The sequence below is a fragment of the Camponotus vicinus genome, unplaced genomic scaffold (assembly GCF_025532165.1).
Source record: "Camponotus vicinus isolate PSW18456_S1 unplaced genomic scaffold, iyCamVici1.0 SCAF_6, whole genome shotgun sequence".
Lineage (NCBI taxonomy): Eukaryota > Metazoa > Arthropoda > Insecta > Hymenoptera > Formicidae > Camponotus > Camponotus vicinus.
In genome coordinates, this window is record NW_028141978.1 from 18,855,733 (window position 1) to 18,927,821 (window position 72,089).

Below are 72,089 nucleotides of genomic sequence, written 5' to 3' on the forward strand. Positions count from 1 at the left end.
ACTATAATTAAGTACTTTTTTTGTTAAGTACTTTTTGAGTTATGAGGCTTGAAATAATTTCTTAATTTTACATAAACCGTAAAATATCTTGTAAAATATTCATTTTTCGATTATCTTACCTTAATACTTTTATGTACAAAATAATGAGAGGAATCAATTGGTGTAAAGAAAACACATAGTTGTTTTTAAGAAAAAATATGTAATTTGCAATTAACAATTCCATATTTTTTCTTAAAAACAACTATGTGTTTTCTTTACACCAATTGATTCCTCTCATTATTTTGTACATAAAAGTATTAAGGTAAGATAATCGAAAAATGAATATTTTACAAGATATTTTACGGTTTATGTAAAATTAAGAAATTATTTCAAGCCTCATAACTCAAAAAGTACTTAACAAAAAAGTACTTAATTATAGTGTTTTGGAAAGCTCTCGAGATAAGCTACAAGAATATGCAATGACAAATAGTAGGTTCCATTTAAGAAATTAAAGGTGACCTTCATGTGACCTTCAAATAACTCTTCAAGGTCAAACCAATGATACCATCTTATGGCCCCCTCGAAACCATAAAACTTTTGTCTGAATCATTTTTCCGTATCTGTCTTAGGTACAAAGAAATTTGGGTGCATAGATTAAAATGGCCCACCCTGTATATATCCCGAAAATATACAGGGCGATCCTGAAAAACGTTATGTCTTTAAAATGACGTATTCCTGACACCATTCTAAGACAATTTTTCCTTTACCAAAATTTGATTTGAAGCGTAGTTTTTGAATTATGAGCAAAAATAGTTAGTAAATCACGCGTCGGGTACAGAAGGCAGGCAGGAGCGGCGCGGCGTGCCGCGAGCGCGGGCGCAGCTGACCGCCCGACGGGTGATTATCACCGCATGAGTCGCTAACTATTTTATCTTATAACATAAAATTATGCTTTAAATAAAATTTTGGTAAAGAAGAAAATGTCTTAGAATTACGTCAGAAATACGTGTTCCTTAAAATAACGTTATTTTAATAATGAAAAGTTGTTCCGGATCGCCGGCCGTCCGACGTTGCAATCAGCTGATTGCTACACGCGATGTGTGTATGGCGGAGTGTGTGCGTAAGAGAGAGAGAGAAAGAGAGAGAGAGAGAGGGAGGGTAGGAGGGACAGACATTCATACACACGCACGCACTTTTTTCTCGCTCTCTTTCTCTCTTTTACGCAACACTCATACACTCTCTCATTCAGTCTCTCACTCACACTCTCTCGGTCACTCACTCACTCACTCACCTGCTTACTCACTTGCTCACTCACCTTGTAGCAGCGTAGCGAATCTTCATGCTATGTATTGTTGTTATCTGCTGCACGGTTATGATTGCTAGAGATGCGCGACACATCGAAATTTTTTCGATTATTAATCTCACACTCGATTGACACAATACAGATTACACGATAACGAGTTTACTGTTTATTCACTCACTATTGATTTATCGATACCAAAAATTACTTTCAAAGAAACGCGAATGCAAACAACACATGACTCGACGCGAAGCGACGGACCGCGGAGACTGCGCGACCACAAGAGTTATGTTGCCAGAAACGCGACACGCGACATCTAACGAACGACTTGCGCGTGGCGCGTGATTGACGCGAGATAAGACGAACGATCGGCTAAAACCTTTGCATTGCGAATGCGGTAGAAAACATGAAACGTATAATGACATACTTAAAAAATTAATTATTTATTATAAATGTGGTCGCGCAGTCTCCGCGGTCCGTCGCTTCGCGTCGAGTCATGTGTTGTTTGCATTCGCGTTTCTTTGAAAGTAATTTTTGGTATCGATAAATCAATAGTGAGTGAATAAACAGTAAACTCGTTATCGTGTAATCTGTATTGTGTCAATCGAGTGTGAGATTAATAATCGAAAAAATTTCGATGTGTCGCGCATCTCTAGCAATCATAACCGTGCAGCAGATAACAACAATACATAGCATGAAGATTCGCTACGCTGCTACAAGGTGAGTGAGCAAGTGAGTAAGCAGGTGAGTGAGTGAGTGAGTGACCGAGAGAGTGTGAGTGAGAGACTGAATGAGAGAGTGTATGAGTGTTGCGTAAAAGAGAGAAAGAGAGCGAGAAAAAAGTGCGTGCGTGTGTATGAATGTCTGTCCCTCCTACCCTCCCTCTCTCTCTCTCTCTTTCTCTCTCTCTCTTACGCACACACTCCGCCATACACACATCGCGTGTAGCAATCAGCTGATTGCAACGTCGGACGGCCGGCGATCCGGAACAACTTTTCATTATTAAAATAACGTTATTTTAAGGAACACGTATTTCTGACGTAATTCTAAGACATTTTCTTCTTTACCAAAATTTTATTTAAAGCATAATTTTATGTTATAAGATAAAATAGTTAGCGACTCATGCGGTGATAATCACCCGTCGGGCGGTCAGCTGCGCCCGCGCTCGCGGCACGCCGCGCCGCTCCTGCCTGCCTTCTGTACCCGACGCGTGATTTACTAACTATTTTTGCTCATAATTCAAAAACTACGCTTCAAATCAAATTTTGGTAAAGGAAAAATTGTCTTAGAATGGTGTCAGGAATACGTCATTTTAAAGACATAACGTTTTTCAGGATCGCCCTTTATATATATACAGGGTGTATCTGATATATATATATATATATATATATATATATATATATACAGGGTTTGTGTGTGTGTGTGTGTGTGTGTGTGTGTGTATGTGTGTGTGTGTGTGTGTGTGTATACGTGGGTTGTTTGATAAGTTTGGTAAATTTCCGTGAAATTGCGCCACAATCCATTTGGTGACTTGTTGCTTGTAAAGTTCCCTTTTTCGTACCTCTCCAAAAAAAATGTCAGGCAAAAGTAACGCGTTGTTTACGTTCAATAGTCATTTGAAGCGAGTGGTTTGGCTGTTGTTACAAAAATGAAAAAAAAAACAAAAATTGGCAAAATTACACGAATTGGGTTTCGAATTAATTCCACATCCATCCTATTCTCCGGATTTGGTTCCACGCGAATTCTTCCTGTTTTCAAATTTAAAAATTTAGTTCGGTGGAAAGAAATTCTCGTTGAACGAGGAGGTTGTCGCCGTCAACGAGTATTTTGCAGGTTTTGAGACAGCCTATTTTTCCGACGGTATTAAAAAATTGGAAACTCGTTGGACCAAGTGTATAGACCTCAATGGAAACTATGTTGAGAAATAACGTAGATTTTTTCCAAAAAAATGTGTTTTATTTGCTTTTTTACCAAACTTATCAAACGACCCTCGTGTATATATATATATATACAGGGTGACCCATTTTAACTTAGGCAGCCAAATAACTCGAAAAATAAGCAAGATAGAGAAAAATGTTTAAGACAAAAGTTGTATGGTTTCGAGGGGGCCATAAGATGGTATCATTGGTTTGACCTTGAAGAGTCATTTGAAGGTCACGTGAAGGTCACTTCAATTTTTTTAAATAGAATACCCTATATATTTTTGTACATTCTTGTAGCTTATTTCGAGAGCTTTCCAAAACACTATAATTAAGTACCTTTCCGTTAAGTACTTTTTGAGTTATGATGCTTGTAATAATTTCTTAATTTTACATAAACCGTAAAATATCTTGTAAAATATTCATTTTTCGATTATCTTACCTTAATACTTTTATGTACAAAATAATGAGAGGAATCAATTGGTGTAAAGAAAACACATAGTTGTTTTTAAGAAAAAATATGGAATTGTTAATTGCAAATTACATATTTTTTCTTCGAAACAACTATGTGTTTTCTTTACACCAATTGATTCCTCTCATTATTTTGTACATAAAACTATTAAGGTAAGGTAATCGAAAAATGAATATTTTACAAGATATTTTACGGTTTATGTAAAATTAAGAAATTATTTCAAGCCTCATAACTCAAAAAGTACTTAACGAAAATGTACTTAATTATAGTGTTTTGGAAAGCTCTCGAGATGAGCTACAAGAATGTACAAAAATATATAGGATGTTCCATTTAAAAAAATTGAAGTGACCTTCACGTGACCTTCAAATGACTCTTCAAGGTCAAACCAATGATGCCATCTTATGGCCCCCTCGAAACCATACAACTTTTGTCTAAAACATTTTTCTCTATCTTGCTTATTTTTCGAGTTATTTGGCTGCCTAAGTTAAAATGGGTCACCCTGTATATATATATATATATATATATATATATATATATATATATATATATATATATATAAAAGTCTTGAATCATTTTTTTCTATAATGCTTAATAAAGCGGTAATTATTGAGTAAAGTTGCACCAATAAGCACCGACCTTTAGCCTCCTTGTCGAAATTTTCTTTAAGGAAACGCTTTTGACGGACGAAATATGATTTTTAATGTAAAATAAAGTTCTTGGCATTAATACAACGCATAAGAATATTGCACGATAGCGGCATGACATAGCGCCATAACGGCGGAGCGCTCACGCACACTACCAGGCGCGCGGCTCACTGACGTGCGCCCGTCTAAAGGTCGGTGCTTATTGGCGCAACTTTACTCAATAATTACCGCTTTATTAAGCATTATAGAAAAAAATGGTTCAGGACTTTTCGACTCGATTTTTAATCAGGAATAACGCTATTTGGTCTGTGGGCGCTTTTTCAGTTACACCCTGTATATATATATATATATATATATATATATATATATATATATATATAATATCTGATATAATAATCATCTCTCATCCGTTGTGTACTGAGAAAGCAAGTTAAATCGAGAAAAGTCCTTTACCATTTTGCGATTTTCACTTTTTTCACAATTTTCAAATATTTTTTGTCTATATAAATCAATTAAAAGAATCTAATAATTGATAAAATCAATTTATTGTATAACAGGATACTATCGCGTCTATTATGATACTGAAAATTGGCAAAAAATTGCGGGATACTTAAATTCTGAAGAATATAAAAATATACATGTTCTCAATCGAGCACAAATCATCGATGACGCATTCCATTTTGCGATAGAGAAAAGACTTAAATTCTCTTTATTTTGGGAACTCGCTACTTATTTGCGAAAAGAAAAAGATTACATAGCATGGTATCCTATGATCAAAGCATTTGAATTTTTGTCGAATATCTTCCCACTCTTAGAATTTCAACCTCAATTTAAGGTAAACACAATTATTGATTTATTTAAAAAGTTATCTATTAACCAATTATCTATAGTTTAATATAATGATTTTATATATCATAATAGTAAAATAATTCTTTGAAAAATAGATATAGGTAGTGATTTTAAAGAAATAATTTAATTATATATTATTACTTACTTTGAGATTATAGATAAAATTATAGATAAAATGTAAAAAATTTATTTTCGAAGAGCGTTTATGTATATTTTATTTTTAAATTTAATAATCACATTTTATAAATTTATATATATATATATATATATATATATATATATATATACAGGGTGTTTCATTTTAATCCGACCAGTCGAATATCTCGAAAACCAAGCCCGGGAGAGAAAAATATTTCAGACAAAAGTTGTTTGGTTTTGAGGGGGCCATAAGATGGTATCATTGGTTTGACCTTGAAGAGTCACTTGAAGGTCACGTGAAGGTCACTTCAATTTTTTTAAATGGAATACCCTATATATTTTTGCACACTCTTGTAGCTTATCTCGAGAGCTTTCCAAAACACTATCATTAAGTACCTTTTCGTTAAGTACTTTTTGAGTTATGAGGGTTGAAATAATTTCTTAATTTTACATAAACCGTAAAATATCTTGTAAAATATTCACTTTTCGATTATCTTACCTTAATACTTTTATGTACAAAATAATGAGAGGAATCAATTGGTGTAAAAAAAACACATAGTTGTTTTTAAGAAAAAATATGGAATTGTTAATTGCAAATTACATATTTTTTCTTCAAAACAACTATGTGTTTTCTTTACACCAATTGATTTCTCTCATTATTTTGTACGTAAAAGTATTAAGGTAAGATAATCGAAAAATGAATGTTTTACTAGATATTTTACGGTTTATGTAGAATTAAGAAATTATTTCAAGCCTCATAACTCAAAAAGTACTTAACGAAAAGGTACTTAATTATAGTGTTTTGGAAAGCTCTCGATGTCAGCTACAAGAATATGCAAAAATATATAGGGTATTCCATTTAAGAAATTTAAGGTGACCTTTATGTGACCTTCAAATGACTGTTCAAGGTCAAATTATTGTCACCATCTTATGGCCCCCTCGAAACCAAACAACTTTGGTCTGAAATATTTTTCTCTCCCAGGCTTGGTTTTCGAGATATTCGACTGGTCGGATTAAAATGAAACACCCTGTATATATATATATATATATATATATATATATACAGGGTGATCCTGAACAGACGTTTATCTTTAAAAAGATAAATTGTCGAGTCTATTCTAAGACGATTTTCCCTTTACCAAAATTGTCTACGAGGCTTAGTTTTTAAATTATTAAATAAAATAGTTCGCGAATTACGGAACGAGTACAAGAGGTAGACAGGGACGGCGCAACTCACCGTCCGATACAGGCGATCATGTGGGGCGCGCGACGCGATCAGCTGATTGCTGCACACGATGAGTGTAACAATCAGTGTGTGTGTGTGTGTGTGTGTGTGGGGTGTATTTATGCACGCGTATCCACACATGCACCGTACTCTCTCTCTTTCTCTCTCTCTCTCTTTTTCCCTCTCTCACTCACTCACTCACTCACTTATTCTTACCTTAATAATGAGATTCTTCATACTGCTGATAAATAGCAGTGCCCAGTGTGTTGCACGATAATAATCGTCGTCGACGAGACGTCGTTTCTTCAACACGCAGTCTGACACAATTAAGCGAAGTTTTTTCTTTCATCACTTTCGACACTTTTACAAATTTACTCCCGCACTTAATCACTCACGATTGATAAAAGGAGGAATTTACCAGCGGTTACGGTACGAATTTAATAAACGGTTAACGCATTTAATTATTAATTACACACTCGATTAAAGAAACGCGTTAACAGAACGCGATACTCGATGCAAAGCGCGCGACGCGACGACCGACGACAAGCAGGTCAGGTTAGTACTAGCGCCTCTAGCGCTGCCAAACATAAACGTGTAGCATTACGCGCTATATTTGTTTCGAAGAAAAAATATGTAATTTGCAATTAACAATTACATATCTTTTCTTAAATATAACTATGTGTTTTCTTTACACCAATTGATTCCTCTCATTATTTTGTATATAAAAGTATTAAGGTAAGATAATCGAGAAATGAATATTTTACAAGATATTTTACGGTTTATGTAAAATTAAGAAATGATTTCAAGCCTCATAACTCGGAAAGTACTTAACAAAAACTAACTTAATTATAGTGTTTTGGAAAGCTCTCGAGATAAGCTGCAAGAATATGCAATAAAAAGTAGGCAGTTTCATTTAAAAAATTGAAGGTGATCTTCATGTGACCTTCAAGTAACTATTCATGGTCAAACCAATGACAGCATCTTATGGCTCCCTTCAAGCCATACAACTTTTGTCTGAAACATTTCTTTCTAAAGTGCATAGTTTATGAAATATTCGATCGTTCCGGGACTTTTGGGACACCCTGTATATATATATATATATATATATATATATATATATATATATACAGAGTGGACCATTTTAATCAATTCATGCGAATATCTCGAAAAAGAGAAGTTTTTCAAAAAGCTCTCGAAGAAAGCTACAAGAATATGTAATAAAAAAATGGGGGTTTCCATTTAAGAATTTGAAGGTGACTTTCATGTGACCTTTAAACGACTGTCCAAGGTCAAATAATTGCCACTATCTTATGCCCCCCTTGAAACCATACAACTTTTTCTAAAACATTTTTTTGAAAAACTTCTTTTCAAAATATTCGCCTGGATTGATTATGGTCCACATGGATACATCTATATTTTTAATATATATATTTCAGTCTATATAAGTTGCTTCAATAAGCACTGATCTTTCGCCTCCTTGTCGAAATTTTCTTTAGGGAAACGCTTTTGACGGAAGAAATATAATTTTTAATACAAAATAAAGTTTTTCGCATTATTACGACGCATAAGAATATTGCATAGCGGCATGACATAGCACCGTAGCGGCGGAGCGTTCACGTACTATCAGGCGCGTGGCTTACTGACATACGCCTCGCTAAAGGTCGGTGCTTATTGACGCAACTTATATATAGACTGAAATATATATATTAAAAATATAGATATATCCGAATATAAAATATGTACATAATTATTCAAATAAAACGTCGGCTAATTTGATTATTATAATTGGTGCGTCATAAACTTATTAAAACAAAATTGTCTAGTAAAAATGTGTATATTTTTTGCACATACATATTTGTTCTTCAAATAATGTGAAAAAATGAAATAAAAAGATGCCTTTTTTTATTAAATTTTAGAAAATGCTAAAAATATAGAAGTATCCGAATATAAAATATGTACATAATTATTCAAATAAAACATCGGCTAATTTGATTATTATAATTGGTGCGTCATCAACTTATTAAAACAAAATTGTCTAGTAAAAATGTGTATATTTTTTGCACATACATATTTGTTCTTCAAATAATGTGAAAAAATGAAATAAAAAGATGCCTTTTTTTATTAAATTTTAGAAAATGCTAAAGCCGCTTGAATTAGAGTGGGAGATACTTTTGGTCAGAGAAGATAGCAATGATGGTCATACTAAATATTTAATGCAAGAACTCACAAAGTGGAAATGTATTATGGATGATATATTGTGCATAAGACTGGCTAATAATCAATTGCAATGGCTTAAATCGGATTTAAATCGTAAAAGAAATAAGTAATTATTTTATAACATTTAATTCTTTATAGGGATATTTTTATATTGTGTATATGTTTGAGAATTTTCACGTACATCAAAAATTATTTGTGTATCACTAGAACAATTAGCACAATTTTATTAGAAGATTTTTACTTCTTTTCTGGATTGTCTTCTGTAGAATTTCGCCTGGATGGAAGAGGTGGACATATTGTAATGGTTTGAAAACGGCAGATAATAATACATGGGAGTAAACATAAGTTTTATAACATAAGTTACATAATAATACATGGGAGTAAACATAAGTTTTATAACATAAGTTACATAAAGTTTTTGATGATAACTTGAAAGAAATTGATCATACAATTTCAGAATGCCTTGCTTACATTAAAAATTCTGAAATCATAATCAATTATTTAAAGATAAAATTACCAACTACTTTTATAATTCTTTTGCATAATCCACCTAAGCATCAATCGATAGAGCGAATTGAAGCCTTAATTGCTAACATTTATCTTTCTACTCTTGCCAAAAATACTAAGTACATTCTTGAAGATATGAAATTAAATAATTTTAAAAAACTTAAATATTTTTACGGGTAACGATATTTCATAAAAATACGATTTCATAAATACGAAAATTTATTGTTCATATTAATTATAAACGTACTGTTTTTTCTGATAGGAAAATCAATGAGATTGTTGCATTAACTGTTATAATTAACAGTGTATATTCTAAGGAACAGGTCGGCGAGGTAATTTTAATAAATAAAAGTTCGATATTTATTGTTAAATTTTCATTATAAAATTTATTTTTTGTAATATGTCGTTTTAAGATCGATGTTACAAACATTTATGATAGAAGTCTAAAATTGATCTTTTTTTAATTATGCACTTTACGGACGACCTCACCGATTTCAATGATCTTGACATATGTTGTCAAGCTCACTCTCTTGAGTAAGTATCAAAAGGTTTTAAGTGTCGCTCATTATTTATTAAAAAGTTATTAACGAAAAAAGTTTTACGAATTATGTGCAATTTTTAGACATTATGTACGTTTCAAGAGTCAAGGTGAAATGTACATGCGTGGATACAGTGTGTTCCACCCCCCTACGGGGGGGCTTCCACATTTTGAAAACCAAATTTTAATTTTAAATCAGAAATAGGTTTGGGTTAGGTTATATCTTTCGAAAGTGGAGCCCCCCCCGTAGAGAGGGGGGGCGAAACCTACTGTCTCCAAGCATGTACTTTGCAAGATAAAACGAAGTTCACATAGGTTTGCAATTTTTCACGCGAAGCAAGGTTCATCTCAAACCAAATTTTAGTTTTAAATCAGAAATAGGTTTGGGTTAGGTTATATCTTCCGAAGGGGGGGGGGGACGGAACCCACTGTCCCCAAGCATGTACTTTGCAACAAAGTTTATTCTACATTTAATGATGACCTTCGCTATATATTAAACATATATTCCATCAAATATACCTTCTTAAACGTACACTACCGCTCAAAAGTATTTGGCCACCTAGGTAAATTGTGTTTAAATGACTATAAATAAATAAAAATCATTCATTTATATTAATCTATATATTATATATATATATATATATATATATATATATATATATATATATATATATACATATATATATATATTATCTATATATCTATCTATATCTTCTCTATCTATATATTATTTTTGCAAAATATGCGTCAAGAGATGTGTTTTCTGTTCAAATGGCAGCAGATAACTGACGCAAATCTATATCCGTTACATTCTAAAATATCAAATAAACAAAAAAATTCCATGAAACACGCGCCTTTGTAGTAAAAACTTAAAAGTATTCATTCTAGGAAAAGAGCCATAAATACCTTATTTGGCTTTGTAGCTATCTGTTAGTAAACATGAAGTGATATTTATAATATAGCTATTGAGAACGACTTTCCGTTAGCGCATAAACAATAAACATCGATGAAAGGCAACAGACACAATTTCGTTTTCGAGTTTTCTCTTAAATTAAGGGTGGCCAAATACTTTTGAGCGGTAGTGTACATGCTGTGGCAAAATCATATTATATTCATTAAACTTTTTTCGTTAATAACTTTTTAATAAATAGTGAGCGACACTTAAAACCTTTTGATACTTACTCAGGAGAGTGAGTTTGACAACATATGTCAAGATCATTGAAATCGGTGAGGTCGTCCGTAAAATGCATAATTACCCTTTTTTTATATTAAACTTAAGTTCGCAAATTCATAATTTCAATTCGACAGTCCAGAAATAATACTTTCATATGGTCTAGTCTCGTTAGAGGTAATAGATTTTTTATAGAATCCACAGAAACATGGTCTGACGTTGCATACAATGACAAATTAGCTCATTTTGAGCAACTGTTATATCATTTGAAAAAAACAAAACAATAATTTTAAAATAATAACACAGGCCCACAAAAAAAAGTACCCTGTGCTGGCGATCTGACTAGGCTAGTCTTATGTATTTTGGCCCGCTGAATTCGAATCTGACGTCAGAATTGCTCCATCACGTCACAGTTTTTTTTAAATCTCAAAAATAGACGAAAATTTCGTAAAAATCGACATTCTAGGATAATAAGACTGCGCTTCTTAAAGAAAAAGTTACCAAAATCATATTTTAATGTATTTTCAGACATTATAAATCCAAATCCGACCTAGAATATAAACGTTGTGCTCAATTTTTTTTTGTGCTCATTTTTTATTTTTTTTATTTTTTCAGGTTGTAACACCTAAAATTTACTGCAAACAGATTCTATTTATCAAGATGCGAAGATATTAAGATAGGTTTTTATTTCCAGATAGCACAATCTTTTTTTTCATGTACCTCTAGCGCTTTAAAGACATGAAAAGAGGTTTGTGACCTATATAAAGAAATTTCTGCATCTTATACGAACTCAACAGCTAGAAGCTATAAGTTTCGAAAAAATTTTTCTCAAAATTTGGACTTGGAGAATATAAGATTAATTCTTTCCAATATAAGATTTATGAATGAACTAAAATCAAATATGGAATACGGAAGATTGCTACTTTTTCATGTCAAATGTTAATGGAATCGATGGTATGATTGGTGTGACAAATCGGATTTGGATTTATAATGCCAGAAAATACATGGAAATATGATTTCGGTAACTTTTCCGTCAAGAAGCGCAGTCTTACTACCCTAGAATGTCGATTTTTACGAAATTTTCGTCTTCCTCTTTTGAGATTTAAAAAAAACTGTGACGTGATGGAGCAATTCTGACGTCAGATTCGAATTCAGCGGGCCAAAATACATAAGACTAGCCTAGTCAGATCGCCAGCACAGGGTACTTTTTTTTTTGTGGGCCTGTGTAATATAACAAAAGATTTCTATTACACTTCCTTTGATCAACCAGTGTATAAGAAAATAGGCCATAAATCGATTAGCCCACAGTCAGTGGAGGATTCTAGTATGCACCTATGACGCAGTAGTGTTCGATAGATTATTTTCTTCAAGACAGTAGACTGAAAGTACCACTTATTTGCTATCGCATTGAAACTGAATTTGCGGGACATAAGTTTATATGTAAAAAATGTTCAATTTTAGCTCCTATATCTACCACAAAAGTTTGTAACGAACGAACGAAACACACAATTTGTATACAGGGTGTCCTAGACCACCCGTACACCCCTTTTCTTTCAAAAACTAAGCATTTTAGAGAAAAACGTTTTCAACAAAAGTTGTATGGTTTCGAGGGGGCCATAAGACGGTACCATTGGTTTGACCTTGAAGAGTCATTTGAAGGTCACGTGAAGGTCACTTCAATTTTTTTAAATGGAATACCCTATATGTTTTTGCACATTCTTGTAGCTTATCTCGATAGCTTTCCAAAACACTATAATTAAGTACCTTTCCGTTAAGTACTTTTTGAGTTATGAGGCTTGAAATAATTTCTTAATTTTACATAAATCGTAAAATATCTTGTAAAATATTCATTTTTCGATTATCTTACCTTAATACTTTTATGTACAAAATAATGAGAGGAATCAATTGGTGTAAAGAAAACACATAGTTGTTTTTAAGAAAAAATATGGAATTGTTAATTGCAAATTACATATTTTTTCTTCCAAACAACTATGTGTTTTCTTTACACCAATTGATTTCTCTCATTATTTTGTACGTAAAAGTATTAAGGTAAGATAATCGAAAAATGAATATTTTACAAGATATTTTACGGTTTATGTAAAATTAAGAAATTATTTCAAGCCTCATAACTCAAAAAGTACTTAACGAAAAGGTACTTAATTATAGTGTTTTGGAAAGCTATCGAGATAAGCTACAAGAATGTGTAAATATATATAGGGTGTTCCATTTAAAAAAATTGAAGTGACCTTCCCGTGACCTTCAAGTGACTCTTCAAGGTCAAACCAATGGTACCATCTTATGGCCCCCTCGAAACCATACAACTTTTGTCGAAAACGTTTTTCTCTAAAATGCTTAGTTTTTGAAAGAAAAGGGGTGTACGGGTGGTTTAGGACACCCTGTATATGTTATACAATCTTCTACATATATATTTGTATATATATATATATATATATATATATATATATATATACACATATATATATACTGGGTGTTAAAAAAGTCTGGACACGGTCGAATATCTCGATAAGGAAGAGTTTTACTCGAAAGTGTTTCATACAAAAGTTGTATGGCTTCGAGCAGGACATAACATGGTACCATTGGTTTGACCTTGAAGAGTTATTTGAAAGTCACGTGAAGGTCACCGTCAATTTCTTAAATGGAACCCCCATTTTTTATTGCATATTCTTGTAGCTTATCCCGAGGGCTTTCCAAAACACTATAATAAAATATTTTTCCCTTAAGTACTTATTGAGTTATAAGGCTTGAAATCATTTCTTAATTTTACATAAACCGTAAAATATCTTGTAAAATATTCATTTTTCGATTATCTTACCTTAATACTACTACTTTTATGTACAAAATAATGAGAGGAATCAATTGGTGTAAAGAAAACACATAGTTGTTTCGAAGAAAAAATATGTAATTTGCAATTAGCAATTACATATTTTTTCTTCGAAACAACTATGTGTTTTCTTTACACCAATTGATTCCTCTCATTATTTTGTACATAAAAGTAGTAGTATTAAGGTAAGATAATCGAAAAATGAATATTTTACAAGATATTTTACGGTTTATGTAAAATTAAGAAATGATTTCAAGCCTTATAACTCAATAAGTACTTAAGGGAAAAATATTTTATTATAGTGTTTTGGAAAGCCCTCGGGATAAGCTACAAGAATATGCAATAAAAAATGGGGGTTCCATTTAAGAAATTGACGGTGACTTTCACGTGACCTTCAAATAACTCTTCAAGATCAAACCAATGGTACCATGTTATGTCCTGCTCGAAGCCATACAACTTTTGTCTGAAACACTTTCTAGTAAAACTCTTCGTTATCGAGATATTCGACCGTGTCCAGACTTTTTTAACACTTAGTATATATATATTTTATATAATCTACATATTTTGTTCTATAATTCTCAATATATGAACATCAATAATGAAACTTTGAGTGTATAATAATATACAATATAATGCAACATATAACAATTACGAAATCATTTGTTGATGATAACTTAAAATAATCTCTTTTAGATAAAACAATTCGTTGAATTGAACGTTAAAGGACCAATTCTTTCGGATGTTGAACGCAAGATAAAAACGCGCTTGTCAGAGATCGAAAGAGACAGAAAATTTCTTCAATCTTTGTTCATCGAATAAAAGTACAAAGATCTATAACACGACAAACTATTTAAAAACTGAAAATATGACATAAATATTTGAAATAAGATATAAATTGACATACATAATTAATCTATTTTCTATACTATTTTCACATAACTGTCAGTAATATTTTAATCGTTGTTGATTATATGTAAGTAATTTTTACATTATGTATTGACTTTCTTTGTAATGCAGATTTAATATTTACATAGATAAAGGTATTTATATTTACAAAATACCTGTACATTCATATGTGCATAAAAGTACACATAATATATATATGCATAATATTATATATATATATATATATATATAAATTTATGATATTAATTAAATATTCTTATATATGTAACTCTTTACTTAATATTAAAATTCAAATATATTAATTAAATGTACTAAGTATGTATGTGTGTATTAAATTTAAAATATATAGATAAAGTGTAAAATTTAATATAATCCAAATATAAAAAGTAAATAAATAAATACGCTTTGTAATGTTTGTGAATGCGGTTGTTGCTAATCTATGTTTATATAATGTGAAAGTAGTTAGCATCATATAAGAAATTCAATTAATATGTTATTATTAATGCTGCATCCATCGTGTATTTTTCGATAATCGACCAAAACAACAATAACTTATTCGATACTAATAAATTAAAAGTTGTATATGTTTCATTTTTTTATAAATATTGATGATCGGTTAAAAGAAAAAATGTTTTCAGATCTTTAAATCTATAAATCTTAATCTTCAATCAAAATGGATCAAATCGAAACACTTACGACGAATATTCCTTACATCTTTGAAATAAGGAAGTTATCAATAAGGAGTGAAGAAATATAAATTGAGAATTTCTTTAATTTTTCTTTTTTCACTAAAGAAGCACTGTCAAGCAACATTTAAATAAACACATTTACAGGTGTATTTTGCTCATAAAATTAAAAATTTATAGAATAGAAATAATCTTTCACAAACATTACAAGCAATTAATTTTCATTCCATATGTCAAATAAGAACACTCATTATCTTGTTTTTGTAATCCGTTTATCATTTGTAATCACCATAATAAAGAAATATACAATCAAATGGTTTTGTAATATCAGCAGTTGAACATTCCGGAATTAGAGAAATCCCTAGTAGCACACTTCATTAGAGCAATAATGACTAACAATATATATCCAATATCCCAATGTTGGTCCAATATTGCAAAGTAGACGCGATTTCATTATAAGCCAATATTGAATTGTAATATTGGACGAATATATTATTTTTATCTTTAACCAAGATTGGCTAATTATACATACCCAATTTTTTTACATTGGATATAGATCAGTTTTTAATATTGGATCAATATTCTATAAATCAATATTATATAAATAGACTATATACAGGGTGGGGCATTTTAATCGCCCCAGGCGGATATCTGGGAAACTAAGAGAAATACAGAAAAATGTTTCATACAAAAGTTGTATGGTTCGGACATAAGATGGTGTCATTAGTTTGACCTTGAAGAGTCACCTGAAAATCACATGAAGGTCACCTCCAACTTTTTAAATGGAACACCTTATATGCTTTTGCATATTCTTGTAGCTCATCTCGAGAGCTTTCCAAAACACTATAATTAAGTTAGTTTTCATTAAGTACTTTCCGAGTTATGAGGCTTGAAATAATTTCTTAATTTTACATAAACCGTAAAATATCTTGTAAAATATTCATTTTTCGATTATCTTACCTTAATACTTTTATGTACAAAATAATGAGAGGAATCAATTGGTGTAAAGAAAACACATAGTTATTTTTAAGAAAAAAAATGTAATTGTTAATTGCAAATTACATTTTTTTTTCGAAACAATTATGTGTTTTTTTACACCAATTGATTCCTCTCATTATTTTACATAAAAGTATTAAGGTAAGATAATCGAAAAATGAATATTTTACAAGATATTTTACGGTTTATGTAGAATTAAGAAATGATTTCAAGCCTCATAACTCGGAAAGTACTTAATGAAAACTAACTTAATTATAGTGTTTTGAAAAGCTCTCGAGATGAGCTATAAGAATATGCAAAAGCATATAAGGTGTTCCATTTAAAAAGTTGGAGGTGACCTTCATGTGATTTTCAGGTGACTCTTCAAGGTCAAACTAATGACACCATCTTATGTCCGAACCATACAACTTTTGTATGAAACATTTTTCTGTATCTCTCTTAGTTTTCCAGATATCCGCCTGGGGCGATTAAAATGCCCCATCCTGTATATCAATATTATATAAATAGACAACTTATATGTAATATTATATAATATTATATAAATAGACAATATTATATAAATAAACATACTTATATTATATAAATAGACTTATATATATCAATATTATATAAATAGGCAATTTATTTTTCTTAACAAACATTGAATTTTATTATTTAGTCAATGCATTAACTTTTTTAATAAATTTTAAGAAAAATTAATTTTTCATCATGATCAGAGTCCGGATCTTGGTGCCGTTTTCCCCACTCCAAGTGCATGCTAGCGGCCGAGTGCCGCGAAAAGCAGTATCGTCTAAAAATATGTATATTAACATAGAATATATGTTTATTTAATATTATACATAATATATAAAATGATATAATAAAATAATATATATATTATATAAAATATAAAATAATATAATAAATTATTATAATTATTATATTCTTTTTTTACGCAACGGTGCCCTCTTTGCTACCATCACTAGACCGGCATAGACGATACTGCTTTTCGCGGCGCTCGGCCGCTAGCATGCACTTGGAGTGGGGGAAACAGCACCAAGATCCGGACTCTGATCATGATATACCAATGTCTCAATTAATATTGATAGAGACATTGATAAATCATTTAAAAAATTAGTTTTTGCTAATATTGATTGAAGTTGATGCATTTACTCAATAATAAAAAAATCAATATTGACTAAAAAGGAAAATTATCCTCTTTTCAATTCATTATTGGCAAAAATAAATGCAGAACTTGTTATTCCAAACAATTTGAAATAAAAAGAAGAAAGTATAAATAAACATATACAAGAAGTTAATATTTTATAATTGAGTAACTTTCTAATTCTCATTTTATTTAAACTTTTTCTCATAAATTTATAAACATAATTATACATAACATCCTTATATAACATCCTATACATAAGAATAATATTACGTAGGAATAATATTATATATTATTATAATGAAGTTCTGTTTGTATTTTTATGTAAGATTTACATTTTTACATAAGTTTAAGATAAGTGTGTGTTTTAAACATACAATAGAAAATTTTAAAGGAAAATATAAAAAAATATAATTATACCAAAGAATGTAATTAGTTATATTTTAAGAAAATTCTTTGAAACATTCTTTGGTATAATTATTAAAAGAAATCTCTTAATTCTCTTTCGTAATTATCATATATCTTATATCTTGCCGATATATATCTTGCCCTCTTAAATTTAAGATAAATATGTGTGTGTTTTTTAAACGTACATGAAATTTTAAAGAAAATATAAGAAATATTTTAAGAAAACATAATTAATAAGTAAAAATAATATTCTTTGGTTGTTATTCTATAATCTATAGTTATTAGAAAAAAATCTCTTATAATTAGTTCTCATTAGTAGTTATTGATCTTGCCCTCCCTTTTCTTCCTCCTTGTCTGTCTCCACTTTCTGTAAGGAACTTCGATATTTTTTGAGGAATTTCATTTTTTGATGAGTTTGGTATTTTTTTCGAAACAATCTCTAGAAATAAAAAAATTCTATAAATAAGTATATTATTAAATTATATATGTTTTTTATTGCAAACTCCTTAATTAGTTATTGATATAAGAAAGCTGCACGATTTTTATAGTTACTAAAATGGAAGAATTATAATTCCTAAAATTTATATGTATAAAATTACATATATAAATATATATCAATATATTATTATAAAGAACAAAAAAAAAATAGAAATGTAAAATTAGAAAATTTTTTAAATTTTGTTAATTTTTATAAATTTTTGAAAATATTTTCACTAAGATAGAAATATTTTCATTAATGAAAAACTTACCAAATACTGCAGCAGCAATCTTGGTTACAGAAAAATTACGATTTTTTTGTTTTCCATAACCACTGAAATGGATTGAAATAGCTTTTTTAATAAGCAACTTCATCACTGATGGCACTAATTCTTTTACCGTTTCTCTAGAAGCAAAGTTGAGATATTTTACCTAAAAATTAAAATGATTGTTAACATAACAAAGATAATTATCAAATTCAAAAAAATTATTTCGAAATAGACTATGTTATGTAGTTCTAATTATTTAATATTACATTAACAAAATAAACATCTGAGTTTTTGTGCTTATATCTTCCTTAAATGCTAAATATGTAATTTAAAAAAAATATAAAACATGCTCTTCCCAAAACATTATAAATATTTATTTAAATTCATTATTTTACGTTTTTTATATTCTTACCAAAGATATAAAGTCTTCTTCAGAATTTGTTAAACATTCATCAATTTCATCAAAAGATTCCATAGTAGAAATCGGCAATAAAAGGCTAAACTTATTTATAATATTACTGTCATTCTGTGTTAACAGAGTATCTTATTTTATTTTAATTTCTTGCTGTTCCTTTCTCGATGCTATTGTTTCAAATCTGATTTCTTCAATTAATTTAAAAATCTTTGTCAAAACTCCTGAAAATATTATATTAAAGCCACATTTATATTAATTATATTAATTTAATACTAATATATATTATAATTTATCACTTAATAATTGTTCTTTAAATACAAACCCAGCAAACACCAAGTAACAGTTATATAATTGTTAGTTATAATTTCCTACTCAACAATATAATTGTTATCTAACACATAACAGTTATATAACATGTAACAGTTATATTGTTGAGTAGGAAATTATAACTAACAGTTATATAACTGTTACTTGGTGTTTGCTGGGAAGTATCATTTCTTCTTAAACTAGAATAGGGTTATGATAGAATCTCACCTTTTTTAACGTTGAATATTTTTTTATTTTTCTGCATTAACTTCTTCACTTCTTTGGATTTTTACATTTTCATGACATATTATACTGTTTCTAACTGGAGAGTCTTTTTATAATTTTTTCTTATGTTTATCTATTTCTATTATTTTGCAGTCTATAATTAAAAAATCTTATTTTTAAAAACTTTGGATCAAAATATCTTTGCTTGATAGCATGTTCCAACAATCTATACATATATATATATACATATATATTGTTATAGTTCGAAAGACTATAACTTTATTTTACTTTACCACTAATAAATTTTATACTATTAAAATGCGATAGAATGTTCGCGAACCGCGTAAAACCGCTACCTCAGCGAACCACGCGCGAGTTCGCCGGAAACGTGAAAATGCCAACGAAGGGATTTGACTTTGAACCTCCTTCGTTTGCACTTGGACTTGACCGCCACGAAAATCTTCCATGACCATATATGGTCATGTTGCTAGGCGATTCCCTCCAAAATACCCCTAAAAATGAGGTGTTAAAAACCGTCCATCGCGGGTCCGCGGCGGACAGTCGTTAATGAAAAATCAATTAATAAAGAGTGCGAATCTGGGGCTAACCGCTATTCTGTGCATCAAACGCTGAATAAGTTTGTTAACACTCGAAAGCTAAGAACGAGGCGATTTAAGGGGAGACGATATTAAGGAGAGAAGGCTTAAAAGAAACCGAGCAAATTACTATAAATGAATATATTTGTGAAAATCATAATAAAAAAATAATAAAAGGTGTAAAACTAAGTGACGGTCTGAGGCATTCTTTGGCATCTCCCAGCTATCCCACATTTCGTGTCGCTCCTGGCACAACATTTTGGTGGCAGCGGTGGGATAGTCGAGAATGAGAACCGCTGAAGAAAAATCCTGGACCTCTAACATCTGTAACAAAAAGAAAATATAAAATTAATAAAGCAGACGGAGCAACTGCTATATTAAAGCAGACGGACTCAAGCAGACCACAGCGCGTACTACATAAAGCCAACAAGTGATAAGGGATCGCGGTCAAGCAGCTGTATCTGAAAAGGAGCACCAGCACCCAAGGACCAATGTCGATCCACGACCTTCGCCAAGGCAACGCATCGCCGACGGACAACGCATCGCCGACGGACAGCGCATCACCGACGGACAACGACCCGTATCTACTAGCAGCGTCAGCAGTCGAGCGAACCGATAAGCGATCATGCGATTCACCGTACTACTACTGTAAGTCGAAATTCAATTTAAATGTCGGAACCGTTAAACCGAGTTCGATTTAATAGCCCGCGATTTTTGAGCGTGCCAGCACGATTGGCAAATAGATTAGGTCTTGTAACACCTCTCCAAGTTGTGGAAGAAGCTACTCGCGATATACGAAATAGCGTGCGAAGAAATTTAGAGAACCAATATTCGAATTCCGAATCTTCCGAAGCGCGTGAACAAGACGATAACGATAATTTAAAACAGGACCGACAAAGCGTTAGTCGAGTTACTGTCAGGAGAAATTATTCACCGATATCCGTTGATATTAGTCTCTTTGAGCCAAATCCCGCGAGAAATATGGATAACGAAGCCGTCGATAGAGAAATCGAACGCTTGCGAGAACAACAGGCCGGACAAAATGCAGCCGCGAATTATGAAGACGCCGATCGCCCGGTCGAAAGCACTAGTAATATATTATTAGCCGAACTCGCGTACATAGTTTTCGCGAAATGCAAGAGGAAATGCGAGATTTACGCGAACAAGTGCGAAACGTACATATTAACCAAGCAAACTTTAACGAGCCACGAGTAAATATAAACGATGTCCCACACGACGTGACGTACGGACGTACCGAACGCGATATTAGAAACAGACGTAGCGCAGCCCCGCACTATCTACCATTAAAAGAAGCGCGATCAATTCCCGAGTTTGACGGATCATAGCAACAAAAACTACAAGAATTTTTAAACGCATGTACATACGCGGTACAAAATATTAATCCCGCGGACGAAAAATCGCGGATGCAAGCCATTCTGTATACTAAATTAAAAGAAAAAGCCATGCAAGACTTCGAGACGCGAAATATACAAACGTTCGAAGATTTAAAACAACAATTTGAAACGTGCTATCAAGCGAAACAAAGCACGACACATTTACAAATAGAGTTCAATTCGCTAAAACAAAAATCAAGCGAAACCGCACATGCATTCGGGCAACGTGTCGATATACTAGCCATGAAGTTATATGAGTCTATGGTGGAAGGAGAAGAACGACATCCTTCATTCAAACAAGCTATACAAGAAATCATTAAAAAACAAGCTCTAATAAACTTTCAAATCGGATTACGCGATGAATTAAAAATTTTCGTGCGATCACAACGATACACTTCGCTCCAAGAAGCGATAAATGGCGCGAGCGTGGAAGAGAAGCTTATCGGACCGTCTGTCACACGAGCACCCGGCTTCTCTAATAAAAATAAATACGACGCTAAACACACGCGACCAACTCGAGATACAAACATACAATGTTATAAATACGGAAAATCTGGACACTACAGACGCGATTGCCGTAGCAGCAATAAATATACATTACCAAAACCGGAAAAATCTACGCGAATAAATACTATAAATAAATTCTGCAGTAGTATTAGTAGTAGTAGTAGTAATAAGAACGGGTGGGGCTAGATCAGTCCTTGATGTCACCTAGATCTAAAAGATCTTCTGTAACCCCGTGGTTGTCTGAGGTTATAAGTGGTGATCCAATTTGGCCCTTACAAGAAGGTTATGTAGATCGCCCACCCTCACGTTTTGTAATGCACTGGATTCAATGAACATGTGACCCCAGAGTGTGTATCTCCTAAGAGCAAGTGCGGGGCAGTAGCACAGAATGTGAATGCTGTCCTCTTTTTCTTCGCCGCATAGCCGGCAGTCTTTCCGCTCGGCCAGGCCAAGATTGAATAAGTGGGCCCTGAGGGCCACATGGCCCGTGAGCAGGCCAATGGAGATGTTGAGCTTCTTTCTGCTCATAGTTAGGAGTTCATCCGTCTTTTTAGAAAGGGGTCGGTTCAGCAATAACTTGGCTTGACGACAGCCCTGAACCTGGCCCCACGAAACCAGATGTTCCCGTTTCAGAGACTCTTTGATGAGTCTTTTACCTATAGTAAAGGGGACGCCGACGACTTGTCTAGCCGGGACCTCGAGGGTGCTTAGCTTTGCCAGGCCGTCCGCCACTTCATTGCCATGAATTTCCTGATGACCGGAAACCCAGGCTAGGGTGATCCTATTGGATTCGCCTAGTCTATTGAGCGCTAGCATGCAGTCCCAAACCACCGAGGACTCAGTGGTGGTCTTGGCTAGAGCGATAATGGCTGCCCTACTATCGGAGCAGAAAAGTATATTTCTATTGGTGGCTTTAACTAAGGTTAAGGTGTTTGCGCACTCAAGGATTGCTAGAACCTCAGCTTGGAAAACCGTAGCCAGCTCCCCTAGGGAGTAAGATTTTCTGTGGTTAGTCCTTGAGCCGTAGACTCCAGCTCTAAATCGTCCTTCCGCTCCCGAACCATCCGTATACCAGATGTCCCAGTTTGGCCGGCAGATTCGTTCTGGTTTACTCCAATCTTCCCTAGAAGGTATCTGAGTTTTGAAGAACTTAGAGACCTGGGATTTCCTAGGTATTTTATCCTGCAGTAGAGAGAATGGGTGTTCATGGAGGAACGATAGCCTGATCAAGATGCCGCCCTCTCCCCTCACTCTGACACTTTAGTCTGTAGGCAGAAAGTTTGGCTGTGCTGATAATAAAGCGGTCCAGGGGTGGAAGACAGAGTGCAATCTCAAGCGCCTCTGTAGGGATGGTTTTCATGGCCCCTATCGCCGCCCTGAAGTAACAACCCTGTAGGCTTCTGAGTAGGTTCCTGGCCCCCACTTTCTCCATCCTGGGCCACCAGACCACCGCAGCATATGTGAGACGGGGCAGTAGAATGGCTTTGTAGATCCAGAGGGCAATATTGGGTTTAAGGGGGGAAATTCCTGTAAAAATTTTTTTTTTTGCATTTTTTTTTGCTTTAAAAATTAATTTAGCATCTGAAGAATGTATTCTCAAAGTTTGGGGCTCAACAGAAAGTCCTTAATGTCCCTAGAAAGTCACCAAAGTGATGCGCAAAAGTACCGATAGCAGGTAAGCGAACGGCGCTCTTTACGGCCTCTACCGTTTAATTTCTAAGCCAAACAAGTTTGCTAGTTTCTTTTTTGAAAAGTTGGGGTCGCTTCTGATGGCTTGTATAACTGACATTTTTGTTTTCACAAAAGCAGCTGAGAGAGAACCTACTCTTAGTATACGGTTTAGTGCCACGTGGTGTATTTGTTTATTGTATCGCGTCAGTGTGTGATTATTTGAAATAATGAGCCGTAAGATCCCAACTGATGATCCAAATTATCGTGCTAGCCGTCCTCGTCGTCGAAAATATGAAGGCAATCAATTTTCCAGCGTGCCAGACATGGACGTCGATGAAGAATCAAACGACGAAACGACGAGCGCCTCGGCGAGAAAATTGAAAAAGTCGGCTGACGATATTATTGTCAATCAAAGCTTTTGCTATCGAATAATCGAATTTATTAGCGTTTTCTCTGCCCTTGCCGACATACTAGTGTGCAGACAGTGCAAGCAAAAAGTTTCATTTGCGGAATCGGGCCAAAAAGGATTAGGCTTCAAAATTACAGTTACCTGCAAATGTGGAACTACAATGATTCCCTCAAGTCCATTTATACAGAACGCGTATGAAATAAACCGACGAATCGTTTTGGCAATGCGTTTACTTGGTGTCGCTCGAGAAGGAATAAATATATTCTGTGGTATTATGAATTTCGGCAGTGGACTAAGCCAGCACGCTTATCGAATAATTCAGCATGTGCACACGTCCGTCAAGAAACTGTTCAATGTGAGTAGTAAAAATGCGATCGAAGATGAGAAAAAAGAAAATGAGGCGAGGGAACAGCCGTTATTAAATTTAACTGTGAGTGGTGATGGATCGTGGAAGAAGCGCGGCTTCTCCTCATTGTACGGCGTAACGACACTTATTGCCTACTACTCAGGCAAAGTAATTGATTTGGTAGTAAAAAGTAGCTATTGCCATGCATGCACCTATTTCCGAAATAACGCCGACGACCCTGAAGGCGCAAATCACATGGAGAATTGTTCCATCAATCACAAAGGCTCGGCGGGAAAGATGGAGGTTGACGCCGTTCTCGAAATGTTCCTCCGTTCTGAAGAAAAGTTTGGTGTTCGTTACACTAATTACGTGGGGGATGGCGATACAAAAACTTTTAAGTCTATATTAGATGCTAAGCCGTACGAAGATATTGCAGTTATCAAAAGTGAGTGTGTGGGCCATGTGGAAAAGCGAATGGGAAGTCGCCTTCGAAATATAAAAAAAACCGCAAAACTTGGCGGCAAAGGCAAACTGACTGACGCTTTAATAAAAAAATTAACAAAATATTACGGCCTTGCAATACGCAGAAATTCAGAATCGAAAGATAACATGAAAAAAGAAATAATGGCTACATTTTTACCACTTGATCTTGACCGATGAAAATCCGCAACATCAGTTTCTGTCCCACTGGCGCCGACTCGTGGTGTGCGTATAACGCTGCTCAAGCAAACAAAGCTACTTATGAACATTCAGCCCCTCTACACCCAGAAATACAAAAGAATATTCTTCCGATATACGAAGATTTATCACGAGACGATCTACTGGAGCGTTGCATTGGCGGTTTCACTCAAAACGCTAACGAATCTTTTAATGCGACTGTGTGGCGTTTAGCTCCTAAACATTTGAATTGTGGCTCAAAAATAATAGAAATTGCGGCATACTTAGCTGCAGGAATATTCAATGATGGATATTCATTTGTCCTTAGAGTCATGAACGATCTGGAACTGCCAATCGGCCTGGAATGTAAAATGTTCGCCGATTCGTACGACACCAATCGAGTGAAGAGACAAGATCGACGCTCATTAAATTCGTCCAAAGAGGCCAGAACTGCTCAAAAAGAGAAAAAAACAGCCGAGATGGATGGTTTCCTTGAAGTAGAAGGCTTGCTCTATGGTCCTGGCATCGCTGATTAAGCTTGGGTAATTATAAATCACTCTAAACTTTACTTTTCAAGAACGAAAACTTAAATGGCGTTTTTCTCGAAACACGTTTTTTTCTGCGCCGTGCAGCGTAACTCACGAAGTTTTCAACCGATTGACTTGAAATTTTACACAGATATTCTTTAACTTATTGGCCTTTGCATGAACCTAAAATTTTATAAAAATTGTAATATTAAGTATTGTTTTTAACAATTTGTTTATGAAAAAAAAGTGTTTTTTTTTCTTTTTGTCCTCAAATTTTTATTTTTCACTTTTTTTGTTAATTTTAGGTTCATGCAAAGAAGAATTTCATATTTTAATGGAAAAAATTTTGTTCGTTGATTTCAGATAACTACAAGGACCTGGGCGTTGCACGGCGCAAATCCGAGGAGTCAAGTTTGGTCAACTGTAGCGTCGCCATTATGTTTTTTTTATTCATAAAAAAATTTTTTCGTACACATTTTAACGTCTATTGTAATATGTAACTTCAGAAATTGCAATAAATGCTTTCAGTTTTTTGTAAAAAATTATTGAAAAACACGTCGTTTACAGGAATTTCCCTCCTTAATGCCCCACGTTTTATCTACAGCCCTTCTACATGCCCACATGGAGGTGTAAATTTTTTTGACTTCAAGATAAAATTTCCAACTTAGTTTGGGATCAAGATGTATCCCCAGGTACTTCACCGAAGTGTATGGTAGCTCTTTGCCCCAGAGCCTCAAAGGCCCTATAGGTTCGGGCTTGTATTTTCTGGTAAAAAACATGGCCTCGGTCATAGACGGATTAACCGTGAGACTTTTGGCTTGACACCAGTTTTGAATAATCTTAAGTGCTTTATCCATGAGCTCCTTAAAAGTTGAGAGAAAGCTGCTTCTCACGATTGCAGCCACGTCATCCGCATAGCCACAAACGAGAAGGCCCGCTTCTTGTAATTTGACCAGAAGTTCGTCTACCACCATGCACTACAAGAGCGGAGAAAGAACGCCGTCCTGCGGGCAACCTCTGGCCGGGAGACCACTTAAAGTTTTATCTCCATAGTCAACAGTCAGAACTCTGTCCGAGCATGCTTTGCGTCCAGTCAATCAGAGTTTCGGGGATGTGATGCCTGTGCATGGCCTCTTTGATCGCTGTATATGAGGTGGTATCAAATGCCCCCTCAATATCCAGAAATAATCCTAGGGCATACTCTCCAGTCGCCAGCTGTGTCTCAATCTTGCTCACAAGGTGATGAAGGGCAGCATCCGTAGATCTGCCCGCCCTATAGGCGTATTGAGAAAGTGCCAGCGGTCGGGTAGTAAGGGGATATGTTCTAATATGGCTGTCTATCAGTCTCTCCAGTGTCTTCAAAACAAAGGAGGTAAGGCTAATGGGTCTGAAGTCTTTGGCCAAGATATGGCCGTTTCTGCCTGGTTTGGGTATAAACGTGACTTTGGTGCCACTCCAGACAAGGGGCACATATCTAAGAGCTATGCTAGCCCTAAGCACTTTGACTAGGGGGCCTATCAAAAGGCTCAAACCCTCTTGTAAGCAGGCGGGATAAATCCCGTCTGGTCCAGGTGATTTATACGGCTTGAAGGTTTTAACAGCCCATTCAACACCTTTGGGATGAACTATCTTCGCCGCTAGTGACCAATCCCTGGGTTTAAAAACTTCCCTGAGTCTCACACGGGCGGTAGGAAGATTGTCGACCGTTCGAAAACCTGGGAAATGAGTCTCCATAAGGTGCTCGATGGATTCAGTGAGATTGACTGTGTAACCTGTGTCGGGACGTTTGAGACATCCCAACTGGGTGCGATTGTCAGAGCTGAGTATTCTGTTTAGCCTGGAGGCCTCTGGGGCGCTCTCGATGCTTGCGCAGAACTCTCTCCAGCTGCTGCGTTTATTTCTGACTATTTCCTTGCTATACCTGCGTTGGGCGCTCCTAAAGGCTTCCCAGTGCGAAGACAAGCAAGAGTTTCTTGCCCTGTTAAAGAGTCTCCTGGTCTCGGATCTGAGCTTTGACAGCTCTTTGTTCCACCAGGGGACTTTGGTCTGAGACCGTATAAGTTTCAGGGGGCAGTTTGCCTCGAAGGCATCCGAGATAGCGTTGTTTAAGCAATCTGCTTATTATGGAATCTGGTCGGAACGGTAGTTAGTCTATTCTTCAAGTCTAGCCTGAAGCCGTCCCAATTCGTATTTCTAGGATTTCGCCTCCGCAAGATTGTAGGTTGCTGGCGAAGGGTGAGGCGTATCTGCCTGTGATCGGATCCTGAAGGTTCATCTAAGACCCTCCAGTCTCTTACCAGTTCAGGCACGCCCTTGGTACAAATAGTAATATCGATTACCTCTTGTCTTCTAGCGTCCATGAAGGTAGGTCCGTACCTCTGTTAAGGATGATGAGTCCCTTGTCCAGGATAAAGTCATGCAGGCTCTCCCCTCTCGGGTTGATGTCTGAACTCCCCCAACCAACATGGTGGGAGTTAGCATCACAACCCAGGAGGAGTTCGAATCCTGCTTCCTCAGCATGGGCAACCAGGTTCTTGACATTGTCCTGAGGTGGAGGATCACAGGAATCATAGGGCATGTATGCTGACCCTATGAGTAAGTCCATTGTCTTCCCCTCCTCCAGGTTGATGCTCGTCTGGACGACAGTTAGATCTTCGCTGCTAAGCTGAGGCAGAAAAGTGATTTTAAGGCCTTTTGCTACAATACATGTCCTTAGTTTGCGGTTCGAACAGATTCTGAAAATAGTTCCACAGCCGCCCAAACCTTTGATGGCATTATTCAGGAGCCAAGGCTCCTGGATAATGGCAATGTGTGTGTGCATCGCAGCAGTGCTCCTGGCAAGGATAGCCGAGGCGCCTTTACTGTGATGCAAGTTAATTTGGGTGATGGGTACCGTGGAGACCGTCATATTTAGGCAGTCTCCTCTAATATTCCCTCCACAGATTCAGGCTTCCTGCCGCACTACTTTTCAAGCAGCCTAACGGTTGCTCGTCCAAGACTGCAGCTGGGCCTGAAATTGCAGGACTTCAGGGCGTCCAGAGATTGATCTCCAATCAGACAGGCGAAGTGGGTGCTCGTGGCATCCCTACTCACGCTCCCCCTGGAGATCCAATCTCCGGTCGCCAATCCTGCGTTTTGTCTGCCGAGGAGCCTCAAGGCTTCCTCAGAAGACAAGTCTGGCTCCTCCACGTGTACCACCACTCGATGGCGTTTAGGCAGCTCATCGACCGGCACTACACGTAGGGTTTTCCCCCACCTTCAGTTCGGAGGATAGGCTTTTTAGCCAGTCCCCCGACTGCTCGTCGTCGCACACAAAAACAAAGGCTCCGTCTCTCTCCCAGGAGCCGGAGAATGTGAAGGCTTTTGTACCCTCGGGTAACTCGAGGATACGCCCTCTGATCATTTTCCTGATCACTCCACAGTCCACGGCTCCTAGCTTCTTATCAGGAAAGCCCTCCAAAATGAGGGCTAATCTGATAAACCCTTTGGTCGCTTGGGCATATGACCCTTGATCATTGATCTTGGATCGTTTGCCCTGGCGAGTATCGTTGGGGCTAGGAGTGTTATTCCCCGGCCGGGCGCGTTTAAGCGCCACAGTCGGGGCTCCACCGCTACTGGGCCCAGGACTGGAATCGACTTCAGCGGGAGGGATTTGGGCTTTAGTAGCCTTTTCCTCCCTCTGAAGCTGTTTCTTGTAGCGTCTTCTTGCAGCTCCGCTATATCTAACTCGGGTTTTGGGTTCCCCTGAGTTGCATTTCTCCGGTCGTTCGCTCCCTAAGGAAGCCACGCCCTGGAGGACTTTGTCTAAGGTTGTGTTTTTGTTAAGTTTGTTTGTCGTGTCCATCTTCATTCCACGAGTACCGCGGAAGCGCGATATCACCCAACCAGAGCCGCGAATGGCTGAGGCTTGGCTAAATACCCCGGAGGTCGCCCGGTATCCGGGGGAACCGTTCGAGACGCAGCACCCCCTGCGCCACGCAGCCGTCGGCACGGTTTCATTAACACCTTGGCTTGGGGGATCCTTCTTCATTGGTCGCACCCGGCTCCACCCCTTAAACGGGTGGACCCGGATGCGACCATAAGTCCCTCCACCACGCCAAGGTGGAGACTCATTCGGGGGGAATAAATTCTGCAAATATTGCAAAAAATCCGGACACAGCCGCGACGAGTGCTGGAATTTAAATGGACGACCAAAAAATAATATTAAAAATAATAAACAAACTAATAAAAACAATTATAAAGATAATACGCGTGAACAAAAGACTTCGCATCGACAGTGGAAAAAGAGCGCCGACTCTGCAATAGCGAAGAGGAGCAGGAAGAAACGAAGAAGCAACCGCGACCTGCCTTAGAGTATCGCGTAACGCATGCTAAAAATATGCATGCACCATCGAAGGACGAATTATTACAAGTTACACTACCCATTCGCGAAGTAAAAGGAGAAAAAATAAACATGTACGATTCTGGATCAACAATTTCCTTAATAAAATTAAAACATTTAAAGAACGAAACATTAATATACGAGAAGAAGATAGCACTTATAGGAATAAGCGGACATAAAATATATACCTTAGGCAAGATGTACGCTACGATAAAAATTAACAAACATAAAATTAAACATGCATTTTATGTAACAAAAGACGATACCGCCATAGAACACGAGGGAGTTCTAGGACTAGACTTCCTTAAAAAACAAACAGTTAAATGCGATTATGAAACTAACGAAATAAAAATAAAAGAGTACATTAAAACTCTATCCTTGCAACAAAATAATTTTAAATCCGCGTAGCGAAACAATAATAAAAGCTGCGACTAATCAAAATCGGATAGGGATAGTCCGAACAGAGGAAACCACACCGGGAATATACAGGGTGTATCTTAAAAAGCTCCCACTAAGCAAATAGCGTTATTTCTGATTAAAAACCGAGTCGAAAAGTCCTGAACCATTTTTTTCCATAATGCTTAATAAAGCAGTAATTAATGAGTAAAATCGCGCCAATCAGCACCGACCTTTAGCCGGGCGTACGTCAGTGAGCCGCGCACCTGGTAATGTGCGTGACCGCTCCGCCGCTACGGCACTATGCCATGCCATTGCTATCGTGCAATATCCTTACGCGTCGTAATAATGCGAAAAACTTTATTTTGCATTAAAAATGTCACATTTCTCCCGTCAAAAATTCTTTCCTTAAAGAAAATTTCGACAAGGAGTAGAACTATCGTCAGAGAACGTGTACTTACATAAAAAAAACCTACAATCTTTTCGCTTACAAATTGTTTTAAAATTGTTTTTTGTAAATTCGAAACTTTGTCCTTTTTACATAAAGAATAAACACATTATCTTTTTTTTACTCTATCTTGATACTTATTCTTAATTGAATTTTATCTTAAATTATCTTTTCTTTATTTTATCTTAAATTATCTTTTCAGCAATTCTCCCATAAAATTTGTTCTCTGTTATTACCTATTACAGATGACTTTATTACTTTAAAAATCCATTTCTTAAACAGTTTCTACTGTAGAAAATGTAGGATTATTAAAAAAGTATGTAATATAAAACAGAAAACAAGACAAACTTCCTCGTTATCAACATATGAAGATTTGGATAAGCAAAAAAATGAACTGTCTTGTGTTAATTTTTAAACAATTTATCTTTTCAGAAATCTTTTTAAACTTAAATCTGATTAATTATTTAATGAATCTTCTTGCAAATATTATACAAATATTCACCCACAAAAAGAACGAGTCACTAAATTTTAGCACAATTTTTTAACATCTTTCAATAGCGATAAGTCAGCAGAAAATCATCGTATTGAGATGAAACAAAACTCAAATTAAAGTTTGAATATTCCTCTTGAAAACCTAGAAAACCAAATTTGAGTTACAAAAAATGTTTTATAAAATGGCAGACATTGAAGATAGATTGAGAAATAAGAAACAAATTTTTTTTTAAAGTGTTGCGTTGCTCAGGAGAATAGGCTCTCAAATTTAATTAATTTTTTACGACCTTTTTTGACAAAGTTATACTGTTTTAAAGAAAATGTTACACAATATTCAATTCTGACCATATGGAGCCCATATTCTTGGGTCGAATTACACTTTAATTTCCTTTTTGAAAAAGTTTCCCACGATAATTTATTTCTGAAACTGCAGATTTTACTAGAAAAGATCCATTTTATAACATTTTCTTCAAAACGGTATAACTTTATCAAAAAAGGTCGTAAAAAATTAATTAAAATATGGATTTGTTAGCAAGTAAATGAACTTTAAAATTCATACATTTTTGTATTAGGAAGCCAATTCTCCTGAGCAATGCAACAGTTTACAAAAAAAATTTGTTTCCCATTTCTCAAAGTCTATCTTCAACGTCTGCCATTTTATAAAACATTTTTTTGTAACTCAAATTTGGTTTTCTTGGTTTTCAAGAAGAATGTTCAAGCTTTAATTTGAGTTTGTTTCATCTCAATATGATAATTTTCTGCTGATTTATCGCTATTAAAAGACGTTAAAAAATTGTGCTAAAATTTAGTGGTTTTTTTGCAAGTGTAGTTTCACCCAATTACTTTGAAATAATGAATTTTTTTCAATTTATTATAACAATTACATATCCTAGTAAGTTTATGCTTAAAATAAAAGAAAAATATACAATAAAATGTCAAAAAATAGAGATTTCTTTTTTTAAAAACAATTATCTTTTATTCATAATATTGAACAAAATTTTATGTTGTTTTATTTTTTAATAACATAAATTTTTTAATAATGTAAGCATTAATAACATATTTTCTCTAATGTAAAACTCTTAAAAAATAATTGTCTAAAACGAATATTTTTATTACTGAATTAAAATGTGTCAAAATTATTCGAAAGGATTATAATAAGTTTTCGATGTGACCTCCGCGAGCCTCAATGCATGCATCTGCACGAACAATTAGATTCTCACGTACTCGTCGTAGCATTGCTCCATCAATAGTTCTAACAGCTAATTGCATCCTTGACTTCTTCGGATGACGCAGGCTCCGTTGAATATACATTTTGTTTCAGATGGCCCCAAAGAAAAAAATCCATTGGTGTCAGATCCGGTGAACTATTAAAAACCAATATGAAGAATATTAAAATATTTTTTCTACATTTTTTTGCTTCTATCTTTCTAAATTAAAAGCTTCTCATACCGCGCGAGCCATCTAATTCCGTGTTGAGCTATCCAGCGACCGGGAAAATTTAAATAATTTGTTTATTTAAATAATTTGTTACATCCCGGTATGCATGTGGCGGTGCCCCGTCTTGCTGGAAAAACATATTTTTTCTTTGCATGAGAGGAATTTCTTCCAAAAATTCTGGGAGCCATTGTCTTAAGAAATTTGCATAATTTCTTCCCTGTAAAAAATATGTATGTATACATATGTATTTATTATTAATACATATTTCAAATCAGGAGATCAATCAGGAGATTTTTAATTTTCTTACCGTCAGAATATCTGGGAGAAGAGTAGGACCGATAACTCTATCGTTCAAAATTGCTGCCCAATAATTTAGCTTCCATCTATGCTGAAAGCTGCATGTACGTGTCACGTGTGGGTTAATGACATCATAATAATGAAAATTGTGACAATTAAATGTACCCGTGCGCGTAAATAATGACTCGTTGGTCCACATAATATTTGCCAAAAAATTTTCTTCAGCTTCATTATTATGTAAAAGCCAACGACAGAAATTTTCTCTGGCACGGTGATCTTTCACATTTAATTCCTGCACTCGTGTACGATGGAACGGATATAATAGTTCATTTTTTAATGCTTTGTGGACTGTCATATGACCAATATTTAGTTCGCGACTTATCGCACGTGTACTAATTGTAGGATTCTGATCAACTATTCCTACAATCCTCTCTTCCATTTCGATTGTTCTTACTCGACGATTACGATCAGCATCAACTTTTGATTTCGGCATTAAACAATTACTATTCCGAATCCTGCGGTCTAAATACTCGAAAGTTTTGCGATCGGGATGCATACGATTTGGATAACGCTCCGCATACAGTCTTTCCGCACGCGCACTTGCACAATGTACTTCACCATAAATTAAATACATATCGGCATATTCGTTATTACTATAACGATACATTCTTCTTTCGCAAAAAGTTTTATTCGAAATACTCAGATGATGCAGCGAAAGAAAACTATGCTAAGTGCAATGTTTTTTTATTTGTTTCATTTATTTTATTTGTTTTTCTTTTGTTTGTTTTATTTGATTCGTTTTTTATTTTTTTCATTTGTTTAAATGAATGTTTTATTAGTAGCATCATTTAAGAATTTCACATAAAAATAATTTTTTGCGAAAGAAGAATGTATCGAAGCACTGATATGTTTAGCTTACTGAGGAGCAAATTGCATAAATACGCGTGTACAGACTGCATGCGAAGCGTTATCCAAGTTTCCATCCCGATCGAAAAACTTTTGAGCATTAGATTGAAGATTTCGGAATAGTGATAGACAAACTATGTTGACGCTAGTCGTGATCGTCGGATAAGAATGATAGAAACGAAAGAGACGATTTTAAAAATGATTGAGGACCTTACAATTAATACATGTGCGACAGGCTGCGAGATATTAGTCATGTAATAGTCTATGTATAAGATACTGAAAAGTAAACTGTTATTTCCGTTCCATCATACACAGGTTTAAATATAAGGGATTACCGTGCCAATAAGAATATCTATTGTTGGGTTCTAGATAACAATGAAGCCGATAAAAATTTACAAATATTATGTACCATTATTTATACGCACGGCTACATATTATTGACATAATAAACATTATTATGAAATTATTAATTTATGTATGACATGCATGTGTAGCTTTCAACATAGAGGAGGCTAAACTATTAGACATTTTGGGGTAAGAGTTATCGACTCTTCTACTAGATATTTTGATGGTAAAAATATTAAAAATCACCTGCAATGTATTTGCAATATGTCGGTATGTATGAAAGATGCTATTTTATAGGAGATAAATTATGCAGATTTCTTAACACATGGCTCCTAGAACTTTTGGAAGAAATCCTTTCATACAAAGAAGAAATATGTTTTCTAGAAACACAGAACACCGCCGCATGCATATCAAGAAATAACGAATTTTTTAAATGAACGTTTTTCCCGTCGTTGGATAGTTCAACACGGACCAATTAGATAGCCCGCGCGGTATAAGAAGCTTTTAATTTAGAAAGATAAGAGAAGAAAAATGTAGAAAAAAATATTTTAATATTTTTCATATTGATTTTTAATAGTTCGCCGGATCTGACACCAATGGATTTTTTTTCTTTGGGGCCATCTGAAACAAAAATGTACATTCAACGGAGCCACACCCGAAGAAGTCATTGCAAGAATGCAAGTGGCTGTCAAAATTGTTGATGGAGCAATGCTGCAACGGATACGTGAGAACCTAGTTTTCCGCGCAAAACCATTCATTGAGACTCGTAGAGGTTACATCGAAAACTTATTTATAATAACAAATCCTTTCGAATAATTTCGATATAATTTTAATTTAGTAATAAAAATAGTAATTTGTTTTAGAGAATTATTTTTTAAGAATTTTATATTAGAAAAAGTATCTATTATTCTATTAAAAAATAAAACAACTCGTCTTAAAATTTTGTTCAATATTATGAATAAAAGATAATTGTTTTTACTAAGAAAGGAATTTTTATCTATTTCTTAAACATTTTACATATTTTTCTTTTATTTTGAGCATAAACTTACTAGGATATGTAATCGTTATAATAAATTTTAAAAAATTCATTATTTCAGAGTAATTGGACAAAACTATTTGCAAGAAGATTCATTAAATAATTAATCAGATTTAAGTATTAAAAAGATTTCTGAAAAGATGAATTGTTTAAAAATTAACACAAGACAGTTCATTTTTTTGCTTATCCAAATCTTCATATGTTGATAACGAGGAAGTTTGTCTTGTTTTCTGTTTTATATTACATACTTTTTTAATAATCCTACATTTTCTACAGTAGAAACTGTTTAAGAAATGGATTTTTAAAGTAATAAAGTCATCTGTAATAGGTAATAACAGAACAAATTTTATGGGAGAATTGCTGAAAAGATAATTTAAGATAAAATAAAGAAAAGATAATTTAAGATAAAATTCAATTAAGAATAAGTATCAAGATAGAGTAAAAAAAGGATAATGTGTTTATTCTTTATGTAAAAAGGACAAAGTTTCGAATTTACAAAAAACAATTTTAAAACAATTTGTAAGCGAAAAGATTGTAGGTTCTTTTTATGTAAGTACACGTTCTCTGACGATAGTTCTACTGCTTGTCGAAATTTTCTTTAAGGAAAGAACTTTTGACGGGAGAAATGTGACATTTTTAATGCAAAATAAAGTTTTTCGCATTATTACGACGCGTAAGGATATTGCACGATAGCAATGGCATGGCATAGTGCCGTAGCGGCGGAGCGCTCACGCACATTACCAGGCGCGCGGCTCACTGACATACACCCGGCTAAAGGTCGGTACTGATTATCGTGACTTTACTCATTAATTACTGCTTTATTAAGCATTATGGAAAAAAATGGTTCAGGACTTTTCGACTCGATTTTTAATCAGGAATAACGCTATTTGCTTAGTGGGAGCTTTTTAAGATACACCCTGTATATTGGAAGCTGTCTAGTAAAACCAAAAAATTTTTCATGTCCTGTGAGCGTAATAAATACGACCGATGAAACCATCAAGTTAGCAACTCCCATTGTCACATTAGAAGACATGGAAGACAAAATTAACTCTGCCGAAATAAATACAGTAAAATCAATAACGAAGAATAAAATCAACACTCCGCGAGTCCAGCGCATTTGACAATTATTGCGAACTCAACACTTAAATAAGGAAGAGGGGCAGACACTCTTAAAAATCTGCGAAGTATTCAGCGATACATTCCACTTGGAAGGAGAACCACTGACTTGCACCGCGACGGTAGAGCATGAGATAAACACGCGTGCCGACACCACGCCGGTGAACGTGAAGCCGTTATCGTTTACCCGAGAAACATAAGACAGAGGTAAATAAACAAATTCAAGAAATGCTAAAGGACGAAATTTTTCGAACTAGCACGAGTCAATGGAACGCACCGTTATTAGTAGTGCCGAAAAAAGCAGACGCATCTGGAAAACCGAAGCTCCGAGTAGTAATAGATTTTCGAAAGCTAAATGAATTAACGATAGGCGATTCATTTCCATTGCCTAATATAACCGATATCCTAGATCAGCTGGGAAATGCGAAATATTTCACCACGTTAGATTTAGCATCAGGATATCACCAAATCCCAATGGCTGAAAGGGATAAAAATAAAACAGCTTTTTCAACTCCCTACGAACATTACGAATTCAATCGAATGCCGTTCGGTTTAAAAAATGCGCCAGCAACATTTCAACGACTGATGAATTCAGTCTTAACAGGAATACAAGGACTTAGATGCCTGGTCTATCTCGACGACATCGTAATATACGGATCGAGCTTAGAAGATCATAATAAACGTCTAAAGGAAGTACTTCAAAGACTGCGAAAAACTAATTTAAAATTGCAGCCGGATAAATGCGAATTTCTACGCAAAGAAGTAATTTATTTAGGACATATTATTTCAGAAAACGGAATATCGCCAAACCCGTCAAAGTTAACTGCAATAAAAGAATTTCCAACGCCGAAAAAGGTAAAGGATATCCAATCCTTCATAGGACTTGCAGGATATTACAGGAAATTTATTGAAAACTTTTCAAAAATAGCTAAACCGTTAACAAAATTAACGAAAAAATCGGAGAAGTTCGAATGGACAACGGAACAGCAAGCAGCATTTGAACTACTTAACCCCTTCACAGTCCAGCGAAAAGAAACTTTCCGTGCCAAAAGTGAAGAAAAAAGTTTTTAAAATTGCATGAATAAATATTATTAAGGTCGCCGAATCCGAATCTGAAGCCAGAATTACAAAATTCAAAATAGTGAATCCAACATGGCGGATCAAAATTCAAAATAATTTTGGATTTCAATAAAAATGTGTATCATTTTTGGGGTTGCAAAATCCAAACCTAATATCAGATTTTCTAAATTGAAAATAGCAAATCCAATATGGCGGACCAGAGTTCGAACAAATAGTTGACATACATAAAGGTTGTATATTTCTCTCTTCAATTATTTTTAAATCCCGCTCTCTGCCGAACCCAGAGTCACGAATCGAGGACGTGGCGGTTATTGACTCCGTTAAATTTGCAATTTTTAATTTGGAAAATCTGATATTAGATTCGAATTCGGTGACCCCAAAAACGATAAGAAACCTATTTTTATTCAAACCCAAAATTATTTTGAATTTTGATCCGCCATTTTGAAGTTCGAAATTCTGATTTCAGATTCGAATTCAGCGACCTCAGAAACCTTAAAATACTCAAGGACAATCAAATCGTAACAGTAATAACATGTTTTTTTCAAGATGCCCCTATAGGGGCCATGAAGCAAAAGTGGCACGAATTTTTTTGGCCCTTATAGGGGTCCCTGACAGTGAAGGGGTTAAAGAAAAATTAATGACTGCACCAGTGTTAAAGTACCCTGACTTCACACAAGAATTCATAGTGACCACCGATGCCTCCGACTATGCGATCGGAGCAGTGTTATCACAAGGAAAGGTATGCAACGACCGACCGATTGCTTACGTCAGCAGAATATTAACAAAGGCGGAGCAAAATTATAATATCACTGAAAAAGAATTACTACCAATTGTATGGGCCGTAAAACATTTTAGACCATACGTATATGGAACAAAATTTAAAATTGTGACCGATCACAAACCTCTAATATGGTTGTTTAACGTAAACGACCCCGGATCAAGACTAATCCGATGGAGATTAAAACTAGAAGAATACGACTATGAAATTATACGGCCGGACGAGCAAACGCGAACGCCGACGCATTAAGTCGCAACGCGATACCGGGACCCTCAAATGAAAATAATAACCATGAAGTCCTAATAATAGAAGAAGAAGAAGAAGAAGACGAAGAAGAAGAAGAAGACGAAGCAAGCAGCGAACAAATAAAAACATATACAGAAGAGGAGAAAAAGCAAATACTTTCCGAATATCATGATGCACCTATAGGAGGACATCAAAGAACAGAACGGACAATAAGAAGAATCCGACTTCAGCACAATTGGAAAGGTTTGACAAAAGACGCCGAACGATATATTGCAAGATGCGAATCTTGCCAAAAAAATAAATTATCGCGAAAAAATAAAGTACCGTTAATTATTATGGATACGCCTAATAAACCTTCATTTGAAAAATGCGCGTTAGACATTGTCGGACTGTTAACGATTACTACTAATGGAAATAAATATTTACTAACGTTCCAAGATAACCTAACTAAATTTAGCAAGGCAATACCGATTCCGAATCAAGAAGCGAATACAATCAGTAAAGAATTTGTTATAAAAATAATACTTGAACACGGAATACCGGAAAAAATTCTAACGGATCAAGGAACTAATTTTATGAGCGAAATATTTAAAAATACTTGTAAACTATTAAAAATAAACAAAATACAAACAACCGCGTATCACCCGGAAAGCAACGGCGCGTTAGAACGATCGCATCGCACATTAGCCGAGTATCTATGACACTACATAAACGAAGATCAAACAGACTGGGACGAGTGGATACCGTTCGCGATGTTTATCTATAATACAACGCCGCATACCGCTACAGGATATACACCCTTCGAATTGGTGTACGGACATCAAGCTGAAATTCCGACAGCGCTAACAAAACCGCCTAAACCGACGTACAATTATGACGATTACGCGCAGGAATTAAAAGAAAAATTAAGAGTGACAAATCAACTCGCGAAAGAACACCTAAAAGAAGAAAAATGTAAGGCTAAAAAACAATACAACAAAAGCACAAAGGAAACACAATTTAAAGTAGGAGACAAAGTATTAGTATATGACGAAACACTACGACGTGGAAGATCAAAGAAACTAGAATCACTATGGACAGGACCATATACAATTCTAGAGAAAAACTCCGATGTTAATTATACAATAAAAAGAGGAAGAAAAGCGATACGCATGCATGTGAATAAATTAAACTTATTTATAGAATATTAAAATATAAAAAGTACTTACCCAGGCGAGCGACCACGACCACGACCGATGGGGGGCATCCTCTCCCGCAGCCGGAGAAGAGGCACCACCGGCAGACGATAGCCGCCCCCGCCGAGCCTTAAGAGTCGTTCAACACGGCGACGTCCCCGCAAGGCGACAAAATCCTGGGCCTCCTGCAGCTGGAATATTTGGAGGAAATCCCAGAACCAGTGTAGGGTGTCCTTTGGATAGGGCACCACCTCGTGCACACTTCGCTCATCAGTATTAACTTTCACAATAACACGTAATGACAACGGGCTGTTTGAATAGACGCGCAGACACGCTCGTTCAAAGCGGTCGCGCGGCAGAGGCGGACCACACAAAACTTCACTTCGTCGGACTTCGTCGGATACCTCCTCCGACGAGGTAGGATAACTTGTATCTGACATAATTATGAACAAATATAACCAACGAATGTTACTTGTTGTACGGACAGCGAGAGACTGAAGCTCGCAAAAGGAATATAAAGTATAGCAAAGCTAGTCGAGAAGAATTAAAACCAATCCCACACTGATAAAACTAGCAAGAAACGAATAAATATGACACTCGCAGAGTGCATAATATAATACTTAATATATATTATTACAGAACACTAACACTAGGGATCAACCCCGTTCTCACCAAGCAAGACGAAACCCGTCTTCCGTTTGAAATTGAAGAATTTAAGCACAACCCAGGAATCTACTACGAGAAAATCGGATATCTACATCAAATTAAGAAGACCTGGAAATTAGATATAACTGAATTAAATAACAAAACCTGGCAAATAAATAAATATGTGCAACAAACGAACGAAATGTGTAAAAACATAAAATCCGAAGATTACATTAAGGAGGGAAATTCCTGTAAACGACGTGTTTTTCAATAATTTTTTACAAAAAACTGAAAGCATTTATTGCAATTTCTGAAGTTACATATTACAATAGACGTTAAAATGTGTATGAAAAAATTTTTTTATGAATAAAAAAAAACAAAATGGCGACGCTACAGCTGACCAAACTTGACTCCTCGGATTTGCGCCGTGCAACGCCCAGGTCCTTGTAGTTATCTGAAATCAACGTACAAAATTTTTTCCATTAAAATATGAAATTCTTCTTTGCATGAACCTAAAATTAACAAAAAAAGTGAAAAATAAAAATTTGAGGACAAAAAGAAAAAAAAACACTTTTTTTTTCATAAACAAATTGTTAAAAACAATACTTAATATTACAATTTTTATAAAATTTTAGGTTCATGCAAAGGCCAATAAGTTAAAGAATATCTGTGTAAAATTTCAAGTCAATCGGTTGAAAACTTCGTGAGTTACGCTGCACGGCGCGGAAAAAAACGTGTTTCGAGAAAAACGCCATTTAAGTTTTCGTTCTTGAAAAGTAAAGTTTAGAGTGATTTATAATTACCCAAGCTTAATCAGCGATGCCAGGACCATAGAGCAAGCCTTCTACTTCAAGGAAACCATCCATCTCGGCTGTTTTTTTCTCTTTTTGAGCAGTTCTGGCCTCTTTGGACGAATTTAATGAGCGTCGATCTTGTCTCTTCACTCGATTGGTGTCGTACGAATCGGCGAACATTTTACATTCCAGGCCGATTGGCAGTTCCAGATCGTTCATGACTCTAAGGACAAATGAATATCCATCATTGAATATTCCTGCAGCTAAGTATGCCGCAATTTCTATTATTTTTGAGCCACAATTCAAATGTTTAGGAGCTAAACGCCACACAGTCGCATTAAAAGATTCGTTAGCGTTTTGAGTGAAACCGCCAATGCAACGCTCCAGTAGATCGTCTCGTGATAAATCTTCGTATATCGGAAGAATATTCTTTTGTATTTCTGGGTGTAGAGGGGCTGAATGTTCATAAGTAGCTTTGTTTGCTTGAGCAGCGTTATACGCACACCACGAGTCGGCGCCAGTGGGACAGAACTGATGTTGCGGATTTTCATCGGTCGAGATCAAGTGGTAAAATGTAGCCATTATTTCTTTTTTCATGTTATCTTTCGATTCTGAATTTCTGCGTATTGCAAGGCCGTAATATTTTGTTAATTTTTTTATTAAAGCGTCAGTCAGTTTGCCTTTGCCGCCAAGTTTTGCGGTTTTTTTTATATTTCGAAGGCGACTTCCCATTCGCTTTTCCACATGGCCCACACACTCACTTTTGATAACTGCAATATCTTCGTACGGCTTAGCATCTAATATAGACTTAAAAGTTTTTGTATCGCCATCCCCCACGTAATTAGTGTAACGAACACCAAACTTTTCTTCAGAACGGAGGAACATTTCGAGAACGGCGTCAACCTCCATCTTTCCCGCCGAGCCTTTGTGATTGATGGAACAATTCTCCATGTGATTTGCGCCTACAGGGTCGTCGGCGTTATTTCGGAAATAGGTGCATGCATGGCAATAGCTACTTTTTACTACCAAATCAATTACTTTGCCTGAGTAGTAGGCAATAAGTGTCGTTACGCCGTACAATGAGGAGAAGCCGCGCTTCTTCCACGATCCATCACCACTCACAGTTAAATTTAATAACGGCTGTTCCCTCGCCTCATTTTCTTTTTTCTCATCTTCGATCGCATTTTTACTACTCACATTGAACAGTTTCTTGACGGACGTGTGCACATGCTGAATTATTCGATAAGCGTGCTGGCTTAGTCCACTGCCGAAATTCATAATACCACAGAATATATTTATTCCTTCTCGAGCGACACCAAGTAAACGCATTGCCAAAACGATTCGTCGGTTTATTTCATACGCGTTCTGTATAAATGGACTTGAGGGAATCATTGTAGTTCCACATTTGCAGGTAACTGTAATTTTGAAGCCTAATCCTTTTTGGCCCGATTCCGCAAATGAAACTTTTTGCTTGCACTGTCTGCACACTAGTATGTAGGCAAGGGCAGAGAAAACGCTAATAAATTCGATTATTCGATAGCAAAAGCTTTGATTGACAATAATATCGTCAGCCGACTTTTTCAATTTTCTCGCCGAGGCGCTCGTCGTTTCGTCGTTTGATTCTTCTTCATCGACGTCCATGTCTGGCACGCTGGAAAATTGATTGCCTTCATATTTTCGACGACGAGGACGACTAGCACGATAATTTGGATCATCAGTTGGGATCTTACGGCTCATTATTTCAAATAATCACACACTGACGCGATACAATAAACAAATACACCACGTGGCACTAAACCGTATACTAAGAGTAGGTTCTCTCTCAGCTGCTTTTGTGAAAACAAAAATGTCAGTTATACAAGCCGTCAGAAGCGACCCCAACTTTTCAAAAAAGAAACTAGCAAACTTGTTTGGCTTAGAAATTAAACGGTAGAGGCCGTAAAGAGCGCTCGTTCGCTTACCTGCTATCGGTACTTTTGCGCATCACTTTGGTGACTTTCTAGGGACATTAAGGACTTTCTGTTGAGCCCCAAACTTTGAGAATACATTCTTCAGATGCTAAATTAATTTTTAAAGCAAAAAAAAATGCAAAAAAAAAAAATTTTTACAGGAATTTTTCCCCTTAAAAGAACGTGCGAAAATTTGAAAAGCATTATCAATAATGATTCCAATACACTAGCTAAAATAATAAAATTAATAAATAATCTATATAAAACATCATCAGACAGACGCAGAGGTCTGATAGATGGAATAGGCTCAATAACTAAAACGTTATTTGGACGCGAATGATAGAAAACTAATAAATGAACAAATTCAACTATTACAAAATAAGCAGGAAACACTAAAACACGTCGCAAGAAATCAAATAAAAGTTCTAAACACTACCATAATTCATTTAAATAAATTAGAAAATATGTTAAATTACAATGGTAAATTAATGAATCACTATATTAGAGAATATACGACGCGAGAAGAAATGGACGAACATTTCACTGTAATTACAGCGATGATAACAGATCTAATCAGAGACGCGAAAGACATTTTAGAATACCTCTCATATATACGTAAAGGCATAATGCATCCGCTACTAACACCAATAAATGAAATAATTTCCCATTTAAAAGAAGCCGTCTTACAGTTACCGCGAGGTTCGTATTTCCCGTTCAAAATAATATACGACGAATGGTTAACAATAGAAAATTATATAAAAGTAAGCGCGTACTGCGACAAAACAACTATATACACAATACTAAAATTTCCAATAGTCGCGCAACCAATGTATGATATTCTGAATGTAATATCGTTATCAACATATAATTATGTAAATAAATTTGCGTACACGAAAGTAGAAAATAAATTAATTGCAATAAATAAAGATATGCGTATATATGTAATCTTAACAAAACAAAATCTAAACGATTGTATAAGTAATAATAATCAATTTTTATGCGAAAAAAGTCAACCAATATATCATGTAAGCAAAAATACACCGTGCGAAATTAAAATGTATATACGAGCACAAGATTATCGCGAACAGTGCAACATAGACTATACGATATCGAACCGCACTATATGGCTTACGTTACAACAGCCACACTCTTGACTATATTCGACTGCATCCGAGCAGCAAATTGTAATAAATTGCGATAACCATCCTGAGTATAAAAGGATACTCACAAAATCAGGTCGAATTATTTTAAACGACAACTGTAAACTGACAACTGCAGACATGACAATACAAACAGAAACGATAACATACAGAACGAATATAGAAACATTTTTACCAGAATTTAATATAACAATTTCCTGAAACATTAACGAATCAAATGACGAACGAAAATTCAAAGACGTAATCAATAATCCTCTAGAATTAAAAGAACTAAGTAACAAATTAGAAGAAATAAATAAAGATTTAAACAATAACAATTTCTTTAAACAAAAGGAATTCATTTACCCAATGGCTTCCAGTGGAATAACCACTATAATTATTATAATACTAATAGTATGGATTTGAACCCATATTGGAATTGTCCAACCCAAGAAAAAGAAATCTAAACGACCGACTGTCACAATAATAGACGAAACTGACAAACCATATGGAATGTCTAGACCAATACTAAAAAGAAGCAAGAGCACACGATTCTAGAATAAATAAATTTTAACTTAGAGATAAGAAACGATTGTAATAAACATTGTAAACGGGAAATATATTGTATTTAAAACAGGGATAGATATATGTATAGAAAAACTCCGTTTAGAACCTCCGTTTTTCTTTTCCAACGGGGGAGGGATGTTATAGTCCGAAAGACTATAACTTTATTTTACTTCACCACTAATAAATTTTATACTATTAAAATGCGATAGAATGTTCGTGAACCGCGTAAAACCGCTACCTCAGCGAACCACGCGCGAGTTCGCCGGAAACGTGAAAATGCCAACGAAGGGATTCGACTTTGAACCTCCTTCGTTTGCACTTGGACTTGACCGCCACGAAAATCTTCCATGACCATATATGGTCATGTCGCTAGGCGATCCCCTCCAAAATACCCCTAAAAATGAGGTGTTAAAAACCGTCCACCGTGGGTCCGCGGCGGACAGTTGTTAATGAAAAATCAATTAATAAAGAGTGCGAATCTGGGGCTAATCGCTATTCTGTGCATCAAACGCTGAATAAGTTTGTTAACACTCGAAAGCTAAGAACGAGGTGATTTAAGGGAAGACGATGTTAAGGAGAGAAGGCTTAAAAGAAACCGAGCAAATTACTATAAGTGAATATATTTGTGAAAATCATAATAAAAACATAATAAAAGGTATAAAACTAAGTGACGGCCGAGGCATTCTTTGGCATCTCCCGGCTACCCCACATCCCGTGCCGCTCCTGGCACAACAATATATATACAGGGTGGGGAATTTTAATCGCCCCAGGCGGATATCTAGAAAACTAAGAGAGATACAAAAATGTTTCATACAAAAGTTGTATGGTTCGGAGGGGGACATAAGATGGTATCACTGATTTGACCTTGGGCGACGCCATTAAGGTCAGATCAAGGTGACCTTAATTTTCTTAAATGGGAACCCTAATTTTTTATTGCATATTCTTGTAGCTGGCGTCAAGACGTTTTCGAAACACTGGTCACAAACCCTTGTTGGTTGATATCTTTCTGAATTATGGGTCTTCAAAATTTAAGTACCGCCGGCGTTAGTATTACCCAAGATGTACCGCTTGGAGGTCGCACGGTCGGATTTACATCTCTTCGGGGTGCTTGATTAAAGTGAGTCCCCTTGCCTCTCACTTGTGTGCGTGTGTGCGTGCGTGCGTGCGTGCGTGCGAGCGTGCGTGTGTGTGTGTGTGTGTGTGTTGCGCACAGTCAGAGATAAGGACCCCGTGATTCGTCACTCCCACAGTATTTAGCGACTCCAAACCCTCTCTGCTGTCTGTCTGTCTGTGTGTGTGGGGGGAGGGAGGTAAGTAAGTGGATGCTTCAGATTCACATTATTATTTCTTTATAATAATTGTTCGAATGTGCCTCCATTTTCATCGATACACAACTGAATCCGCCTTTTAAATGTTGCTATTGTTTTTCTTAATACTTCAGTTGAAATGTTTCTGCATGCTGTTCTTATGCGATGTTCTAGATTTTCAGGCGTCGTGAGTACTGTTTTATAAACAGTATTTTTGAGGTAGTCCCATAGATAGAAATCAGGAGATGTTAGGTCAGGTGACCTGGGAGGCCAGGCCACGAAACTATTTCGTCCAATCCAGCGTTGTGCATACCTGTCATTTAAGAAATTAATTACAATGCGTGCGTTATGTACACCCGCACCATCCTGCTGTATCCACATATTCTGGACTGTGTTAAGATTAATATCTTCCAACATTTCTGGCAATTGATTTTGTAAAAGATTCAAATATTCAGCTCCGTTAACATTGCCTTCAAAGAAGTATGGTCCCACAATGTCCGTCTAGGATGCCACACCGTACATTTACCTTCCAGCGATGTTAATTATCAACATGACGAACCTAATACGGATTTGTTTGCAAATAATAATGGCAATTGTACCGGTTTAATTCTCCCGTATTCTGGAAAGTGACCTCATCACTAAACATGACACGGTTAAAGAATGTGGGATCGAGTGCTATTTGCTCCTGTGCCCATCTGCAAAACCTGACACGAAGTCTTTTATCATTGTCAGAAAGTGCTTGATGAAATGATATGTGGTACGTATGGTAGGAATTTGCTTTCAAAATATGTCGAACTGTTTTTTTCTGATATGTTTACTTCACGACTAATCTGTCGTTGACTGATATGCGGATTTATTTCCACCATTCCAAGCACCGTAACATTTATCACGTCATCATTATCCAAGCGTTTTTTTGATCGTTGTCTTTGCATCTGTCCAGCTCGTGCTCTATGTACAGCAAGCAATATTACTTTATGATCAAGATGACGCCGACCCGGATACTGGTCACGATACTGGCGAGCTGCCTCTCTTCCATTACCACCAGTATTACCGAAAATAATTATCATGTCTACTATTTTGGTTGGCGAATAATCTGCCAAAAAAACATACAATCTTACAAATTGAATATCAAATATGTAATATAATAAATGTCTAAATATTAAAATATTATGACATCTTTGTTTCATGCTTAGATATATTTTTACCTCGAAATTCGGGAAAAGATGGAACAACAGAACGTTTAGGTCGTTTTTCTGAATCCACATGCTGTTTTCCTAGCGCTAGATTTTCATTATCAGAAGAACTGTTCTGATATCTAAGTGGTAATTTCTTCTGTCGTTTTGATGTATATGTTTCAGTATCAGATCCACTACTCAAATGAGACGTTTCTTGTGCTTTATATGCTTTTTTTGTAGCATCAGTAAGACTATCTAAAAGAAACATACAATCTTAAAATATATGATCTCTAAAATATATAATCTAAACGTATAATCTCTAAAACAGATAATCTTAAAAGTTCATTTTTAAATTATTTTATTAACTTTTATTTAAATTTATCTATTCTGTACCATAATAGTAGAACTGGTTGATAGAAAAATAAAGATGATAGTAAAAATAATATTTATACCTGTATGTCCCAAAACCCTTATATTAACAGAATTCCAATCATCATTGGGTTCAGTACTGTTTTTTAGATATCTTCTTAGGATTGATGGAATAATATTTTTTTAAGCCATAATGCAGTTTTGTTATTAGATGATATCCAGGAAGAAAGGATAATTTCAACAGTGTTTTCTTCAATAAATTCGACTATAGAATATTTTTGCATCTATATATAAAGATATTTAACATATGTCGTTTATCGACCATCTTTAAAGTAATGTTATGTCCGATGGACGTCGTGATTCTTTTCTTTCCTCGAAACTATACAAAAACTATACGATAACCACGTGCGCGGGTAGCTCTTGGCAATGTCTGAGAACCAAGGAAATAAAAAATAATAAATAAGCCTAGACTACGCGGATAGTCTGTCGCTATAAATAAGAAATTCCACTAAAATAAAGAGCTGTAATAAAATCGAACTCGCATATGTTTACAGTTGGGACGTCCGTTAGAACCATTGAAACTCTAGAAACAAAGCGATCCTTCTTAAGAATTGCGCCAACGATAAACATATGTCTAATCATATGCTAAACATATATCTAATCCTTGCAGCGGATATCTGAGACCAAGAAACTCGAAGCAATAAATAAATAAGAAAAGTTAGAGCTAAGGATGGCCAGTCGTTGGAACTTAGAAATTCTAAACAAAAATCGGAATCAGAGCCGCAATAAAATTTTTTATAGCGCTTCACACGTGGAGCTATGAAATCAGAAACTATTCTGGCCTGCAGTATCCTAGGCGGGCTATCAAAAAAAGGAGACTAAACAATTCGCCTGGCCACCTTTAAGTGCTAGCCGAAACGCGAAAAGACTCTCGCGATTCATAAATCTGTTCGCTAAGCTCCCACTCTCTGCTGGATAGAGCCAAATCTTAAACCAAAAGGGCCAACCTATTAAATATCTTAGAAATGCCTCTCCTTCCAAAATCAGCCTCCTTGCCTCTAAGAAGGAAGTAACTGAAATTATATCATTCGCCCAAAAGGGATTCCCACTATCCAGAAGGGAGGAGGAGCAAAAACTTTAAAACTCGCGAGCTGAAACCGCGGACACACAGTTCCGTATCAAAATTTTTCTAACGACACACAGCTTTCTCCGCCGTATTAAAAGTTTATCCGTCTGACTATAAGGAAATTTTCTCTTCGGATTAATTAACTGACCGAAACGCGAAGTATGAGCGAAGTGCAACCATTCTGAATCAACTGAGTCACTTATTCTCCAGCATCGGGACTACCCGATTCTCCGACCGTGATTCAAGATCCGTCCCGGCTAAATTGTTTTTTCTCTATCATATCAACGCTCTCTATAAGTAGTAAGTCCGATTTAATTTTATTCTCTCTTCCCCCCCCCCATTTGTTAACTGATTGTCATTGGGAATGATCCTTGACCAATTAATCTCTAATCACTACTTTAATCGATAGGTAAATTAAAGAATTTATCAATATCCATTTTCTGGAAAATAAATTTCAATAATTTAATAATCGTTAATTACTCCTTGTCTCTTTCCTCTTCCTAATCATCTTCCTCATTCCTCCTCGTTCGCCTAGAATCTCCGCAAGGCGGTTCGCGAACTATTTCCTGTTCGCCTAGAATCTGCGCAAGGCGGTTCGCGAACGATTCCCAGTTCGCCTAGAATCTCCGCAAGGCGGTTCGCGAACTATTTCCAGTTCGCCTAGAATCTCCGCAAGGCGGTTCGCGAACTATTTCCTGTTCGCCTAGAATCTCAGCAAGACGGTTCGCGAACGATTCCCGGTTCGCCAAGAATCTCCGCAAGGCGGTTCGCGAACGATTCCCAGTTCGCCTAGAATCTCCACGAGGTGGTTCGCGAACGATTTCTAATCCGGCTCAAATCTCCGAAAACCGATTCCCGATTGAACCCTTCTAAATTTGAAACTTTTCTTTGAATTTTCAAACTACGTTATTTTCTTTCATTTCCCTTTTTTCTCTTAACCATCCCTTCACCTATATTATTTCATTATCAATAATCAACAAATTAAGATCAGTTAAATTTAAGAATATAAACGGGCTATTATCCCGTCTAAGATTCAAGTATCTTTTCCCGATGACAACGGTAATAAAGTTAACGGTAATTAGTTAGCGACAACCCCTTAACTACATTTTAAACTCCCTCATTCACCGTTAAATCATTATTAGTGCCGGAGCACGGTAAACGGCGAGTAGCGTTGTGGCGTCGGAATCGTTGGAATCGGGCGCTAAAAAAATTTGACTATGGCAATCACACCCCCCGTTGAGAACCAAACCCCGAATAATAGCGTAGAAACCGATAACGTAACGGACTCCCCTTCTAGCCCACACACTAATAGTAATAATAGTAATAATAGTGATAATAATAATACTAGTAATAATAATTTACAAAATCCTGACCCACAAGATACACTTCCACCTCCTAGCTATTCTCCGGTTTCCTCTCCCGAACCCCCTCGTTTCCCCTCATCTCCTGTTCGGGAGCGTACCCCTCCCATACCAGTTATCACCCTCGACTCCTTCCTCTCCTTCAGTCCATGATCATTCGAATTCTTCCGAAATTGGTGAGGCTCTCGAAGATTTCGCGAGAGATCTCCACGATTTAGACGAAGATTCGTGTAATTCTGAGCCCTCCTCTAATTCCGCTGACCCCTCTCACCTTCACGAAATCCCTGAATCCACCGATCCCGATCCGTTGAATTATTTCCTATTTCAATTCCCCCTCCTCGATCTTCCCCTACCAGAAGGAACCTTCTACGTGGACCCTGGTCCAGTAGACCACGAAGAATTATTGCATTACCTAACCACCGCCCCTTCCAACTCAATCATCCCCTGGTACCTCCCCGGTTCCCGATTTCCACTAGGAGTTCCAATCCAAGCTCTATGGAAAAAATTTTCTCCGTCCACTATCCAATTTGAAAATCCTTGATCCTTTGTCCTCTCCCCTTTCGCTTTATAATACACATGTTTAGATAGTAAAATTTGAAATAAAGAAATAAATTTGTAATAATCCAGCCAGGATTAATTACTTAAGGTTAGATTTCCCACTATTTATCCTTTCTTTTTTACAAAAGGAAATGCATTTACGCACCCCCCGCCAATTGGATATTGACGGGAGGTATGCGGGACTCCGGGTAAACCGGACTACCCGCTAAAACCACTTAGTTGTCTCCTTAGTGCACAAGGGGGGGAGCCACGGGATCGCTTTCGTATACACAACGCAACCCCCCCAGGTACGCGAGACCCCCTCGTAAGAAGAGAGAGGTCCCCTCCGTGTTGGGGCTGATGTTCGCCCCAACGGGTGACAGGCCGAATCACTTAACCCTGCCACCCCCAAACCACGAGCCATGCAAATGGACCCCGCTACCCACACGGGACCCCGCGACCCCAGCGACGGGGTGTGCACGGAAGGGAGGACAAGCTCCCCCCCAAGCACACCCCCCGCTCCCAGAGAGCGAGCCCACCCCCGCCCCCCGCCACAGACGGGACGCAGAACCCCCGGACCCAGCCCCCCCGAGAGGAGATCGCAACCAGGCCGACGTCCCTCCGTGAATTTACCCGGGTTCGCCCCTGGGCTCCACGAGACGACAGGGGGACCGAGGCGATGTGCTTGCACATCGCCTCCCCGGCGGAGCACGAGACTCGCCAAAGGATGACGCGGTTAATGGGCGATGCTGGGGCGCCAACCCACCGCCCCCGCGACAGCCCGAGGCTAAGGCTACTACCGGGAAATCATCAGCCCTTAACGGCCACTCACCCCCCCCCCCGAGCAAACCAGGACCGGGGACACCACACCCCCCCCAGTAACAGGAGGCGGCGAAAGGGCACCCTCTCACTCTCCGCGGTGCCACACCGCGATCCACAGGAAGCGCCCCCCCCCCGCACTCCCCAGCAGGGAACAAGAATGACTACCACCCCCATCCCCACGGGAAGGAGCGAGGGGGCGCCACTCCCGTATTGAGCATGACGCTCCCTCCGAGTACGTGCACCTCTCGACTGGGCTTACGCCCATCGCACGTACTGTTGCGTGCACCTCTTGACCAGGCTCGACGCCCGTCGCACGCATTGGGCACTCTTAGTTCGCCGCCCCGCCTCCCCAGGCCGAGACAGCAGCCAATGGCTGACTGAATCGCCCCAAGAGACCGGAAGCGGCTTAAGCCCCCCCCACCACGACAAGGTGGTGCCCACGGGGAGTCCCACTATTTATCTTTTTTTTTACAAGGGGAAATGCACCCCCCCGCAGTTTGGGGACTGACGGGGTAGTATGCGGGACTCTGGGTGTAGATACCCGACTACCCGCTAAAACTCCTTGGTTGTCTCCTTAGCGCACATGAGGGAGGGCCACGGGATCGCTTTCGTATTCGGCCGCGACCCCCCCCCGGGCACGCGAAACCTCCCTCCTCGTGAGAAGAGAGAGGTCCCCTCCGAGTTGGGGCTGATGATAGCCCCAACTGGTGACAGGGCGAGTCACTTAACCCTGCCACCCCCAAACCACAGGCCACGTGATGGGCCCCGCTTCCCACACGGGGCCTCGCAACCACAGCGACGGGGAGTGTCCGAAAGGAAGGCGAACCTCCGTCCCCCAAGCAAACCCCTCGCTCCCGAAGAGTGCACCCACCTCCCGCCCCCCGCCACAGAAGGGGCGCAGAGCCCCCGGACCCAGACCACCCGAGGGGAGACCGCGGCCAGACCAGCGTCCCTCCGTTATAATCCCGGGTTCGCCCTGGGGCGCCTCGGGACGACGGGAGCTGCCTGGGGCACCAGCCGCCCTTGTCGGAGCACGAGACTTGCCGAGGGATGTCGCGGCCATGGGTACCGCGACAGAGGCCAAGGCTGGGCTACTACCGGGAAAATCGTCGGCCCGCAATGGCCACTCCCCCCCCGAGCAAGCCGGGACCGGGGACACCGCACCCCCCCACAAACGGTGGCGGCGGGAGGGCACCCTCTCCCCCTACGCGGTGCAACACCGCAATCACAGGAGGCAACCCCCCGCACCACCCCGCAGTGAGTAGGAATGTCTCCACCCTCACCCCCACGGGGCGGAGCGGAGGGCCGCCACTCCCGCAACGAGCGTAACGCTCCATCCGAGCACGCGCCCCTCTTGGCTAGGTCACGCCCACCGCGCGTGCTATTGCATGTTTCTCGACTGGGCTCGACGCCCGTCGCACGCATTGGGCACACTATGTTCACCGCCCCGCCCCCCTCAGGCCGAGACAGCAGCCAAATGGCTAACCGAATCGTCCCAGAGGGCCGGGAACGGCTTAAGCCCTTCCACCACGACAAAGTGGTGCCCACAGGGGGATCCCACTATTTATCCTTTCTTTTTTTTTACAAGGGGAAATGCATTTACGCATCCCCCCCGCAGTTTGGGGACTGACGGGGGGTATGCGGGACTCCGGGTGTAGATACCCGACTACCCGCTAAAACCCCTTGGTTGTCTCCTTAGCGCACATGAGGGAGGGCCACGGGATCGCTTTCGTATTCGGCCGCGACCCCCCCCCCGGCACGCGAAACCTCCCTCCTCGTGAGAAGAGAGAGGTCCCCTTCGAGTTGGGGCTGATGATAGCCCCAACGGGTGACAGGGCGAGTCACTTAACCCTGCCACCCCCAAAACCACAGGCCGCGCAATGACCTCCGCTTCCCACACGGGGCCCCGCGACCACGGCGACGAACTTACGTCCGCCCCTATCCCTCGGAGGGACCGCCGGAGGAGGGATCCGCCGCCGAAGCGGAATCAGACCTACCCCCAACGCCCCTCCCGTTCACGGAGGGGGAGGGGGTCCCTCGACCCTTAAGCCGAGGGCCCTTTCTCCTCCACCTGCCGCTCGCCGTCTCCCAGGGGGAATCCCTAGAAGAGGCAGCGGCGATGGGGTCCTCCAGCGAACCCCCCGAGTCCCCCCCACTAAGGGGGGAAGAGCCCGAGGGGTCCGCACATGACCCCTTAACGCCTTCTCCACTCCGCTTAGTGGGAGGAAGCCCCGCACCCGCTCCCGGGCTTAACGGGGCTCCCCCCACTCCCCTACTCCACCGACGCACCGGGGGAGGAGGCAAACAGCCCCTTTCCCCCAGCACATGGTCTGCCGGTCGCCCAACGTCCCTATAAAGAGGGCACGCCGGGGGAGCCTGACAGCTCCTCAGCTTATGGGAGCGAGCGTCGCAACGATAGTAGCGCTCGCTCCTGTCAACTGCTCCACCGCACTGGGCCGCCATATGGCCCGCCTCTAGGCAGGTATAACACCGCAGTGGCCTCACATTCGGCAAAACCGCCGAAGGGCGACCAATTCCCCGCCGCACCCGGCCAGACGCACTCCCATCCTTACTGGAGGGACACCCGTCCCGGCCCCGGAGGGGGCGGAGAGGCCCCCACTCCGGGGACCTCTATTAAGAGGTCCCCGACTCCACTCCAACTCAACCTGATGGGCTCGGCGCCTGGCACCCGAAGAACAACCCCAGGAGTCGGAGTCAAGCTCCCGGTCGATACTGCCGCATACGACAAGGGGCCCGTTGGTCCAACTAAAGCTGCACGGGTCCACTTTTCCCCCGCTGAGGAAGAGCTACTGTGCTTTTCCGGCCGAGAGTCCGTCTGCATCCCTCGGCCTCTCACCCGGCGAGGCTTAGGGCCGGCGGGCGCATCCGTATCCCCGGCTGTCTCTGTTTGCGTCTTCACCTCTCCCACCCCACAGGGCGAGGGAGAAGTGGCCACATCGACACCAAGTCTAATCGGAGACGAGCCCCGACCCACCAATTATTTGACAGGGCCAGGATCCGTCCCCGACCGGACACTCCTCTTTGGCGGAGAGCGGATTCCGGGGCCAGGATCGATCCCGACCTCCACCCTCATCACACGTACAGGGGAGGAACCCCTATCCGTCAAAACCGGACAGGAGTCCCTCCATTCCGCCATATCCGACCTAAAATGGCGCATATACCTCCCATCTCCAAGAAACCCCTTGTGAGCCACATCAAGTGACTCAATTATGCCTTCGACACACCGAAGGAGCTCTTGGTACCATTCCAGCCCTATAATGTCTGAATCTGGTCCCTCCTCCTCATCCAGGTCATCAGGATCGTGCAAATACCGAGCCAACTTCTTCAACCTTCCTTTCACCTCCCCGAGTTTCCCCAGGAAAGGCCCAAAGCCCTCGATTAGCACATCGATCCTTTCCACCTCTTGGGAGGTGGTAGCCCTTTTGCCCCCAGTGCCCACCCCTGACACCGGGGGTAGCCTGTTCGATGACAACGGACAGGGGGCCGGGACCATACCCCCCTTTCCCGCCGGGTCCTGGGGCTCCGAAGACCCCTGGGCCGGTAACGGTTTTCTCTCATTGGTATACATTTTCATGTTCCTCCATTTGGGCGCTCTTAGTTCGGGGCCCCGCCCCCCCAGGCCGGAACAGCGGTCTAAGACCAACTGAACCGCCCCAGGGGGCCGGGAACCCCTTAAGCCCCCCCACCACGACAAAGTAGCGCCCACGGGGGGATCCCACTATTTATCCTGGCTGACGACCCCCGAACCTATGTAACATCCGCGAAATTCCCCCACACACACAATACAACACACACAAAAATTTAATTATATTTTGCATTTTTTTAAAAATTTTTATATAACTATAAATATGTTTCATATCTCCCGCAACTAATTATTGAATAAATTATAATTTATGGTAAAATTTTTATTTTCTTTTTACCCGCTCTCATTCCCTGAATCCCAAAATCGCACAGGGTCCCGTCCCGAGTAAAAGAGATTCAATTCTCTTACCGAAAAGAGACCGACGAGCGTAACGGCCTAGGACACTCACAGAGTTAAAGGGACCATTCCGGTCACTGACCTGTGTCAGGCCCCTGACAGTGCGCTCGACCCGATCCGTACACACATCCGCAAAGTGTCACCGGGTAAGTAAGTTACGTTCTTCCATACGGCCCATTCATTCCAGGGTCTGGACGTAACAGTAATAACGAAATATTTTTGCAATGCTTCAACATCTTTTTATATATTATTTATATTATATTTTAAATATACATAAAAGAAATTAAAAGTTATAAAATAAAGAGATATAAAATAAAAAGATATAAATAAAAAGAAACATGAATATTAGGCTAATTAGATCTATATAGTAACTGTGTGTAAGAGAGGATATATGAAATATTATCTTGAAATACAATGTATTTGGCTTCTACTTTTGATAAATTAACTATTTTAAATGAGTCTTCCAGCATATACATTCTATATATTTGTAATTTTTGAGGTTCACATGGATAATTGAAATAATTGTTGTATTTTGTAAATTGTTTACAAATTAAATCGGCACAATGTATTTCATGTGAATTTTTAAAAACAATATTGAAAATTTGTACAATATTTCCGTTTTTTAACAATGCATAACGGTCAGCTGTATGACAAGTCACAAAATGATATTTATCAATATTTATCTCTTTATATTGACTTATAGAACTTTCCATGCCAGCAACAAGTGGCCCACATTTATGTTTACGTTTTAACTCGCAATTAGAAATATATTTCCTACAAACAGAAGCATTTTCAGAAAGTCGTCGTAATAATTGTGACAATGGTTTATTCCTACTTCGAAGAAATCTATTCATTTTCCCAAGTAAATTTTCGAAATCAAATGAACTTATTTCATCTAATTCTTTTTTAAATTTCTAACATCATCTGGAAGATGAATAAAATTATGGACATTATAAATTTTAGAATTTGGCCCAAAAAACTCATAAAAAGTATTAACAAATTCTATCAGTAAAGCTTATGCATAATCACGTAATTTAATTGCTAAATTTGGATATGAAAGGATAATTATAGCTGTATGAAACATTTTAAAATGTTCGAGATGATTCTTTGAAATAATTCCATTCAAAACAAAAAATCCAGTATACAAAAGAAACTGTCGTAGTTCAGTAGCTTTTTTTTATTTTATTCAAACTTTGTGGTTTCCTTGTAAAATCTATAGGAATGTATTCGTATAATGATTCTAATCTTTTGGATAAAAAACTAATCCTCTTTACATCTAATTTACAAAAATAATTATTTCCTTGGACCATTTGAAAGAGCATTCTTCTCATAACTCCTAAATAAACTAGATGCATTGGATCCAATATAAATTTTGTAATCATAGGAAAATTAATCTCCGCTAAAGGGGAAATACCATTATGGTGCTCTAACTGCATTTGTAGTAAAAACATTCATCTGTTCTTTTTTCAGCATCGGTTTCATTAAATATTGTTGCACCAAATGGATGCGTTCCCTTTTGTGTGCACCTTTCGCAACCATAAAAAGCATTATGTCCTTTGATTACTTTAACAAAAGCTTGAGCGAGTGCATCACAAGTAAAGCCTGAAACTCTAACTGAATATAGTTTTGTATCGATAACTAGGCCAACATCACAAAGATTCTTGTATTCTTCTATAAAATCTTTTAGATATTCATATCTGGAGGTTTAAATTGGCCACAGTATACAGCAACAATAGAAGGGTCAAGTTTACATAATGATTGATCTATTTTGCAAAGAATCGGCCAAAATTGAATAGATAAACTATTGGCTAACGGCAACCCATCAATGTTAGCAAATAAGTTTATTTCTTGTAACGATTTCAGTACGGGTATTTTTAAAAACAAAAGTTTCAAGTTATTAGCAATCCCAAAATAACAATATTTTCCATCATACATATCAAGAACAAAAATATTTCTTGGTGTTTTTAATAAAGTCCTAGCATCAGAAAATACAGCAAGATTGTATTTTTGTAATATACATAAGAGAGAATTTAAAGCTGTGTGAGAGATTCTATATTCAAGAGCCCACTGGGTAAGAATATTTGCTAAACTAGAATTATCTTCGGTAGAATTTGTTAACATATTAAAATTATTACTAATAGAGAATCCTGCAGTATTATTATCGTTATTCGAATTTTCTTCATTAAAATCATCTCCAAATAAATAATACTCAACAGAAGAACATGAGCTATCAGATTTATTATTAGTGTAATTCGAATTTATATTTTTATTTTCATTTGCTAAATCACAAAGGAATTCACTTTCATCAAATTGTTGCAAATGCTCTGATAAGTTAGATTCCCTATCTTTTTCTGGAGGCTTGCCCCGGCTCTATTTTAGGGTCCATCCGCCACTGTTATTTGGTACAGTGGGGATTTTAATATATACTAGAGGGATCTTGGGGGATGTGGTCACTCTACGGCATTGTGCTCATGGGTGCCGTTTCATACGGAAGGCCAGTCGGAAGCCAGCATGCACGCGAATACTTCCACCGGCACTTATTTGGTCAGCGAGCGACCTTTCAGGGATCCTCCGTGATAATCGGCATTGCATCCATCGAGTGAGATACCAACATCGCTCTGGAGTCGCATATCACTGTGTTAAAAAGCAGCATTAGGTGTGAGGTCTGGATAACTCAGTGGTCTAGAGCAGTTGCCCGGAAAGCGAAAGACTCGGGTTCGATTCCCGATCCAGCCACTTGCGCCTCACATATTTTTCTAGTCCGCGAATATTGTTTTCTAGCAATCATTCGTTGGGCTGAAAAATGTGTGAATGCTCTCTCCACAGGATATGCGTCAATGCCGTTGCCACGGATGGATTCTGTCGCTCGTTGATCAAATGGGCGTAAAGACACGTCCGATCTCCTCCCACATACATCCCTATCTTTTTCTGGAAGAGTTTCTTTAAAATATTTTGATTTGATTGATTCTTCAATACTATTTGTTTCTTTATCCTCTATCTCAAGTATTTCAAGATGTTTTTTAACTCTTTAGTAGGTATACAAGGCGGGTTCTAACCCAGATCCTCTCAGGGGGGGGTGAGGTGCGAGGGGAACCGCGGGGGAATGACGTTACGCGCGGGGAAGAGGGAACTGCAGGGCGCGGTGAGTGACGTCACGCGTGGGAAAGGGGGATTCACGGCGCGACCGATGGACGAGGGGGTCCGCGAGGAGAAGGGGGATCGGCAGAAAGAAAACGGTGCTAAGGTGAGAAGGATAGCGCTACGTGTGGGAAAAGGATAGCGCTAAGTGTGTGAAAAGGACAGTGCGACAAGGATGGCATCAACGTGCGACAAGGATGGTGTCAACGTGGGACAAGGACGACGCATTGGAAGATGACGCAGTGGACAACGCAAAGGTAAGTGAGTGAGTGAGTGATAGCGACGAGCATATGAAAGAGAGAGAACGATAATATCGCGATAACAACGTGTACGAAAGAGAGAGAAGGATAGCGCGAGAGCAACGCGTGCGAGAGAGAACGATAATATCGCGAGTCTTACAATTAGCGCGCGAGAGAGAGAACGATAATATCGCGAGAACAACGCGTGCGAGAGAGAGAATCATAGCGCAAGGCAACGCGTACGAAAGAGAGAGAACGATAGCGCGATGAGAACGCGTACGAAAGAGAGAGAACGAATGCGCGAAGAGAACGCGTACGAAAGAGAGAGAGAGAATGATAGCGCGAGAACAACGCGTATGAAAGAGAAAACGATAGCGCGAAGAGAACGCGTGCGAAAGAAAGAACGATAATATCGCGAGAATAATGACGAGTGTGAGAGAGAACAATAAAGACTTATAACTAGCGCAAGAGAGATAGCGCAAGGGATGGGAGCGCAATTATAAATATAAATTTATTAAAATTTGTGTGTTATTATACATTTGTGTGTGTGTGTGTGTGTGTGTGTGTGTGTGTGTGTGTGTGTGTGTGTATTACCCAGATAGCACATGGACATTCGATGAATGTCCATTGAACGTCTACTTTTGGACGTCTGACGTCCATTTTCGGTCCAAAAAGAATCCGTCGGACGCCTGATAGACATCCAAAGCACATACGTTTGACACAACTTTGGACATCCGTAGAATATTCGAAATAGAACTGTTGTCGAACTTATTTTGGACTTATCTTGGATTTATCTTAGGACTTACTACGAGATCCGAAGTAAATCCAAAATAGGTCGAAAACGATCTTATTTCGGACATATCATGGACGTAAATTTTGAGATATATATAATGACTCGCGAATCTAATAATAACTTATTTAAAAATAATAAAATAATTGATTTGTTTTAAATATAGGCATTTATTAGATTTTGAGCTTGGCATTGAAAATACTGTTTTAACAATATGCATAATAATATATAAATCTTTATATATATATATATATATATATATATATATATATATATATTATAATGCGTAATATTGTGATATTTCCAGGAATGGAAAATGATAATTCTTTGATACATATATTCTTTGATATATATATCTTATATAAAGACCATACACACATGTTAGAGTTCCATAATTATCGTCTTTTATAATTAATATATAAATTGTTCTCAAATATATACAGATATGTATGTATATATATAATTTTTATATATATTTTATACATTTTTATACATATATATGGATAAAAATAAATGTATTATATATATATATATATATATATATATATATATAAGGTCTTTATATAAGATATATATATCAAAGAATATATGTATCAAAGAATTATCATTTTTCATTTCTGGAAATATCACAATATTACGCATTATAATAAATCTTAACAACTAAAAATTAAATCTTTGGACATGGTTACATATACATTAGTATCACATACGTACGTATTATAAAATAAACTTTAACAACTTAAAACTAAAACTTTGAACGCTATTACAATGTTAATATTACACATCATGTGTGTCATATGTAGATAATATATATGTAGATAATATATCAAAATTTATTCGTTTTCTTCTTCTTGTTCAATTCTTTGTTTATCTTCCTTCTTCTTCGCGGCATCCAATCTTTCTTTGGCTCTTCGCAGCCATTTCTGAATCGCCTCTTCTAAAACCTTTTTAGTATATTCGGAATTACTCTCTTGACCGGAAACTGTAATAAAAATCAGCATTTTGTAAGCAGTAATTTCTTTTTTGATTATACATGTGGTTTTATTAAGATTAATCATTTAAATAAGAACAGTTTTATTAGTAAACAAACAAATAGCATTATGTATATTAGACGCTTACCAATTAGCAAGTCAGCGAGTTTTAAATGACAAAACTTTCGCTTCTGTTTTGCTCCAAGCCAACTATATTTTTCTGCTAGCTCGTTGGTCAGTAAACGAGTACAATTGCGCTTAATAAATTCATAAGGATGTTTTCCCCCAACTCGAGATACTTCTTTAACCTACAATAAATGTTTTGAATACATTTTATTTTGAAAATTACAAGTGTAACAAATATGTTTAATATTAATTTAATAATTTGAATGTTTATTATTAATTTTAGTAATATATTTCCCTAGTAAACACAAATTAGACTTACAATGTAATAAAAATAGAATTAAAAAGAATTGAAAAAAGAATCAGTTTCATTTTTTGAAATTTATATACTAATTTATATATTAATTTGATTTAATAAATTTTTATTTCCAATTTGAACTTATTTACTGAGTTAATTTGTGTTTTATAATCAACACATCTATTTACAATTTTAGATCAATTAGCTGTAATTGTCTTTAAAATATTTATGAAGCTCTATACTATTGTAGATAATTTAAAATAAAAAATTAACAGCATATTATACATGAGAATTGCAACAATTTATCCGCTGACATAAGAGATAAATGCTTTTTATCAATTTTCATTTTTATAGCTGTTTCGCCCCTCGTTTTTAATGCCGATTTAAATACACAAATAGCATTTACAGTAGTTGACGAAAAACTGTTACGTTTTTTCGTTTTTAAATTATTCAAAAGAGAAAACATTCTTTCCGGATCGGCATTTGAATTTGGAAGAGATCTTATAGTACTTATAACCATTTTTAAATTGGGATATTTAGCAAAATTATTATGTTGATTTTGTAAAATGTTTTTCCACATGCTGTCGAAATTTAATTTGGAAAAGCTTTGTTTTTCTTCTATTGTAAAATCTAATGGAAAAAGCAATCCATTCTTTTTTTAAACCATTTTCATCAAAACCGCCGATAGTTTTAGCTATAAAAGATAAATGCTTCAATGATTAAATCATTGAATGATGTTTCTCTATTATTATCAAATAAACTTATGTATGGCCGAAAAACTTGTAACTTTGATAAAAATATGTTATTTATAGGTAATCTTTTACGAATTTCTTCCGCAGCAGTCACATAAAATGTTAAACAGTTCTCTCGAACAATATTAACTATGTTTATGTGACCTTTCAGCGTTAATTCGTTTAGATATTCTTCACATTCTGTTCCCAAAATAATTTCATTCATAGTTTTTTGATTTTCTTTTAATGAGAATATTATGTTTGTAGAAAATGGTTTTAAATATTCTTCTTTTAAAAAATTTCGACAGATTTGGAAAAGAAAGTTTATAGATTTAGGATGTAATAAATGAATCCTTGTTTCTAATGCTTGAAAAAATGCATTAAATGCATTAAAGAAATTCAAAACGTATTTTAAAAACAGAAAATAAGCTTTCATCTCTACGTATCATAGACAATAGATATTCTCCAGAATTTGTTTTTTCACTCACAACCATTTCAATAAGAAAGTATTTAATTGTATCCCAAGATTCAAGAAGCTTTTCGATACATAAATAGTGCGAAAGCCAACGTGTATCACATAATTTCAATATTTTGCGATTTGTTTCTTGGAAACATTCGCAAAATTCAAGAAAAATAGCCGAACGTTTTGGACTACTATTTAGATAAGTAGCAATTTTTTTTAGAAATTCCTCGCAATATGCAGGCATTTTAGAACAAGCAGCATGCGCTGCTAATGCGGAGGAATGCCATGGGCATGAAAATATTAATAAATGTGGGCATATTTCTTCCAATTTTTTTTAAACGATAAATGTTTTCCTGTCATAACAGATGCATTATCGCACGATAAAGCTACGATATTTAAAAACGGTATCTGTAATTTCCACATTTCACATTTAAATGCCTGAAACAACTTTTCTGCACTTGAATCTTTGGCATCAATATCGATTAATTTAACTAATTGTGAGCGAATATCTAATGTCTCTGGATCAACGTATCGAACAAGAAAAGTCATCCATTTATTATTTGTTATATCAGATGTTTCGTCAATAAAAATTGAAAATTTTGTATTCTGAATTTTATTGACGACACGATCTGTTTCGACAGGGCACAAAACATTTGTAATAATGTTTTTACATTTTGTTCGGCTCATGCTCATGCTTTTTAACACATTAGGATCTTCTCCTATATGTTGAAAAAAATGAGGATTTCTTTTGCAGTTTGATGCGAAATATTTTTATCAGCAATTAATGCAGCATACCGAATTTCTGCTATTTTCTTTCGCTCTTCAAACGACAAAAGTGAATCATCTACTACGTTTACACTTTCGTTCGTATTCTTTGTTTCTGTTTTAATTTTACATATTTCTATATGTGCTTTGGATTCTGCGTGACGATAAATTTTCGACAAATCAGCAACCATGGATTTATCACAAAATGAACAAAAAAATAAATTTACGTCATGTGACACTTTGCGTAGCCATGGCTTAAATAATTCAATATCTAGCCATTGTTCTTTAAATTTACATTTTTCTGATGTTTTTTTTTCTGAATTTTCATTATCAGTATTTAAAGATGAAGTATTTTCTTTAATATTATTCTTATGACTCGCAGAATCCGCATGTCTCAAAACATGTGTATTGCACGAAATATTTTTATTACATATTATACAATGATACAGGCTCTCATCAAAAGATATTTTGCGTATCCAACATTTAATTCGATCATCATTGAGCCAAGCCTCTGAAAAGCTTCGCTTAGATTTTTTTTTTAATTCATCGCACATTTTTATGAAATAAAAAATAGAAACAAAGAATTAAAGAAGAGTGAATAAAAGAAGATAAAGACTACAAAGGATAAAGATATGTAGGAATTTTAAATAATCAGAACACACTCACAATCAGGATTGTGATTGTTTCTTGAACATCAAGATTCACAAGGCACGTATAAAAAAATACGTTTACTCGAGCGTACAAGGCGACAAGATTATCTGATGAAAACGCCGCGAAACAAATGAACGGCATAAAACAAATGAAACGGCATGAAACAAATGAACAAAGTGTGCCTCATTCTCAGTACACGAAAAGACGGCAAGACGAACTTGCGCTGAGCGTCAACATGTCTCGTAAGTAAATCATTATTTGTAACAAAATATTAAGAAATTTTCATCTTTTTAATTTTTCTAAATTTTAGAGGAAATTAATGCAGAAATGGGCGCGCTCGCTCTACAAGAGCCCAACATGCAGCAGCTGATGCAACAATTGTTGCATCAGCAACAATTGATACATCAGCAGCTGGTGTTATATTTTCAACAGCAGCAGCAGCAGCAGCAGCCGCCGCAGCCGCCGCAGCCGCCGCAGCCGCCACAGCCGCCGCAGCCGCCGCAACCGCCGCAGCAGCACCAGGAACAACAGGCGCAGCAAAATAGTATATTATTTTTTTATATATTTAAATTATATTTTATCAAATTATATATATATATATATATATATATGCATCATTATAATTTATTTATTTTATTTTTCAGAAAACAACTCAAAAAAAAGAGGAGGCGGCCAGTCCCGTGCCCGGTGGTATGCCCGGCGGCACCAGGGCACCAGGGGCACCAGGGGCACCAGGGGCACCAGGGCCACCAGGGGCACCAGGGGCGTCGCCCGAAATAATAGTCGTGGCAGCCAAGGCCGAGGAGGCGGACGAGGCCGAGGAGGCGGCCCGACTATTATTAAAAACTATTATTATTATTAATTATTAAATAAATATCAAAAAATAATTCAGGGAGTATTTATTTTTACTTTCCCATACTTTCTTCCTTTATCCTTTTTTCCTTCTAAAATATAATGTAAAACAATGTGGTATAATAGGGCTTCAGGCGAAGATCCACATAAAAAACCTAACGCGCCATTAGTGATACCTCATGGGTGGTGTGGAAAGTCGCCACTATATTTTTATTTTTTTATCATTTTAGATATATAAAAAAATTAATAATATTAAATATATCGCAAAACGTGTGTGTGTGTGTGTGTGTATATACATATATAACATAAAGAAAAGCTGTAAGAGAGAAATATATCGAGCATATATCGAGATATACTGGGTGTTAAAAAAGTCTGGACACGGTCGAATATCTCGATAAGGAAGAGTTTTACTAGAAAGTGCTTCAGACAAAAGTTGTATGGCTTGAAGGGGGCCATCAGATGGTGGCAATAATTTGACCTTGAAGAGTCATTTGAAGGTCACGTGAAGATCATCATCAATTTCTTAAACGGAACCCTCTACTTTTTATTGCATATTCTTGTAGCTTATCTCGAGGGCTTTCCAAAACACTATAATAAAATATTTTTCCCTCAAGTACTTTTTGAGTTATAAGGCTTGAAATCATTTTTTAATTTTACATAAACCGTAAAATATCTAGTAAAATATTCATTTTTCGATTATCTTACCTTAATACTTTTATGTACAAAATAATGAGAGGAATCAATTGGTGTAAAGAAAAAACAACTGTATGTTTTCTTTACACCAATTGATTCCTCTCATTATTTTGTACATAAAAGTATTAAGGTAAGATAATCGAAAAATGAATTTTACTAGATATTTTATGGTTTATGTAAAATTAAGAAATGATTTCAAGCCTTATAACTCAATAAGCACTTGAGGGAAAAATATTTTATTATAGTGTTTTGGAAAGCCCTCGAAATGAGCTATAAGAATATGCAGAAGCATATAGGGTGTCCCGTTTAAAAAGTTGGAGGTGACCTTCACGTGACCTTCAACTGACTTTTCAAGGTCAAACTAATGGCACCGTCTTATGTCCCTCTTGAAACCATACAACTATTGTCTGAAACATTTTTTCCAATCTCTTTTACTTTAAGAGATATTCAGCTGCATCACTTATAAAATGACACCCTATATATATATATATATATATATATATATATATATAATGATATTTACTAGATATTAAATAAACATTTCATATATATATATGAAATGTTTATTTAATATCTAGTAAATATCATTTAAATTAAGGAATTCATTAATTTATTATATTATTTGAAAACTATATATATATAATTCTGATTTTATCTTAAATCTTGTAAGATAACATACTGTATTGTAAAATCAGATTTTATAACAAGAGAACAATTTAATAAATAAATTAATAAGAAAAATAATGTTAATCGTTGTTAGATTTTAATATCATGTTATAAATTACATTTCTCTAAGTATAAATTTTCCGAAAATATAATGATTAATTTCAGGAAAATTCTTCTTCATTTCGATAAGAAGATTTGTTGTAAGAAAGTTTCTCCTTTTGGAAATAAAGTGTTTGAACTATATATTTCTAAAGAAGAAATTATTAGAGATCCAGAAAATATCACTATTGTGGCAAATTGATCAGTCTCTTGTAATAAAAAAAAATAGATTCAAAAATTTTTTAAATTTTGTTCTTATTTTAGAAAGTTCACATCTTGATTTAAAGAAAGTGATTTGCTTTTTTGACATGGAAAAATCTTTATAAACTTATACCTATATTCATATAGACATTTTTAGGCTTGTAAAAATGAATGATGAACAATTAATTGAATTAGTGCGTCAATATCCCGTGCTATACGATTTATCCCATCCTAAATATATAGACACTTCTTTCAAACTCGGTATTTGGAGGAAGATTGGAACAGATATGAAAAAAGATGATAAATACCTTATATATAATATCTTTATTGTTCCCCTCAGGGTTACAATCTGTTACAAAAACTCTTAAAACTACTTTTATCCTAGAACTTAACCTATACTTATTAACTACTTGAGGGATCGCGAATCTCTTCGCTCCCCCTCCCTCCTTTACACACATACACACGCCTTCGACTTCCGCTTCCTCTTGCTTTTCCATTCAACCTCCCAACTCCATCGTCCCTCCCTCTGCTCTCTCTCTCTCTCTCTCTCCCTCTCCCTCTCTTTCTCTCACTCTCACTCTCACTCTTCCTCTTCCTCTCTTCTCCCTCCTCCATCTTTTCCTACTTCTCTTTCTTTCTCTATCTCTCTCATCCACCATTCTCCCTCCCCTCCTCCCCCCAATATCCACCCGAGGAGCGTACCCGAACCTCTCACAAACTAAAAGGAATAAACTTCTCCTCCCCGACCTGGCCCTTGTGCGACCATTACATTCTAAATTACCCTAACCCTCCCCACGCATCCTCCCCCTCCTTGCCCTCCCTCCCTCGTCCCCTCTATCTCCCGCCTGGCTCCTGACCCTCCTTCTCCCGCCTATGTTCCCTTTTTGTGGTTGACCGCTTCCTCTCCACCTCTCCCTCTTCTCTCTTTTCTCCTGTCCCTTGTTTCCTCCGTCCTGTCTCTCTTCCTTTCTCTTATTTATTCCTTCCGCTCTCATCCTCTCCTTTCCCCTTTCCTTCCTGCACCGGACCTGACTGTAAAGACTCAGTCGATCTACGCATCGATCTCTCTATCCCCCGCTTCCTTCTTCCAGCCCCTGGCGCCATCCATCTATCGTTCGCTTCCTTACTCCAGCTTCTGGCGCCATCTCCACTCTCCATCTCTGCCGCTTCACTCTCTCCTTCCTTCTGCTTCCCGCGCCATCTTCACTCTTCGCCTATGTTTCCTTTTTGTAGTTGACCGCTTTCTCTCCACCTCTCTCTCATCTCTCTTTTCTCCTGTCCCTTGTTTCCTCCGTCCTATCTCTCTTCCTTCCTCTTATTTATTCCTTCCGCTCTCATCCTCTCTTTTCCCCTTTCCTTCCTGCACCGGACCTGACTGTAAAGACTCAATCGATCTACGCATCGATCTCTCTATCCCCCTCTTTCTTCTTCCAGCCCCTGGCGCCATCCATCTATCGTTCGCTTCCTTACTCCAGCTTCTGGCGCCATCTCCACTCTCCATCTCTGCCGCTTCACTCTCTCCTTCCTTCTGCTTCCCGCGCCATCTTCACTTTTCATCTCCGTCATTCTTCCCGCCTCTCCCTCCATCCGCCATTTCACAACTCAGCACTTTTCCATCAGCTTTTCTCTTCCAAAAAACTCTCTAACCTTTCTCTCTCCAACTCTGCCTCCACTTCCATTCACTCCCCCGGTCTACCTCCGCCTCCTCCTCCGCTCCCAACTCTCAACTCCTCTTCCAACCATCCTCTTTTCCTTCTCCTATCGGCCCACACCTCCACACCTGTCACCTCTATCCTACAGTGTCTCTATAACTCCAATCCTACAGTGTCTCTATAAATACCTTATATTACATTAATATTTTTTATTTCAGACATATTACTTATCAGAATACCCAATAAGCCCAAGTACGTCCTATGTACGTACGACGAACGTACATGCTGGACATAGTGTACATCCATCGGATGTCCATATCGAATACAGTAGATCTATAGGATGTCCATTGTATATCCGTTTGCAACTCCAATGAACATCCATAAGACGTCTTTTACTGGACGTTAATGGACAAACTATGGACCTGAAATGGACGAACTATGGATCTAATGAACAAATTTTGGATCTTAAATGAACGAATTATGGACCAAATGGATGAATTTTGGATCTTTTATGGACGAAATTCGAATCTTTATTGAACATACTTCGGACAATTATTACGCGTGTATAATTCATAAATAATTAAATAATTGGTAATAATTAATAACAATTGTATAGAAAACTGGAAGAATATTTATTTTTGATTTATATTGTTATTCTGTATGTACACTGGCAAACACTGATCTCTGTTTCCTGAGATAAAAAGGTGAAAATTATTATTACATTTTATTATATGCAATAATTTATTCTCCCCTTTTACCTCAAAAAATGAATCAATATCGGCCAATAAACATTATTACACTTTATACGTTTTAAACTATCACATGTATTAATTCATATATGTTTTGCATATCAACATTTTATCATAATAGTACTTATATATACTTTCAACTTTACAAGTATCATATATCACATTGTTTCACATATCACATATCACAATATTTTATTATGAAAACATCTATAAACTAAAAATCATAAACTAAATGCATAAACTAATATATATACATGTATGTGTGTGTGTAAACTATAAAGTGTATAAACTAAAAGAAAAAAATATTAAATTGGAAAGAATAGCAATATATCATAATTGAAAAGAATAATAATATATTAAATTAAAAAATTAATTGTTATTGTTATTTTCTCCTTAGTTTTTATTGTTATTATTGCTGCGTTCCTTTGCTCTTCTTAATCATTTTTGAATCGCTTCTTCGCAATCTTTATTGGTGGAGTTTGGAATACTCTTTTTAGTAGAACCTGTAATATGTTAAAAACAAATTAACAATTAGAAAATTGTATATAGATAATATATTTATTTTAATTATTTATGTTTTATTTGTTATATATTTTTATTTATATTTATTTATTATATATTTTTTAATATTTATTTTTTGATTTTATTTGATAATTATCTTGACGTTTTGATCAGTCTAGTCTCTCATCAGTATGATTTTTATTCCTTGATATTATTATAATTAATGCAAATTTAATTTTTAAATAAGTTATTAATAAGAAACGTGATATTTCTAACAGTGGTTTTAAGATTAAACAAAATCTTTTTCTTTTAATGATACATGGAAACTGTTTAATTTCTTACCAACTGATGAAATTTCGTTTTGGTCATTTGACATTGATGAGCAGCAGGTCAAAAAAAGGAAGTGATCGATAAAATTGTTCAGTAACAAATCATCGAAATCACGCGGTTCACTACGGACTTATATAATAATTTAAATTAAAAATATTTAATAATTATAAAGCGCAGAAAATTCTGCACTAAGTTCAAAATATATCTAAATATACAAAGTATAATTTGATATACAAGATGTCCCATTTTAACTTACACAGCAAATATCTCTTGAACAATGTATAAAAATATTTCAAACAAAAGTTGTAAAATTTCGAAGAAGAAAGTTAGTGCTATTAATTTTTTCCTAAAGGGTGAGTTTCTAAGTTATTTGAAGGTCTTTTTTTTAATAAAACTATCTTATTTTTTTATATAAATCCGTTTTTTATATAAATAGATTATTAACGCCAACTTCTTTCTTCCTCGAAATCCTACAACTTTTGTCTGAAATATTTTTCTCTAAAATATATTGTTTAAGAGATATTTTGCTGTGTATATTAAAAAAATTATATACTTTGTATATGTTATTAACTCTCTAATGGAATTTAATAGTGTTATAACTACATATATAATTATAAATATTATAACTAAATATAATTAAATATAGAAAGTATAATTTGATATATGTATATACTATAGTACAGCGGTTAACCTTTTTCACGATGCGGACCCCTTCTTATCACATTATTTTCATGCGGCCTCCCAAGTATTAAGTAATGTAAAATTAAGTTTCTTGAAAATAAATTTTCAGAAATTTTCATGTTAGAAAAAAAAATCTGGAAGAATCCGCACTTACCTTAATTTAAAGTTGAAAAACACAGCACAAACCAATTCTTTGTCAAAACGCAATAATTAAAATTATTAGGAAATTTAAAAATGTTATCTATTTTCTATTTTGTAATTGTCCGAATTAAAATATTTTTATTACATGTATTTCTTTTAGTCTTTACTACTATAATCTACTCATACACAAAGAGAGTAATGCAAAAAAAAATGACACGCGACTCACAGACTCACAATCAAGGACCGCTTATATCATGCGTCCGTGTGCGCGCAACCAAGTGCCGCTCGACCAAACGCACACATACGCCTGAGATAAACGGTTCACGTACTTCATGTGATTGTTTTTGCATTACTTCCCCAACGATGATTACACATAAGTTCGTAAACTTTGTGTTTTTTCCGCTATTTCTTCGAGCTTTTGCGGATCCCCTGTGAGGACATCGCGGACCCTCAGGGATCCGCGGACCCCAGGTTAAGAACCGCTGCTCTATAGTATATATACAGGGCGATCCTGAAAAACGTTATGTCTGTAAAATGACGTATTCCTGACACCATTCTAAGACAATTTTTCCTTTACCAAAATTTGATTTGAAGCGTAGTTTTTGAATTATGAGCAAAAATAGTTAGTAAATCACGCGTCGGGTACAGAAGGCACGCAGGAGCGGCGCGGCGTGCCGCGAGCGCGGGCGCAGCTGACCGCCCGACGGGTGATTACCACTGCATGAGTCGCTAACTATTTTATCTTATAACATAAAATTATGCTTTAAATAAAATTTTGGTAAAGAAGAAAATGTCTTAGAATTACGTCAGAAATATGTGTTCCTTAAAATAACGTTATTTTAATCATGAAAAGTTGTTCCGGACCGCCGGCCGTCCGACGTTGCAATCAGCTGATTGCTACACGCGATGTGTGTATGGCGGAGTGTGTGCGTAAGAGAGAGAGAGAGAGAGAGAGAGAAAGAGGGAAAGAGGGAAAGAGGGAGGGTAGGAGGGACAGACATTCATACACACGCACGCACTTTTTTTCTCGCTCTCTTTCTCTCTTTTACGCAACACTCATACACTCTCTCATTCAGTCTCTCACTCACACTCTCTCGGTCACTCACTCACTCACTCACCTGCTTACTCACTTGCTCACTCACCTTGTAGCAGCGTAGCGAATCTTCATGCTATGTATTGTTGTTATCTGCTGCACGGTTATGATTGCTAGAGATGCGCGACACATCGAAATTTTTTCGATTATTAGTCTCACACTCGATTGACACAATACAGATTACACGATAACGAGTTTACTGTTTATTCACTCACTATTGATTTATCGATACCAAAAATTACTTTCAAAGAAACGCGAATGCAAACAGCATATGACTCGACGCGAAGCGACGGACCGCGGAGACTGCGCGACCACAAGAGTTATGTTGCCAGAAACGCGACACGCGACATCTAACAAACGACTTGCGCGTGGCGCGTGATTGACGCGAGATAAGACGAACGATCGGCTAAAACCTTCGCATTGCGAATGCGGTAGAAAACATGAAACGTATAATGACATACTTAAAAAATTAATTATTTATTATAAATAATAACTATTTCTAATTATAATAAATAATTATTATTTTAAAAAGCATGTGTTGTACGTTATTACGTTTTCGAAATTATTGCATTCACGATGCGAAGATTTAAGTCAATCG

At 36.8% G+C, this 72,089-nt stretch overlaps 2 protein-coding genes and 4 pseudogenes across 3 annotated transcripts; 1 reads left to right on the top strand and 5 right to left on the bottom strand.

Moving 5' to 3' along the window:
* Positions 1-18,092: 18,092 nt before the first annotated feature.
* Positions 18,093-59,701, bottom strand: LOC145973800 (uncharacterized; annotated as a pseudogene).
* Positions 20,356-28,724, bottom strand: LOC145972948 (uncharacterized). Of its 2 annotated transcripts, none has more exons than XM_083101995.1 (2): positions 28,117-28,724; positions 20,356-20,553 (listed from the first exon to the last, which is right to left on the bottom strand). In XM_083101995.1, the coding sequence occupies exons 1-2, from the start codon at positions 28,646-28,648 to the stop codon at positions 20,453-20,455; spliced, it is 633 nt and encodes a 210-aa protein (XP_082958121.1). In that variant the 5' UTR covers positions 28,649-28,724; the 3' UTR covers positions 20,356-20,452. The 2 variants fall into 2 exon arrangements, with proteins under 2 accessions (XP_082958121.1, XP_082958122.1); XM_083101996.1 differs by having other exon boundaries at positions 20,469-20,553; positions 28,080-28,648.
* On the top strand, positions 23,902-25,754 carry LOC145972946 (uncharacterized; annotated as a pseudogene).
* On the bottom strand, positions 28,702-30,568 carry LOC145972947 (uncharacterized; annotated as a pseudogene).
* On the bottom strand, positions 41,166-43,565 carry LOC145972945 (uncharacterized). Its single transcript, XM_083101994.1, has one exon. It carries the CDS (start codon positions 43,047-43,049, stop codon positions 41,328-41,330), a length of 1,722 nt encoding a protein of 573 aa, XP_082958120.1. The 5' UTR covers positions 43,050-43,565; the 3' UTR covers positions 41,166-41,327.
* A 9,437-nt stretch (positions 59,702-69,138) lies between the features above and the next one.
* The window catches only part of LOC145973801 (uncharacterized), a 6,770-nt pseudogene continuing 3,819 nt past the window's right edge, over positions 69,139-72,089 (bottom strand).

Bases quoted from the DNA above. Each gene is read 5' to 3' on its own strand.
- LOC145972948 (XM_083101995.1), bottom strand. From the start codon at position 28,648: ATGACGGTCTCCACGGTACCCATCACCCAAATTAACTTGCATCACAGT. The intron at 20,554-28,116 runs GTACGGACCTAC...TTTTTGTTACAG, and splicing joins ACTCATCATCCTTAACAGAG to ATGTTAGAGGTCCAGGATTT.
- LOC145972945 (XM_083101994.1), bottom strand. From the start codon at position 43,049: ATGAGCCGTAAGATCCCAACTGATGATCCAAATTATCGTGCTAGTCGT.